Genomic DNA, 56,897 nt, shown 5'->3' on the forward strand with positions numbered 1-56,897 from the left:
CTCCCTCTTTTCCCCTTTCTTTCAGTTCTCGTTTTTCTTTTGAATTTCACTAGAGTGCGTAAACTCTTGTTACTTTTGTCCATTTAATTGTTACCGTGTAGTTTATAAACCCGCAATTAGTGTTATAAGCATTTCTTGATCTATGTAAGGAATCCCAAAATTAGTGAAAGTTCAGGTAACGTTTTACAACCACTTAGAAATTCACAAGAATGTTTTACTATGTTAAATTCAAATTTTAGCGTTACCAAGTTTACGTTCCAACTTACCGTTTGACCTTACGAGCGAAATTAATACGATTAATTGTAACAAGTCACAAATTAATTGTTGTCTAGGTGATTAAACATACATGTCCAATTAAGCCTATGTCGAATTGTCGGTTTGCGTAAAGTAAAGAAAACATTAACAACACCAACTCACAATATGATGACGGAGAAACCCGAACGTGGGTAAACTTCAGGACCAAGCCAGTAGTTTTCACTATACCAAGCCAGTACAAGTTATGCCAAACTCCGTACCAAGTCAGACCTGCTGTTCCAGTCTCACAATCTACTGCCGTAGATACTGTTAGCTTCCCGATCTACAATCTCCAGTCCAATCTGCTGTCCAATACAGCATCCTGGTCTCTAGCTAATTATATCACCAAGTGGAATTCTAAGAACCTCTTGTTCTTGTCCAGTTCATGTGTTTGTCGTCCATCTCTCTCAATCTTCCAATGAGAGAGTCCCTCCCTCAACAGATGAAGAAGTCCAGATGTTTTGTCTTCACAAATAGTGATGTTTTCCCCAACAGTGGATTACCCGGATCACAAGGTGTGTATGGATGAATTCCTTGTTCAGTTCTATCTTGGATCACTTGAGAAAATATTGAAGATGATATATATGTAAAGCACAATATGGCAATCTCTCTTTCATGTTCACGGCCTTTGTATTTATAGTTGGGGCAATTAGGAGTCCTGTGTAATGACCCAAATCTTTTGAAATTTAAAAGGGTAAGTCGTTACCAAAAAATACTTTTAAAAAATAAATGGATTTATTATAAAGTTATTAAAGTATAATTTACATGCAATATCCAGATTGTACGAAATTCAACCTTATTACTCTATGTACCCATGCGGTAGATGAAAACTGCCATGCACCAAATAATTGATAAAATGACACAATTAATTATAAAAAAGGTAAATAAAAGATGTCTAAATATTTAAAATTTACGCCTAAACAAATTTGACGTCTCACTAATCATTACCTAAGTAATATAGAGATCAACTCATTTATTTATAATAAATTGAATTGATTGTAATCAGTATCTTTACAATAATAATTAAAAAATCTAGTCTCGACAAAATGATTGATACGCTAATTAATAAAACATGTCAAAGACTTTTCACTAATGGCAAAATTTACACCCAACTACAATTTTTATTCTTTTTTTTTTTTTAATTTCTGTTCACTCATTATTTTTTTTTTCACATCCTATTTATACTTATGCAGTGAGTAGAAAACGTGACATCATTTTCACCCAATTAATACCATCAATTTGGGTCTCATTAATTACACATGCATGGCCTCAATCAATTACCCATCTTGAAAAGAAACAACTTGACGTACAGTACACCCAAAATTCTCAATTCATATGATAAGATCAACCATACTCTATTATGTGTTATTTTGAATAATTGATTGTGAATAAAGTTTTGGTTCCACCAATATAAAATAATGAAAATAAACCATAAAAACATATAAAAAAAATTGTGTCACAAATCTTGAATCACAGATCCACATAATAATAAAATTAAAACAAAAGCTAAAAATAAAATCTTTGGTCACGTTACGCTGGATTTGATTTATTATACAATCTTCTTGGCACTACGACTGCACCATACCGCCAGCCAATCAATGACCCGATCTAACCTGTGAGAAGTAGGGAAAAGGGTGAGTACATGGGAATACTCAGTAGGGTCCGAGTAATTGTGCAATCCCAATTAAAGGTAGTAAATCACGCGTCAAAATAATCATACTATCATATCATATCTCTAAAATCGGTAAGAGCTCATATCATATCATATCTTTGGTACCGGATGACCATAACATACATATCATAATCATATTATACCACATCATAACTTTCATAAGTATAACATTTATCAACATGAAGAAATAATTTAAATGGGACGAACCACTTGCACCTCGTAATCCTACTTTGATTTAATTTTTGGAGGACAAAACAATAAAATCTCGTTCTTCTTTCTTTTCTACCTCTGTTGTGTTATCTGTGCTTGCATATAATTTTTGTGTGTGTCCCCTTCATTATACATGTATCTATATACCTAGTCAATAATAACATACCCTCAAGAGTTGTTATGTAGTGGGAGACGTGTGCTTAATTAGATAAAGTTGAGGAAAAAGAATATTAAACAAATCTAAACAAAAAGATTTCTACATGTGTCAATTTGAAATCTCCAATTAAGACCTTCTCATACACGTGATTTCACCCACATTAATTCAAAGTCTAACTAAGGTAAGATAAAGTAGAATAAATAAATATATAAAAAGATAAAACAAAGGTGGAATAACTTTTTTCTCTCTCTCTCTCTCTCTCACTCACGTGAATAACAATTCAAATCCATAAATCAGTAATAATAAAATAATAATTTAAGGTTATATCTTCCAACATCGATAACTTAGGCTCCACTAATCCAAATTAACTTTTTCTCTAGCCTAAAATGTGTCTTTAATTACGATCTATCCAACAAAGTCAATATCCGTACACTTATTATCGTCCCGTCAAAATCTACATTTTAAGCCCAATAAAATTAAAATTTACCTTATATATACATTAGTCCCTAAACTTTCAAAACATTAAAATATAGCATAAAAAATTAAATTATATTCTATAAAATTTCGGGACATTACAATCCCCCCTAAATATTTTCGTCCTCGAAAATTTACCTTGGTTAATCAAAGAGCTCTGGGTACTTGGTTCTAAGCTCCTCTTCTTTCTCCCAGGTTGAGTCATCAAGTCCATGATTTTGCCATTGGACTTTGACCAGTGGAACTCCTCTATTCCTGAGTTGATGTACTTTTCTGTCCAAAATCATTGTCGGGATTTCTTCATATGACAGGTCTTTTTGTACCTCCAAGGTTTGGTAACTTACCACGTGATTGGGATCGTGGACATATTTTCTGAACATCGAAACATGGAATACATTATGCACTACTGCAAGTTCAGGTGGTAAGGCAAGTCGGTAAGCCAAAACATCAATCCTTTCCAGAATCTCGAAAGGTCCAATGAACCGCGGTCTCAACTTCCCTTTCTTTCCAAATCTCAATACACCCTTCATTGGTGCTACCTTTAGAAAAACCTTGTTGCCCACTTGAAATTTTAAATCCTTTCTTCTACTGTCAGCATAACTTTTCTGACGGTCTTGTGCTGCCTTTATTCTTGCTCTAATTTTATCAACTGCCTCAACTGTTCGTTCAATGATTTCGGGACCCAAAATTCTGTTCTCCCCGACCTCGTCCCAATGGATAGGGGATCTGCATTTTCTACCATAAAGAGTTTTAATATGGGGCCATACCTATAGTGGCCTGAAAACTATTATTGTAAGCAAACTCCACTAAGGGTAGGTGTGTTTCCCAATTACCACCAAGATCTAAAATACATGCTCTCAACATATCTTCCAGGGTTTGGATGGTTCTTTCTGATTGTCCATCCGTCTGAGGATGATAAGCAGTACTAAACTTCAATTTTGTCCCCATAGCAACCTGCAAGCTATTCCAAAATTTTGATGTGAACCTCGGGTCTCTATCTGAAACAATGGTGACAGGAACTCCATGCAATCTGATTATTTCCCTAACGTATAATTGTGCAAGCTGTTCCATACTAAAATTTACTTTGATTGGCAGAAATGGGCTGATTTCGTCAAACGATCAACCACTACCCTAATAGCATTGTGACCTTTTGCTGTCCTTGGGAGGCTTACCACAAAGTCCATCGTTATGTGTTCCCACTTCCATTCTAGAATATCCAACGATTTTAGTAGTTCTGATGGTCTTCAGTGGTCTGCCTTGACCTGCTGACAGAAAATACATTTTTCACTGAATTGACCAATTCCTCTCTTCATATTTCTCCCCCAAAATGTATCTCGGAGATCTCGATACATTTTCGTACCACCTAGATGTGCTGAATACGGGGCAGAGTGAGCCTCTTCCAGTATCTCATTTCTTATACTTTCATCTTTAGGTACACATAACCTTCCTTTGAAAGTCAGGGCATTATCTGCAGACATTTCAAATCCCCTACGTTTGTTTGTGCCAACCTCAGCCTTTATCTTCTGTAGGAATCGATTCTTATTCTGTGCCTCCTTGATTTGATCCCGAAGAGTAGGCCGAATCATAAAGGCTCTTACTCTTGCTGTGGTCTAAGTTGGTGGCGTGATAACTTCCAATCTCAATTTCTCAAAGTCTCTTATCAAGTGTTTATGCACTGTGGGTAGAACTGTTAACTGGGATCCTGTCTTTCTGCTTAGGGCATCTGCAACTACGTTAGCCTTACCCGGATGGTAATGAATCGTACAGTCGTAATCTTTTACTAGTTCCAACCATCTCCTCTGTCTCATATTCAGTTCCTTCTGTGTGAAGAAGTATTTAAGACTCTTGTGATCTGTATAAATTTCACACTTCCCACCATAGAGATAATGACGCTATATCTTTAAGGCGTGAACTACCGCTGCAAGCTCCAAGTTGTGTGTTGGATAGTTTTGTTCATACTACTTCAACTGTCTCGAGGCATAAGCAACCACTTTTCCATGCTGCATAAGTATACAACCCAAACCATGCTTTGAGGCATTGCTATAGATCACAAATCCCTCTGAACCTTCAGGTATCGTCAATACAGAAGCTGAGACTAGCCTCTGCTTGAGTTCTTGAAAACATTTTTCACATTTTTCCGTCCACTGAAACTTCATGCCTTTTCTTGTTAACTGAGTCATTGGTCCTGCTATTTTTGAGAAGCCTTCAATGAATCTTCTGTAATAGCCAGCCAATCCCAAGAAACTGCGGACTTCACCCACACTGGTCGGACTTGGCCAATTTGTTACTGCTTCCACTTTAGTAGGATCTACTTCGATTCCTTGGGCGGTAACCACATGACCAAGGAAACCTACGCGATCAAACTAAAATTCACACTTCTTGAATTTAGCATATAATTTCTCCTTCCTCAAAGTCTCAAGTACTATTCGGAGTTGTTCCTCATGCTGCTTCTTATCTTTGGAGGACACGAGTATGTCGTCAATAAATACTATGACAAACTGATCTAAGTACTGATGGAACACTCTGTTCATGAGATCCATAAATACAGCTGGAGCATTGGTCAAACCAAAAGGCATGATAGTGAATTCATAATACCCATATCGAGTCCTGAAAGCAGTTTTCATATAACGCTTGCCCTGATTTTCAGTTGATGATACCCTGACCTCGAGTCGATCTTTGAAAACACTGAAGCACCCCTTAACTGGTCAAACAAATCTTCTATTCTTGGCAACAGATACTTATTTTTGATGGTAAGATGGTTCAATTCTCGATAGTCAATGCACATCCTCATACTCCCATCCTTCTTCTTAACAAAAAGTACAGGAGCTTCCCAAGGAGATACACTCGGTCGAACGAAACCTTTCTCCAGCAATTCCTCCAATTGCAACTTCAATTCTTGAAGTTCTTTCGGTGTCATTCTATACGGGGCCTTAGATACTGGCGCTACTCCAGGGATTAAATCAATTGTAAATTCTACTTGCCTACCTAGTGGTATGCCTGGAAAATCTTCTGGGAACACATCTGCAAAGTCTCGCACGATATTAATATCGTTAACAGTCGTTTCTGTATGTTGAGAACCGATAATGTTAACCAAGAATCCCTGGCATGACTCCTTTCTTAACGTCTTCTCCGCTTGTATAGCTGATATAAGACGAGGTAGGGACTTGAACTTTGCTCCAACGTAACGGAACTCTTTCTCTCCCGGTCTATGAAATAGCACTTCTTTTTCGTGACATCGAATGGTTGCATGATTAAGTCCTAACCAATCCATGCCTAAGATAACATCGAAATCTTTCATTTCCAAGAGGTATAAGTCTACCTCCAATATTTTCCCATCAATCTCTAACTTCATAGATTTAGTCATCTGGTTTGTGCAAAGAGTTTTTCCTGACGGAATGCTAACCTCTAATTCATTATTTGTTCTCACAGATGCAAAGTTGCACCTAGCGACGAAGGATGTAGATATAAAAGAATTGGTTGCCCCTGAATCAAAAAGTACGTAAGCAGGTACGTTGGATAATAACAGAATACCTGTTTTTTTTTTTTTTGTAATTATAGTGTTAGACTAGCAACCAAAGGACAGAAATGAAACGATGTTTAGTCCTAGGTAAAAAGAACATAGGCAGGTATGTTAAAAAAAATTAATAAATATCTGCTATCACATTCGGATCCTGCTCCGCCTCATGCTAATTCAGTGTGAAAACTCGGGCCTTTCCTTTTTTGTTTTGGTCTTGATCATCATCCTTCTTCTTTGGAGGCTCTGGACAATTGAGAATGATGTGTCCAGGCTTACCACACCTAAAGCACACGTTCTTCCCGAACCAGCATTCACCCATGTGGAGTTTATTACACTTAGAACAGGGGGTAATACTTCCACTCGTCCCACCAATGCGAATTCCTGTGTTTGGCCTTTTATTGTACCAGTTGCGTCTGTTCTTGCTTTGATCACTCCACTTCCTTTTCCCCAACGACTCCTTGCTCTGCTGGGCATACTGTTCAAATAAGGTCCTCTGATATGATATAGCATGAGCCCTTTCCAACATTTCACGATATGAGGTGAAACGATGGGACATAATGATTATGCCGATCTCAGGGCACAGTCCATTCTCGAACCTCCTAATCTTCTTAACTTCTGTATCCACCAAGTGCGGCGCATACCTTGAGAGCTGCTCAAACTATCTTTCATAATCAGTAAGTGACATGTTCCCCTGTCTGAGCTGCAGAAATTTTGATTCCTTGAAGTCCCTCAAAGCCTGTGAGAAATATTTTGCCATCACTTCGTCTTTAAACTGCTCCCAAGTCAGATTAGCTCTTCCGTCCCTGTACGTCAAACAGATTCCCACCAGGACTAGCTGCTCCAATCAACATAAATTCTGCGCATAATATTTTCTGTGCATCCGTACAAGCAATGTGTCGAAATATGCACTCCAAGCCTCTTATCCACTCTTCGACAACCAGTGGTTCAGAATTATCGTCAAAAGTGGAAGGCTTGTACCTACGAAACTGCTCAACCACTGAGACAGCTCCAGGGGCAAAATGCGGTGCATTCTGCTATGGCAGTGCATTTTGTGGTGGAGGTGCTTGATTTTGCTTGCTCAACTCTTTTACTGCTCGTAGTAAATCACGCATCAAATTCGTATGAGTAGGTGGTGCCATTTTCTAAAATTTATTATGAAGTTACAATCACATTTCAGCCCTAAGTCTATCACAATATACTTATTTTTATCGTAATACATATCATCAATTTAGTGGGGAAATAAAGTGCATATCTTAAAGATTTAGATGTAAGCAATCTAAAATATTGAAATTATTGAAAACATCTAAATGCATTCATTTTCTCACCCTTTTACATACCTTAGAGTCATTGGAGGGTGGCCGATTGGTGGTCGTTGAGTGCCAAAGATCATTCACATATTTAATGACTTTAAATTGACATTATCATTAAATTCATAAATCTTTTGAGAGAAAAAATATATTAACCTTTAACAAATATTATGCAAAGAAACGAGTAAACAAATAAACATTTTATTACACATAACATTTAAAACATGGAAAATTCAATATTTATATAACATCACGCATTTTTTTTTTATAATATATGAATATTTAAATTTGACTGTTCATATGAACAGTTTAAGACACTGTTCATCGTGAACAGTAATCGTCACTGTTCACCGTCCATGCCCAGATTTTTTTTTTACTCGAATTATTTTAAAATACATATGGGTCTACAGGAAATTAAACCTATGCTCTGATACCAAATTGAAATGACCCAAATCTTTTGAAATTTAAAAGGGTAAGTCGTTACCAGAAGATACTTTTAAAAATAAATGGATTTATGATAAAGTTATCAAAGTATAATTTACATGCAATACCCAGATTGTACGAAATTCAACCTTATTAATCTATGTACCCATGCGGTACATGAAAACTCCCATGCACTAAATAATTGATAAAATGACACAATTAATTATAAAGAAGGTAAATAAAAGATGTCTAAATATTTAAAATTTACGCCTAAACAAATTTGACGTCTCGCTAATCATAACCTAAGTAATATAGAGATCAACTCATTTATTTATAAAAAATTGAATTGATTAACCTGTAATCAGTGTCTTTACAATAATAATTAAAAATCTAGTCTCGACAAAATGATTGATACTCTAATTAATAAAACATGTCAAAGACTTTTCACAAATGGCAAAATTTACACCCAACTACAATTTTTATTCTTTTTTTTTTTTTTAAATTTCTGTTCACTTATTATTTTATTTTATTTTTTTCACATCCTATTTATATTTATGCAGTGAGTAGAAAACATGACATCACTTTCACCAATTAATACCATCAATTTGGGTCTCATTAATTACACATGCAAGGCCTCAATCAATTACCCATCTTGAAAGGAAACAACTTGACGTACAGTACACCCAAAATTCTCAATTCATGTGATAAGATCAACCATACTCTATTATGTGTTATTCTAAATAATTGATTGTGAATAAAGTTTTGGTTCCACCAATATAAAATAATGAAAATAAACCATAAAAACATATTGAAAACATCTAAATGCATTCATTTTCTCACCCTTTTACATACCTTAGAGTCATTGGAGGGTGGCCGATTGGTGGTCGTTGAGTGCCAAAGATCATTCACATATTTAATGACTTTAAATTGACATTATCATTAAATTCATAAATCTTTTGAGAGAAAAAATATATTAACCTTTAACAAATATTATGCAAAGAAACGAGTAAACAAATAAACATTTTATTACACATAACATTTAAAACATGGAAAATTCAATATTTATATAACATCACGCATTTTTTTTTTATAATATATGAATATTTAAATTTGACTGTTCATATGAACAGTTTAAGACACTGTTCATCGTGAACAGTAATCGTCACTGTTCACCGTCCATGCCCAGATTTTTTTTTTACTCGAATTATTTTAAAATACATATGGGTCTACAGGAAATTAAACCTATGCTCTGATACCAAATTGAAATGACCCAAATCTTTTGAAATTTAAAAGGGTAAGTCGTTACCAGAAGATACTTTTAAAAATAAATGGATTTATGATAAAGTTATCAAAGTATAATTTACATGCAATACCCAGATTGTACGAAATTCAACCTTATTAATCTATGTACCCATGCGGTACATGAAAACTCCCATGCACTAAATAATTGATAAAATGACACAATTAATTATAAAGAAGGTAAATAAAAGATGTCTAAATATTTAAAATTTACGCCTAAACAAATTTGACGTCTCGCTAATCATAACCTAAGTAATATAGAGATCAACTCATTTATTTATAAAAAATTGAATTGATTAACCTGTAATCAGTGTCTTTACAATAATAATTAAAAATCTAGTCTCGACAAAATGATTGATACTCTAATTAATAAAACATGTCAAAGACTTTTCACAAATGGCAAAATTTACACCCAACTACAATTTTTATTCTTTTTTTTTTTTTTAAATTTCTGTTCACTTATTATTTTATTTTATTTTTTTCACATCCTATTTATATTTATGCAGTGAGTAGAAAACATGACATCACTTTCACCAATTAATACCATCAATTTGGGTCTCATTAATTACACATGCAAGGCCTCAATCAATTACCCATCTTGAAAGGAAACAACTTGACGTACAGTACACCCAAAATTCTCAATTCATGTGATAAGATCAACCATACTCTATTATGTGTTATTCTAAATAATTGATTGTGAATAAAGTTTTGGTTCCACCAATATAAAATAATGAAAATAAACCATAAAAACATATAAAAAAATTGTATCCCAAATCTTGAATCACAGATCCACATAATAATAAAATTAAAACAAAAGCTAAAAATAAAATCTTTGGACACGTTACGCTGGATTTTATTTATTATCCCAAATATCTTGGCACTACAACTGCACCACACCGCCAGTCAATCAACGACCTGGTCTAACCTGTGAGGAGTAGGGAAAAGGGTGAGTACATGAAAATACTCAGTAGGGTACGAGTAATTGTGCAATCCCAATTAAAGGTATTAAATCATGCATCAAAATAATCATACCGTCATGTCATATCTTTAGAATAGGTAAGAGCTCATATCATATCATATCTATGGTACCGGATGGCCATAACATACATATCATAATCATATTATATCACATCATAACTTTCATAAGTATAACATTTATCAACATGAAGAAATAATTTAAATGGGACGAACCACTTGCACCTCGTAATCTTACTTTAATTTAATTTTTGGAGGACAAAACAATAAAATCTCGTTCTTCTTTCTTTTCTACCTCTGTTGTGTTTTCTGTGCTTGCATATAATTTTTGTGTGTGTCCCCTTCATTATACATGTATCTATATACCTAGTCAATAATAACCTACCCTCAAGAGTTGTTACGTAGTAGGAGATGTGTGCTTAATTGGATAAAGTTGAGGAAAGAGAATCTTAAACAAATCTAAACAAAAAGATTTTTACATGTGTCAATTTGAAATCTCCAATTAAGACCTTCCCATACATGTGATGTCACCCACATTCATTCAAAATCTAATTAAGGTAAGATAAAGTAGAATAAATAAATATATAAAAAGATAAAACAAAAGTGGAATAACTTTTTTCTCTCTCTCTCTTTCTCACTCACGTGAATAACAATTCAAATCCATAAATCAATAATAATTTAAGGTTATATCTTCCAACGTCGATAACTTAGGCTCTGCTAATCCAAATTAACTTTTTCTCGAGCCTAAAATGCGTCTTTAATTACGATCTATCCAACAAGCCCAATATCCGTATACTGATTATCGTCCCGTCAAAATCTACATTTTAAGCCCAATAAAATAAAAATTTACCTTATATATACAGTAGTCCCTAAACTTTCAAAACATTAAAATATAACATAAAAAATTAAATTATATTCTATGAAATTTTGGGACATTACATCCTAGGCCGTGTCAAACTTTCCAAAAATTGAAAATACGATTTTCCATATAACATCGTCACTCGATCGAAAAGCGAGCGACGCCACTTCGCTCGAGTGAACATCGAGCGACGAGCAAGTGACGACCATTCTGCTTCCTCTCGCTCAAGCGGTGGCAGAGCGAACAGCTAGCAAACTTTTAGCACCGTGACCTTGATTTGAACCAAATCACTCAAACCTTAGTCCCTACCATCTAGCTTTGCTAAATTGCACCCTAAGTCCCTGAGTTTTATAACATTGTACAATTGAGTCCCTGACTTTTACAAATTTACTATTTAATCATTTTATCCACAGAATCATCAATTACACCTTTAGATCTAACAAACTCCCCATTTGACATTCCGTGACAAAACTCTACAAATAAAGTCAGGACGATAAAAAATAAGTCAGGACTTGACAACCAAAAATTAAACTACCCAATAAATCCAATCACTGAGTCTTACATTCCTTCGTGTACCTGTTTCATGAAATCCACAAACTCATATACCCAATATAAAAGCACGTGATACAAGAAATATAAAAATTAATTAAAGTTCTTAATCACAAATCAACGTAACAATTTGAGACGTGAAATTGATATCAATCAAAACACCAACCAAGACATCAACACCACTAAACATCAAAACTCAAACAGATGGATGTGATATGGAATGCAATGCAACGCTCCCCCTTACTGCAAGCTTTCATGTTTTTATGCAATAAGTAATTGTATTTATGTCTCTTCTCAACGACCCCTAGACATAGCAAAGCGATGCGATGCAATGCAAGTGATAACAATCAATGACATCATGTGCACGCATATGCAGTCGCTCTCCTAAGTGTATGCTCAATCATCATTTTTATTCTCCCCCTCAGCCTCATTTACACATTTCTCTCCCCCTTTTTGTCACAAATGCTGAAGGGACATACATTAAGGTCAAGTCGAGTAATAACACATAATAATAAAAAATGCAATTGATAGCATGCAAAAGCAAAATCAACAAGTAGTATAACTCCCCCACATACTTAGTTCAGTCCAGAATGGAGTAATAATATAAGTGACTCATGTGTGTAAAGTGTCACTGATCCAATGTAAATAGGACTTCAAACCTTAATTTTGTGAAAAGGGACATGCCAATCACTGCTAATAAATATGTTCTCCTACTAATGAGAGTCAAACTATATAACGCGCAATAGGACATATACTTATTATTTTTACTTATTTCCTCCTTAATATGAGCTTATTTGTTTTTCAAATTTTCAAAGTATTTCAGCTCATCGTATTTTTCATATTTTTCTCATTTCTCCATCTCATTAATTTTTCATCTTAAGTGCAGGTTCTTCTCCATTAGGTGACTAAAATGACCCTTGTAGCGAGCTTTAGGCCGGTTAGCCTAAGTTAGTTGACCATAGGCCCCAGGTTTTAAAAAACCCCACAGGCTTAATTGCTCGAGTCAAATAAGCCCCGAAAAAGAACATTAAGATATGAGCATTTAAAATTGGGGAAAATTTTTGGGTTAAGGTCTACAGAAATTGGTCAATTCATGTTCAAAGTCACCCCATCAACATGTAACAGTCATCCCAAATCTCACACACGCGGTAGCATCCCACTAACAAATTCATAGTGTGTATAGTGCAGATGGTATATGAAGACACTTATAGATATTAATCCAACTAGACATAACCAAGCAACGGAAATTATTCTACAACTTATCAATTTTAGCTCCTACATGATACAACGTGCAAGCTCTAAGTCATGTGTCATGCTGTAAAAATTTTCATAACCAACTATTTTTGTTTTTTTCAATTTTTCAATGTTTTTGTGCTTTTCATTTTTTCTAAAATGAATGCTCCACACACAAAATAAAATAAAGTCAAGCACACAAAGACAAAAATAAACATGCATGCACCAAAACTCGTAGGTAACAATGCACGTGCATGAAAAATAACAAAACAAATACAAACAATATACATGTGATGCATGCACCAACTATATGTCAATTAAGAGCCAAGCATGCATCAAAAATACCTAATCAAGTAGGTATATAAATGTTCTTTCCTTTAAGAGCACCACGATCTCTAACCAAATTTGGAAGATCGCTTTTCTTCACCCAAACCTGTCTAGAGAAAGGATTGTTTCCAGACAGCTGTGTCACCAATTAAGTCAAACGTTTCACTTGATCAGTAAGGAATCCAATTTGACCAACAGACACCTGGTTTTTGTTCTTTTTCAAGCTCAAGTCTTTCCTATTGTTCAGGTAGTGATGACACTTAGGGCGGATGTAACCTAACTCTCCACAGTGAAGACATGTAGGGATAAACTTAGGAATTGTGATATGCTTACGCTGATTTCTATTCCTAGGCCGACGGGTCCTACGACGTCTGATAGACCTACGTCCTGAAGTTCCCACAACATTTGGTATGGGGTTAGTCACAATGTTTGGCTAGTCAGTAGCACGAACAAAGATGGTCTATGATGTACTGGCAACATTCAGATCAAAATCTAGACCTTCTTTATCACCAGCCGGCTTGCCTATTCCTAAAATATTATCTAGCCTTTCAGAATTGTTAGAAAAAACAAGTAACTGAGACCTAGACAACTCTAGCTCACTCTCAAGGTGTTTAACCTGAATAGCTAAGGTCTCATTCACAATGGTCAGCTCACTTACTCTCCTAAAGGACATCTCATTCTTACTGGTGAGATCACTAACACGGGCCTCTAATTGGTCCTTCTCTATCTTAAGCTCTTTCACTTTCTTGCTCATTGCCTGGTTAGTGGCTAAGATCTTGAGGCTTTCCTCATACATCCTTTCACAGGCTGTTTCTAGATCTTCCGCACTTCCACTTTCATCACCAGAATTCTCACTACTATCTAAGTCCTCTGTCCTTTCACTCCACTGATTGGATCAACTTTTACTCTTAACAACGAAGACCACATATTTTTCACTCTCCTCACGGGTGGATTTCTCACTCTGATTTTTCAAGTTAGACTCGTCATCAGTGAGAGTAGTATTCATAGCCTTCTCTTCAAATCTCTTGGCACTAGGGCACTCATTCCTCACATGACCGAAACTGCGATAGTTATGGCTTCATGGCTTCTCACGAATTTAGATTTCTTCCTAGATTCACTCGGGCCACCTCTTTGTCTTTCTTGAGGCTTCTTCTTATTCCTAAACATTTTTTGAAATTTTTTAGTTAAGTAGGCCATCTCCTCATCATTGGGTGAATCAGAATCAGAAGATTCCATCCGGATATTCCTAGCGATTTTTAAGGCTATGAATTTTTCCTTAGCTGGATTGTCTAAGGTCAATTCATAGGTCTGGAGGAATCCAACTAACTCCTCTACCTTGATAGTGTCTATGTCCTTACTCTCCTCAATTGATGTGACTTTAGGCCTAAAACGCTCAGGTAAGGATCTAAGAATCTTTCTCACTATCTTAGGCTCAGGGATTTTCTCACCTAGGTTGAAGGACGAATTTACTATGTCATTTAAGCTCGCATAAAAGATATCAAACATCTCATCGTCTCTCATTCTTATCTCTTCAAACCTAGTGGCCAACATCTGCAACTTAGAACTCTTAACTGTCTAAGTTCCCTTATGTGTGGTTTCTAAAATATCCAAAACTTCCTTTGCTACCTCACATATGGACACTCTCCTAAACTCCTCGAGGGAAATTGCCATAAATAGGGAATGGAGGGCTTTGCTATTTAAATTACAGCTATCCAATTGAGCTCTAAACCAGTTCTCAACAAGGACGGGAGAGACTACACCATCTATTGTGGTACTAGGGGCTGACCAACCATTTACCACAATCTGCCAAACACACTCATCTAAGGATTTCAAAAACGCCCTCATTCTCACCTTCCAACAAGCATAATTGTTCCCATCAAAGTGGGGTGGCACATTCAACGACATACTCATCTAGACTAATGTAAGGTCACGATTCGCACTTAGGCTCTGATACCACTTGAAAGTTCAAGGAACTTTCTACAACCACTTAGAAATTCACAGGAATGTTTTACTATGTCCAATTCAAAATTTAGCGTTATCAAATTTATGTTCCAATTTACCGTTTGACCTTACGTGCAAACTTAATACAATTAATTGTAACAAGTCACAGATTAATTGTTGTCTAGGTGATTAAACATATACGTCCAATTAAGTCTATGTTGAATTGTCAGTTTGCGTAAAGTAAATAAAACAGTAACAACACCAACTCACAATATGATGACGAAGAAACCCCAATGTGGTGGGTAAAACTCCGGGACGAAGCAACTAGTTTCCACTATAACAATCCAGCCAGTACAAGTTATGTCAAACTTCGTACCAAGTCAGACCCGTTGTTCCAGTCTCACGATCTACTGTCGTAGATACTGCTAGTCTCTTGCTAGCTTCCCGATCTACCTCCTGCAGTCCAATTTGCTGTCCAATACAGCCTCCTAGTCTCTAGCTGATTGTATCACCAAGTGGAATTCCAAGAACTTCCTGTTCTTATCCAGTTCCTACGCTTGTCGTCCACCTCTCTCAATCTCCCAATGATAGAGTCCCTTCCTCGACAGATGAAGAAGTCCAAGTGTTTTGTGAAGCAAATAGTGATGTTTTTTCCCAACAGTGGATTGCCCGAATCACAAGGTGTTTATGGATGAATTCCTTGCTCAGTTCTACCTTGAATCACTTGAGAGAATATTGAAGATGATATCTATGTAAAGCACAGTCTGACAATCTCTCTTTCACGTTCATGGCCTTTGTATTATAGTTGGGGGCAATTAGGAGTCCTAGGCCGTGTCAAACTTTCCAAATATCAAAAATACGATTTTCCATATAACACCGTCGCTCGAGTGAACATCGAGCAAGGAGCGAACGACGACCATTCTGCTTCATCTTACTTGAGCGGTGACAGGGAGAACAGCTAGCGAACTTTCGGCAACGCGACCTTGATTTGAACCAATTACTCAAACCCTAGTCCCTACCATCTAGCTTTGCTAAATTGCACCCTAAGTCCCTGACTTTCATAACATTGTACAATTGAGTCCCTGACTTTTACAAATTTACAATTTAGTCTTTTTGTCCACAAAATCTCCAATTACACCTTTAGACCTAACAATTAGTATCAGAATCAATCGATCAATGCAGTGACATTGATCTTTTGTTACTTTCTATTCTTCTTCTAGTAACTATCTTTCTTTCTCTCACTCAAAAAATACTTTTCACCAATGGCTATTCAAAAATTCCTCCATGGAAAATTGGCTGGCTTATCGTCGGAGAAACCCTGGAATTTCTGTCGATGGGCAGGAAAGGAACCCCGAAATGTTTATCTGTAAAGAGAATGAATAGATTTTCAACAAAACTTCATTACTTGGCGAAAAAACAACAATCCTACGTGGATTTGCTGGAAATGAGTTCTTATTTTCTAATGAAAATGCAATGATATTTTATGTACATAATGGTGTACGCACAGTATTAAACCCCCTCACATGGAGAGGACATACACAAAATAAAATATTCGTGAGCCCTCCATGTGAGGAGGATGTAATCCATTGTGTACACCTCATGGTGTACACGTAGCATTATTGATGAAAATAAACTTGTAACTTAACGGTGGCCAAGAAATGTGTAGAAAATTTTTCCTACTTCTCTACAAACCTCAATCAAAGAAGAATCACTAAAAATGAGTAACCTCCTGCCAGGTTTTTTTATAACCTAATGCATTGCAGAATCACGTGGGAGTTATGAACTCCATTGCACGAGAACATCTCAAAATGAACTGAGTTTTGAACAGAGAAATCACTGTTTTACCACTAGCAAAACAATGTACTTTTGCAATGACATGTAGGTTGTTCTTGAGCATTGACAATCCAAAACATATTGCAAAATTTGAGAAGCCATTTCATGTTTTGGTTGCTGGCGTTTAATGTTTCTGAAAAGTGACCACCCTCGTGCCTAGATCTGGCCTTCAATATGTAGACTGACAATTTAATCTTAAGGTGCCACTGCAATAAATTGTCACATCAATCAGTCACATATGAATCTTGTACAAAAGATCTCTTGAGAGGATGTAAATTGGAAGATGCCTTTTGTAAATGGGAGAGCCGGATTGCAACATATACGACACTTCGGCCATAAAGAGCTAGCCTCGACATGGCACCTCAATTAAAATGATACATCACCTCAATTACCTTGTATGGTCTCACCTCGACCAAGAAGGGGGTGACGTGGAGCGCAAGCCTTGTTGATTTTCTTATATGACTACCACGTTAGTGATGATTTGGAGCCTCTTCATAAGAGGCATAACAAACACCACATTTCCATGGCATCAAAGTGCAAATATGGACCAATAATGCTTATGCTGACTGAAGTCACTGGGCAGGTGCGGTACCATTTCTGTGATGGAACTAGCACTTAGTCACCTGCCAACTGCTGTACAAGGCAATGATTTCAAGCTTGGAGATTCTCAGGCACTTAGTTGAAATTCTTGCTCTCTAACATATTCAGTACTTGTAGATTGATTTTGTAGAGCCAGATAGATGAATAATGTAGATCATGTATCGTGCCAAGCAAAACTATGAAGAGAATTATAACATGTAGAACCTGAAATGAGGGCTAGGAAAATGAAGAGAAAGAAAAATAAGAGGAAAACAACTGGAAGGCAAAATTATGGTTATTCAACTTTCAAATTACACCTTCAATCTTCTTACAACTACAACTGAAACTCCACTTTAGCATATTGCAAGACAACATTAGAGACAAAACAGACAGAATTTCCTTTTTGGCTTGTACATAAACTTAACTGGAGATCATGCATGGACATCATAATATCAGCATACCCCCAGCTTCATATCAACAATGTGCTCCCTTAAGCTAACTAGGTGCACCCATTTCCTTCAGAAACAGAAGATATGAGATATGAGACCTTTTTTTACCACCTTTTTGACATGAGAGGCGTTGGTTCTATATTCCAACACTTTTATCATCAGACAAGTAAGAATCAATTGCAGAATAATAGATATCGGTCACTTTCTCAATGTTTATAGCCATTCAAGAAAAAGCAAATTTTAGGAAGCTTCATAAGACTAATTTGGAATTCTAACGTCATTCATTTCTGAGTCAATTGATGCAGTCACTACACAAACATTATTATGTTACAACCTGCATACAATTCAAGTACAAGATAGACATCAACCGCATTTCAAGCATGCAAGGATATCTCACCCCAGATTTGACGCAATGTCTTTCCAAGGTCACTATAAAATCTTCGTGCTGCAGGATCAAAAACTTTTGCTTTCACAGCTTCCTGGATAGCAGACAAGAACTCTCGCCTTGTTTTCGCAGAGACCATCACATAATTCGAACCATGGATTGTAGCCAGGTCCACCAGCTGAAGGAAGGAAAGAGGTAATAGTTTGCTTGAGAGATCTTCAGAACCATTAACATAAAAGCATGAATAAAGAAAGACATTGGTTATTGGTTCAAGCATGAATAAATAAATGCAAGATCAAAAAAGAAAGACATTTGTTATTGCTGTTATCTCTCTCTATAAATTCTCTCAGATGGTTTTGAGTTAAAAAAAAAACAAAAAAACAAAAAACAAAAAAAAAAAAAAATCTTTAGAAAAGCTTGATACAAGCAAAAGGTCAACAGCCTTCAAATAATTCCCCCAGGCATCTACTTTTTCTAGGTCGTTTGGTAAATGACTACCGAAAATTATGCACATTGCTCAATAAAAATACCACATATTGTTAAATGAATTACGAATTATCATAACAGCCTCCCAGGTAAGTTTTCAAAATGACTACTTATAATCTTTAGACACCACAGATACTGGATTAGTGAAACTATATGATACAAGAATATAAATTTTCATTAATATTGGATTAAATCTAGGAAATAAAGAAGCAAAGAGTAGGGACCTTTTCCTTTTTTCTGAAGTAAAAAATGTGAATGAACAAAAATAACTTGCCTGCTGCAACCAAGGTATTATAGAATTCACAAATCTTTGCTCCAAGAAGTATGATGCCAAAATGCTTAAAAGGTCACTTGCAATCTTTTCTGATAGATTTTCAAGAACAGGGCCCATTCTATCCAGAAGCTCAAACAAAACAAGTTCATTACAAGAACGTATAGCTTCCATATATGCCGAGTCTAGATCCCCACCAGACAAATAACTTTTCACAATATTCCATGAGTAATTGTTGGTTTCTGGTTTATTTAGCCTGGTAGTAGTTGGCATTGGAGCAAAGACATTGTCACTTCTTGGTTGGTCACCATGAATTTTTGGACCAGAGCTTGTCCGTGTGCCCTTCCCAACAGAATTTCTGCTTAGCTTAGGAGTGGTATCAGTCCACATGTCTATGCCTTGCTTGCTTAAGTTGCTTGGTCTGGTCCTAGTACATGTTTTGTCCTCCCAAACTTCTGTATTTTTGGTTTGAAGTAATGCAGGCTGTCTATTGTGTATATCCACAGATGACCTTGGAGTGCATGTAGAAAGTCTAGGAGAGGCAACGCTAGGGCTTCCTTTCAAAAATTTTGTTGCCAATGCATCTGAATATCTTCCACCATGAACAAGTTCATGTGCCATTTTATCTACCACTTGTTCAAGATTGGACACCTTCAACTGTACTGCTGACATGCTATCCATTATGCTGTTTGAGAACACCTAAAATAGAAATACAGAAACTGTTAATATTAGCATAATAGAAAATCAAAATACATGAATAAAAAATTGTGTAAACCTTTTTTTTTTTTTTTAAATTGATCGTTAGATAGAAAAAATGGGGAATACAAAAATACAGGACTACAACTTGTCTTCTTTTATGCTTTGAAGGCCAAGTAATGGTTTAACTAACAGGCGTAATCAATTTAATATTAGTAAACAGATCTCAAGATCTGAGTCTCTTGCCTCGAATTTTAGGCATACCATGTGCCAAATGCTTACTTTCTTGTAGCAAGAATCTTACACAAATACTGGTTTGTAAAAAGGAGTTTTCTCTGCAGTTGAAAACTTAGAGCTCCTCGTAAAAAGGTTAGAAAAACAAGGCGGAGTGCCAGTTGTTAAAGATCACAAGTCCAGTTTGCAGTAGTAGTAGAGGTATCTACTAAGTCAGCTACAATGAAGAATCAACCTTACCTTTAACAAATCCATCAAATTTGACTGCTTAGTTTCAATCTCTAAAAGCTGCTTCCGAATTAACACCAATTCTTTTTCTGTTTGTGAACAACAGCCATGCATTATGTGAGAACTTGATTCAGTAACAGTGGAATCCAAGCTCCTGCGATCACGCATGTTAGCAACATATCTTTGCTCTTCTATACTAACTTCTTCAGCAGCAAATCGCTTACTAGTTCCGGTTGATTTCACCAAACTGACATCGTCAAGAACATCACAATGAGCTGTGACAATCTTTGACTTGATGCTTTCGGAGAAAAGATCAGAAACAGAAGATGATTCCTGTTTGTCATCTACATAACCATTATCTTTGTTACTCCTCGTGTCAGCATTGGTGATTTCACATCTCTTGGTAACCGAGCTACCCTCAGATTCTTCGTTCTGAATGTCTGTCACAGAAATTGTACGACTTTTTGGAACTGCAATTTGTATTTGCCAATCATTTGTTTCAGAATTCTGAGGTTTCTCAACATGATTTCTGAGAGGATTTCTCAAAGATAGAACCCTTCTTTTGGACAAGTCACCACTAAATTTCTTCAGTGTGACATCCTTCAGCATCGTCTCACCAGTACTAGTAACATCACCATAGTCATCTCTATATGCAGTTTCTGCATGATGTGAACGAGTGTTACATACAAATATACCAAAGCCTGTAACACCAAAGATGATGAAACAGACAATAGGCACATGGTTGCATCAAACAACAGAAATTGAGCAATTGCGTAAAATTCACTGAATGATTTATCTTAATGAAATCTAGGACAATATTGTTTTGTCTTTTTACCTTTTCTGCCTTTTGCTTCTAGGTCCGTGGAGTTAACTATAATCTCCTAATTTCTCAATACTCACAGGCCTATATTAAATTTCTAGTCATTGGTACTCGCTATCAGTGATGCTCAACATTATTGCTCAGGAGTAAGATACATTAGTGCTTGGTATAATCATAAAAAACTTTCAAGTCCTAAACACAAAAACTGGCTTATCAAGGAAAACTACATGATACAAGGACAGCCTGTATTATGTCATCAACAACCAGTTGAAAACCCTCTTCAGTGTTAGGTCCACTGTCTAGGTCGATCAACAATTAAATCTAAAAATCATTTTCCATTAAAAATCTTAAATTAGAAAAAATTATTTATTGTAAACATCAATCAACAAAAAAATTTAGCATTAAAACATACAAAAACCTCATTAAAATGTGTAAGTTCATCGCTAATAATCCTCTTTGTAGAAATACCAGGGTTTATGAATTAATTATAATCAACTGTATATGTTAAAAGGAATTAGGTTCTTGCAGAAGTTCGCCTCAGAAAACTTCACTAAATCCATAGAGAATGATAAGTGTGCTAGTCATTTCAAGTCAGTGTCAACAACGTAAAAGGAAGGGAGTCATTCAAAATTTTCCCAATAGAAAATGTAAAGCTAACATTAGATCAGGTAACAAAAGCAATAGATACAGCAGCAACTCTGTATCTGGTTGTTGCTAGAACATAAAAGAACATGGGACTTTAAACCTAACCTTTGACAGAAGATCCAGCTTCTGAAGGTTCGGGAGTAGCAGACCCTAAAAGATTTTTCCAAAGATGCAAGGCCTGCAGAGCTGTGTCTCTAACCGGTTTCACCTACTCAGAGAAAAATGAATATGAAAATCCAACTTAAGCATCAACAAATTGTAGCTCATGGAGCAGTGAATTACTGAATGACACAGCTAACCTTGTCGAAACGACATGATTCTAAACAACGGATGCATGAAGACCTAAAAGAACCCAGGCACGCTCCACCACAAGAAGCAATATCCCTTAATGCTAAAGAGGCAGCTTTGCGTGTTGCCCAGTCACTGTTCTTGAGTGCTTCCTGGATGCTAGTTATTGCAGCAGATAAAGCGCTATGTGTTGCAGCACCACCAGCCTGAAACAATTTGAGAAGAAACTAAATTCATATTGATTTTATAGTAAGGGCACTCTGTAATATGTTAGAAACGCATACTAACATTATATAGCAAGATGCATTATCCAAATAATGCATAGCTAGACAGAGTTAGAAGACGAAATTCACACATAAATACATTAAATGACCAAGTTAAATTTTTGACGCATTAGTTACACCATCCTTCTATTTCCAGTATGGGATTATTAATTTCCAAGTGTTGAATAGAAATGCTCAGGCATAATAATTTTTAAAACTCAAGGAACAATTGGAAGGCCTTACATGACAATGCATCTATTCTTAAATTAGAACAACTGTTTGGTACTTATTAAGCAAATGCCACTACACCAGAATACGTTTCTTTTAATGGATGCAATGTATTATTCACAAGACGTCTTCACATATCATCAAAAGATGCCAGAATGGAGAAACCAATTGAACAGCAAATTTATGAGCATTTGGGAGAAACAGACCTGAATGATACTTCTATTCAACTCAATGATTGCTGGTTTTGCCATGAAATGAGGATTCTTAAGCAACTTAACAGTCCTTGCCAACATCTTCTGCAAAATTGAAGCAGGAGGATTGTGGATGCTGTCAATGACCCGTGACAAACACAATGCTGAACCAAACTGCACCTGCTTGTTCTGCTCACCCAATGATTCGAAAAGAGGCCTCGCCAGCACAACAAAAACCCCATCATTTTCACCAACACTGCTGTTCAACTTGGAAGCCAAGATTCCCAATGTTTCTATGCATGCATCTCTCACAACAGAATCTGAGTCCTTTAGTCGCTTAACAATGCTAGCTACCATCCTCCCAAGATAGGTTTCAATAAGACCCTCATGAAAATTAGCAAATATGCCCAGCAGGCGAACACATTCTTTACGAACCATGCTTTTCTGCTTGGAATCAGTGTCTAATATGCAAGACAGAAATGGGGCAACCCCATCAGGGGTCAAGCATTCTATGGTTTCCTCAAGCTCCTCAACCCCAATTTGGTAAGTGTCCCTGTCTGCAAGCTTGTTAAGTGCAAGAATCACACGATTTTTCAGCTCGAAGACCACCTGCTGATTATTCACCCGTATATTTCCTTTCCCTTTCACCATATTTATATGTGCCTTTATTTTATTCACCTTTACACTAAACCATAATTTTATGAGATTTTAACTATGGCATTAATCTTTAAAACTTCCAACCCATGGGCCATGGCTCTGCCCTTCAACATTCAAACACAGCATGTCAAGACTCTATCAGATGTTTACTTGCTAAAACATAAATATCCATTTTATGCTAAATAAAAGCAACTGAAACTATAAAAATTGAAAATAATAAATAGTAAACTACAGTAGACAACTTAAATTAAGGTATAACATAGCATAGAGAATCCTTCAGTCTCTAGAAAAAGAAGTTGCCCCATTTGGTTGATGAAAAAGAAATAAGTAATACACACTTGGAAGGGGAAAAAAACATACTAAGAAGTATTCAACTTTACTCCAATCCTCTAAAGACTCAACAAAATAAAATCAAAAAATAACGAAGTGCCCAGAATTTGCAAGCAACCAATAACCTTCACTAAAACTTAGAATGAAATTTTAAGCAAAATATATAAACAATAAACACGTAGTCTCCACAAACAAAAACAGCACGGCATATTCTCTGAAATAGAAAATAATCACTTTTTACAAAATAAAAAGTGCCCAAAAAATCCAAAGAAATATAGCTAGAGCAGAGAGTTACTTGTAAGAGTAGGACAAAGCACTTTGGGTCTTCTTGGGAGAGTTCTATGGGCTAAGAAATATAGGAGCGAAAAACAGACATTGGTAGTAAAATAATTGCTTCGGAACTGGCGAAAGAGAGAGTGAAAATTCCATTTTATTCAAAAATTAATTGGCATTTGGTACTAATTTGAATGTTCAAATTTGAAGATAATAATAGAATATAAAGACGAATCTCAATGTGCAGAAAAGAAGTCAAGAAGCAGAGTTCGAGGAGAGAGAGAGAGAGTTTTGGCGGTTTGGACCGGATTTCGAAATTTAGGGGGAGCGTTTGGTACGTGGCCATGTGTGGGCCTTTCTTCAGCCCTTTGCATAAAATTTGGTGTTATGATGCAAATCACAAAAATATTTGAGAATCTCATTTTCAAAACATTTTCAATGTTGGAAAAAGAAAAAGGTTAATAGTAAAATCAGGTAATTAACGACCTAGTTCTTGGTGAAAGTGATCAGGCCCCGTTAGATTGACCTCCTCCGCCTTTCTTTAATTCACATGAGGTAAAATTCTGATCATTGTACAAGTGAATAAATCTAGGGCATGTTCGGTGATTTTAAAAATTGATTTTTTGACCATTGTGAAAACAGTGGAGGCCACTTGTGAGAAAAAAATCAAAAATTACGACTGAAATGATGAAATAACAATCAAAAAATCAATTTTTTTTAGTGAAAAATCACTCCCAAATGCGGCCCTATTTAATTTGAAAGGCGTTTGACCCCTATTTTTAAGAAAAAAATGAATTTTAGAATGGTAGAGTGAAGGAGAATGTGTGGATGAAAATTTTTTTATTTACGTGTAATATTATTTTCATGAAGAATGTGTAATTGAAAAGAAGTGAGAGAAAAAGTATTTCAAAAAAAAAATGGGAATCAAATGGGCCTTTTGATCTATGAAGAAAAAATCATGCTCCGTCAAATTTAAATTTACGAAATCGAGTTTTGAAGATCCACGTTCTATCAAACCAAAGTAAAAACTCTTTCTTATTAGAATAAGATAAAACTGTAAAGAAAATGATTATTTTTGACAACCTAATCCATTTGTTTACATAGATTATATAGTTTCGGAAAAGTGAAAGATTATGTCCAATTTGAATGTTTAGAGTTTTTAAAGAGTCCAAAATTGTGTCTGAGATTAAGAAAATATTTTTTAATGTATTTGAATAATTTTCCAAAAGATATTTTTCCATTTCATTGCGAAAAATGTTATTTTCATCTAATTTCTCAATTAAAAAATGTAAAATGACAAATATACCATCCAATTTAAATAAAAGAAGAAAGGAAAAAAAATTTAAAGAACAAATTGCAATTATATTCCCAAACTTTTATAAAAAGGCAAATGTGTCCAAATAAATTATAAAAAAGGATAATTAGCACAAAATGTCTTTACCTTTCATTTTTTGACATGTCATCCTTTTTTTCACATTAGATTACAAAAATAATCATTTTCATCCATTTTTTTCATTTAAAAATTGTAAAATGACCAATATATCCTTCTATTTTAATAAAATAAAATAAAGAAAAAAATTGTAATTATACTCCAAAATTTTCATATATATGTATGTATGTATGTATATTCCAAATAAATAATTAAAAAAAGAAAGTACTTTTTAAAAAAAAAATTGTTTTAAATTATTTATTTAAGAGTTATGTATAATGTTTTGAAAAATTTGGGAGTATAGATGCAATTTGTTCTTTATTTTTATTTTTTATTTTATTTAAATAGGAGGTTATATTCATCACTTTACAGCCTTTAATTGAAAAAATGGATGAAAATGATGATTTTCACAATGAAATGTGAAAATGCCATAAAATGAAATGAAGGCCATTTTGCACGATAATATTGAGAAGTAGAAATGTTTTTGTGCCAATTATTCCTTTAATAATTTATTTGGACTCATTTTTAATTTTTAAAAAAGTTAGGAAGTATAATTACAATTTGGTTCTTTAATTTTTCTTTTCTTTCTTTTGTTTTATTTAAATAGATGGACATATTTGTCATTTTACATTTTTTTTAATTAAGAAATTGAATGAAAATGACATTTTTCGCAATAAAAGATGAATATAAGAATGAAAATGTCAAAATATAAAAAGTAATGACATTTTACTCAATAACATTGAAAGGGTCGGGGTGGAGGGGGAGGGGGTTTGTATCATTTTTAGCAACTCTTTTTAAAGAATCTATTTCTTCATACAAAAATTTGTTAAGAAATTCGGGGATGGGAACCATGAAATGCTTCAACTTACAAGTCTCTCTCTCTCTCTCAGATCGGCTCCATTTGTCACGTCCCAACCACATATGATAGGCAATTTAATAGAATATATAGGAGCATTAATATGGTGGCCACTGGAAATTTATACTTTAGTCTTGGAAAAATTGAAGTTGGACAAACCGAGTCGACCCTTCGGGGCCCATGTGGTTTTAAAACAATGGTTTCAACATTAGGATCAATTACAACGCTGTCATAAGCAAGTTGATGCAAACTCACTCAGAAATTGACATTATCATTATAAAATCAAAAAGGGCATATATATATATATATATTAGAACAAAAGTAACATGAGCAATGAAAACATGTTAAAAAAGTAGTGAAAAATCAAAATCTTGACACTGTCAATCTTACAACTGAAAGGAAAAAGTGATTGATTCTGAAACTGGAAAGGATAATTAAGAAATTGAAAACTGACTTCACGGTTCATCAGCAATTCTTATTCATGGAGTTTTGAGAACCCGATTACGATATTCTCCTAAAGCCCAAATTGGAAATACATTCCTGTAAGCGGCATAAGTGATCATGCAATTCTTATTGAAGACTCCCATAATTTCCTGGAAACAAGAAGTCAAAAGAAACGGAAAAAGTTATGAGAAAAAGTCAATAGTTGAACTATTATTTAAGAAAGATACATCATCATAGTAAGACATTTATCATATCCAAAAAAGCTCGACACTATGGGAACAATCAACTGATGCTAACACCAAAACCCTCTTATAACCTATTATGCGACGAGCATTTTGAAAAGTAACTTTCGACTGCATAACTCATTGCGTGTGATAAGTTCTTATTTTCAGCTCAGTAATAACTTAGGCGGCAAGTCCACAGAAAATACCTCTTGTGGAAAATCACCATTTTCACACTGAGAATTTATTAGGAGTTTTGCTGCTCGGTGTAATGGTGCAGGATCTCTCTCTGCCTGCAGAGGGGTAAAGATGAATTGAGGAAATTAATGTGTGCGCGATATTTAAGACAATCTTGACATACGAGAAGGACAATGCAAAGGCAGTGAAATGCCGATCCCACTAATAATTTGACATAGAATCATGCTGATCCAGGATAATAAAACTAATTCCACATACCACGTCATATGGTTCATCACGAAAATTGTAGCAATTAAACAAATACCAAAAAGATGAAGTGCAAGAAACAAAATGTCATCACGGAGAAGATGTGCAGGCAAAAAAATATATTAAAAAACAGACTTCTACGAGTCCTAACACTTCTTTTGTCAACTTTTTTACAAGTTACAAGACCCTTCATAATTGAATTATATTCGACATCCTGAGAATCACTGTAAATGCAACTGTCGACATTGTTTTTTCTTATATTGCTCTTTGACTTTGGTAAGCAGAAAAAACTAAGCAAATCAGTCCATCCTTACACCCATCACCCCCCCCCCCAAAAAAAAAAAAAAAAAGAAAACCAAAACAAAACAAACCAAAAAAAAAAAAAAAAAAAAAAAATATTATTATAGATAACATCATCAACCTTGTTCTGACATGAAAGATAGCTCTCTCCCCAACCACCAGAAGGTAGCTGTTTAGACAATAGAAAATCACAAGCTTTACTGATGCTAGAGCAATTGTTGAAGTTTCGTCCAGCAGCAAGCAGACCTAATATCCCAAACCATGTCCCATAAGTAAAGCAAACACCCCAAGAGCCATACCTGTGAAGAAATTTTTAACATTTAAGTGCATATTAATTATGAACGAAAGATAATGTTTGGAACCACATGAATAATTATAACTATTGAGCAAACAAGGCTGGGGAAACGGAAAAGATATATTGGTACAGAAAATTATATATTAGAAAGTTTCACATCCCTCCAAATACGAGAAGGGGTGAGAAAGAGAGCAATAAAACTTACCAAGAACCATCCTTCGCTTGTATCTTTTCGATGAATTTAGCAGCTTTTTCAATACAACATTCCACTTCTTCTCTTCGGTGCCAGGGGTATAAGTTCTTAAATGCTGCCAATGCTTGAATAGAAGCCGAGGTACATTCAACATAGCTACATAGCCATTGTACTTTGTATTATAATCGAAAAATCCGATGAATGCAGCATCTATGACCAAACATTATATGATTCGACTCTACAAAGGAATTGGCGGTACATATGACATAATTCCATCCTTGTCAGGGACTGCTTTTGATGTCTACAAAGCTCTCATGGTTCAAGTCAGAGACCTCCCACTAAGTTACTTATTCTCAATGCATTGAAGTATCAGCAATGTGTGGAACGTACGATATTTTTGCATCATCTAACTAGAAAAACATATAAAAATGTTGATTTATTCTAGAACTTTTTTAAATAGCATGGCATGCCCATTTGAACCAGTTTTATTTAACTTGAAGATCACTGTCAGATATAATAAAGACAAAGATTAAGAAATATTAAGATGAAGTCGTGTCCATGTATCCCAGTTTTTGAGGTTGGACAAATATGCATACACCCATAACCCAAGTCCACTTACACATCCTCCTGAGGACCAGCTCTAGTATAATGTCAATAACAGTTCTAAATGCTTTTGCTAAGAAAAAAAAATAATAATAAAAAAATAAAAAAACTGGCTAAAATGTAAATCCCATTGTAGAAGTAAAAAATTAATACAAAGCAGCAGTCGAGCAGATATCTTACGGATAATCAATGACAATATCGCCAAAAGTTTCAGCCGGGTTGATTAGCTGCACAAAGGGAAATGATCTTCATAAGCATCAGATTAAAAGCTTATAGTAGAATCCACAGACGTGAAAAGGCATGGAAGACAATCAAGTCTGTGCACATAGAAGTGATACTATTGGCTGCTTGGATATCCTCTTCATAGTAAGATACACATTTAATCATATTACCTCCATCCAACTATAGGATCTTGTAAGTTCATAAGTCGCAAAGCCACCTCCATCGTTCTGCAAGTATGCCAGGAAAAGGTTTCCTCAAAGATTCGCAAAAATGTATGTGCATTCTCTGACGCGTAAATATCCATAAATGCAGAAAAATACAACTGATACAGCCCATAAAGAGATCATTAAAGAAGAAAATGTTTAAATTTTAATATGATCCTGAGGAAATCATCTCCATTTAAAATTTTATCTTAGCTCTTACTTTAAGGATTATCTTTAAATTTTATTTTTTTTAAATTCTGATTTTGTAAAATATATTTGGGATTCTCAGGTCAGGAATATTCAGTAATTTTCAACTTCATTTTAAATATAGCAAGAAAAACATCACGTGAACCACATTTTAGAACTCCAGGACAGATAAAAAAAAAAAATGTTAACATATCCAGTTTCTTCATTGCTTGGCCAGTAAGCCCAGTACTATCGCAAGATTTTCTCGTCTTTAATCAATTTTATTTTTATTGAAATGTCCTGTAAGATGCTTATTTTTGAATTGTCCTCGACTTAAAATTCTTCCAAAGCATTATTATCAATGAAATCCATGAAATGGAGCCATCTTTGTCCAATATCCAGTTATTCTTTCAATCTAACACGTCTCAAGACTCTCAACTCACCTATCATTTTCTGCTAAATTTCAAAATTAAGCATTCAAACTATGCTACAGCAACAAAATCCAGGAAGTTAAGAGATAACCATCTAAATTCTAATGGTAGTAAATTTACTTCCAATTCTGTAAAATTATCCCTTTCCGAAAACAACAGAACTATTTAACATAGGTGGAAACATCACAATGTAATGTATTACAACCAAACTAATCAAATTAAAAGCTTCAATACCTGTAATGAAAGGATGACATTAACAGCATCGTACAATCGCCTGGCATCCAGTGGTTCACCAACAATTGCTGTTGGTAACTTTGATAATAAGAGAACCGCCTAAAGAAAAGACTAGGTTATTAGAAAGAAGAGATTATGAAGTATCGAATCTGTGTGTATGTGTTCCTTCATGTTGAACTTATTAATACTTTCAAACCCTCAGCTGTGCAATCTGAAATGGGCCATCCATGGTCTGCGGTTGAAAAGGGCCAAGCACCTTTCGAAATGTGACGATACCATGAACTAATATCGCCTGGGCAATCCTCTAACACCTTTTACTCAACAAAAAGGAAATTGTAAACCAATTAACATGGAAGTTTAGAAAAACTGAGAATAGAAGAATAAATGCCATGAATGATATTAAGGAAAGAAGAATTTTACCTGTGAATTTTTTATGTAAGTATGTGCTTTTCTTAGAGTTGGACCAAATTCTTCCCCAAGCTTTGTTGAAAGGATAGCTTGAACAGTGAAGGCAGTGTCCCATAATTGACTTCCATTATAGCCCTGCAATACAATATATTTCCCAAGTGGTCTTATATCTGCCTTAGACCATTGAGTAGAAACAGAATCATGATACAAATGAAAAGGCAAACCACCGTGAGAGTGTAATTATCATGTAAAGAATGACACAGATTAACAATTATGTATCTAAATACTATTCGAGTACTACTCATGCAGAGTTTTATTAGGATACAAAATCAAAATCAAAGTAAATCTGGGAAATCTTGAAAAATAACAAATGGTATGCAACAAAAATTGGGTGCTATAGGCATAGAACAGAACACATATCTGGACAAAGGAGATTGTAGCAATGTTGATATGTTCAAATTTGAAAGCTCGGATGCTGTAGCATGACACTAATGTCATAATTCAGAAATCAGAGGACAGAGATGTAATAGGCTTTGTTGTCAACTTGACCCTTTTGAGAGCACCTTCAATAGAAAGCTGAAGATTTTTCAAATTTAAGTGGGTGAGAGCTACATTTTCTCCTAATGACCTGGGAGCAAAAATTAATTCTGATCTGAAAATAAAGATGTCCAAGTAGCCAAAAGAATGATTTACCAGTAAATGTTTGCCTGAAAAAGTAGCAGAAGAATTAACCAATTCTACACTAAATGATCCTAAAGTTTTAGAATTCTAACCTGCATTTTCATGCCATCTTCAGCGAGCCACAGGTAGTCATAGACTCTTGGGAGATGCAACTTAAATGCTTCAGAATTTGGATCTTCCACCCAACAGCAAAGCATGTTTAACACCTGATCAGTTCAGTTTCATTTTTTTATTTTTTTTGGGAGGGGAAATAAAAAAAGATGAAATATATTACCAATTGCAACCTCCTTTATATTGAAACCACAGGAAAAACACAATGAAAGATATGGCATACAGACTTTTAAACATATATGTCATAAAAGTTGAAAGAGGAAAGGTTAAATGAAAAATAACCATCTAGAACGTTGCATAAATCAGTGGAGACTGAGAATCAAATAAATACTCCATCTTGTGCAATCGGAATGGCTTATTTTGAATGGATCAGATTTTACAGAAGGTAGACTTAATATTTTTCCTCTTGTACCCATACAGGTCCCAATTAGAATTAGGGAGAGAAATAGGTAGAATAGGAGGAAACGTGAAAGAAATAAGTGTAGGTCCATCGAGTGTAAATAGCTGTTGATTTTCTATTTAAATTACATTATTTTGAAACATCCTAATGAGAAAGGATGTCATTCAAAACCTTTTTCATCAAATTCAGTTCCAATATCATCAATATTCCCAATTTTTCACTAAGTAAACAGAAACTTTAACACATCCATACAATAATAAGTTGGAAACTCTGCAAGCAGACCTTGTTTACAGGGCCTATGCATATATAGCGGGTATTTTCATCTTCATAATGTATGTGCTCTATTACAGTATGAAGAGCCTTCTCCCTTAACTTTTTCCCAGGCCAACGCATTAAAATAGGTTCCAAAAGCTTATCAAGAGATGCCCACAGAATATCCTGTATAAGAGGATGTGGATAGTATAGATCTTCCTGCAGTGACATCACAAAATGAAAGAACGTCAGTAAAAAAGGAACAATACCATTGGAGTGGAAACAGTTAGCATTTACTTTACGAATCATTACCTTTGCGGACAATTGACAAATGATGAATACTGATACTAGAAGAGTTTAAATTATTCATTTCAAACAAAAGGTGTAGGCACATTCTATTCATGAAGTGGGATGCCACTGCTTGAGGTGGTGGGAACATTCTATCGTACTCTTTTCTTGACTTTTCTTCCAAGGATTGGATAGAGTGTCCTAAGAACATGCCAACAAATAAAGAATTGCAACTGACAAAGGATGAAAACCAGCATGTGTACAATTTGCATGAACTGTGTATGACACTATGTTGGTTGAACGTGAAATCAATCAATATCACTACCAGTTGTACAATCCTTTTTCCTTTTTGCGTGGTGGTGATGGAGGGGGGATAAATGCCAATTGACAACATTAACACACTTGAGATCATTACCTATGTTAGGAACTAATAAATAGATCTGACCAACCTTTGCACATTGGCTCCGTGCTACATTCCAGTCTATTTCATGGTATGGAATTGTATATAGCTCCTTTCTCAACGACAGAACTATTGGTGTAATTGGCCCCACAAACCTCTTCCCATACAAGTAAGACATGGGCAGATAAACCATTCGACAGTGACACCACATCCTTCCTGCAATATCAAGGAAAAACTTTATTAGAGGAAACAACATTTGGGAACCATTTGATTCATCCTCGCCGAAGCACTATGCACCAAACATGAAAATGATGGAAGTGTTAATAATGCTCCAGAGTGAAAAAGGATTTCAATAAAGGGCAAAGTGTAATGATTACACTAATCAGAAAAGTTGTGCACTGCTAAAAAGGTTAAATCTGATGCATTGGGTGATTGCTGATAAAATTGATGCTTCAAAGATACCTTTTCATTTCTCCTTTTGAAAATCCCAAGTTCCACACACAATTATGTGTCTAGTCATATCAGCATATCATAATGAGACATTACAAGACAGAAAATACCAATAGTAGTATGCCAAGGTAACTGTCAAGAAGAAAACAAAAAACTTCATACAAAAGCATAACTTTGCCATTAAAGTAGAAAAACAGTTGGCACAGGTCATATAGAAGTCGGTCCAGATTAGATACAAATCCGTGACTTTATCATCACTTAATTAGGGAAAAAAAGATGGGCAGAAGCAAAGCATCTCTATGCAATTACCTGGATGGATTGGAACAATGTAAGGAATAAGCCATATCTCAGGTGGCAGAGGATTGTTTCCAGACCATTCAAATACACCAAGTACCTAATACCATCAACATGAAAGAATATTAACAAATGGGAAATATATGTAGTGAAAATGGAAATCACAAAAACAGCGAAGTAAAGGATGAGTTTCAACCGAGAGCCACATTTTCCCCCAGGAAGTAATTGCAGTGGCACCACCATGATCCAGAATCCACTTCTGTCCTTTCTCCATTGCACCATCTCCATCATTCGCTTCTTCACCAAGCAACCTCAGGGTAACATAATTCAACACAGAACCGAACATGGTGCTTGGGCCCTCAATGTGTAAACCCCACCCACCGTCACTGTTCTGCAGTTTACAGGGTTTAATTAGAAATTTATTCGTGCTGCTTCCCAACAGCACAAAAGAAGAAATTTAAATGATATCAGGAATAAATGTTGAAAATCCAGATAACATGTATGCCCATTTTATGAAAACACGCATTGCAGATTTGCCTGCTAAAAATACACTACCCTCACCTGATGATTGTACAGATACCGGCACATCTCACGCTTGTGCTCCTTTGACAAAATAGCATTTAATGCCCCAGTAACATACAAGGTAATGACCTGTTCCATCAAATTGGAAAGAACAAGAAAATTCATAAACTAGTATGTATACATCCTACTTGAAGTTGTATAAGAATTGCTTCACTTGTGACAATTTTACTGAAACAAATGAGAAAAAGAATGCAATATCACTAGAAAAATCTAGATCTTGGGCATCCAACGAGTAGATATCCACTTAGATTTTAAGAAACAGTGCGAGGGAAAAATCAACACTTACCAAGCCAGGCATTAGAAACATGGGACCCCCATAATCTCCAGGCCAGTGACCATCATGAGCCTGTATTGTTGAGTGGAAACTGATGGCTCTCCTCAATGTGTTTACTACTTTAACTTCAGTAATATCTTCTATCTCCTTTACCTTAACTTGGGGCAACACTGAGGAGTTTTGATTCTCCTTTGAAAACTACAATCCAAGAAAATGAAGATGAAATATGTTAAGAAAAAACTATATAGGCACACTTTCCATAATAAGAAAGTAAACATGACTGTTCAATTCACCACTTTCAGCATAAAGGTGTAGTGAAATTACATTGAACCACCTGCCCGAGGAAAAATATGTGCTGAACTTTGCTACTTTTTCACGAAAAATGAGTTAATTGGTAAGAGGAAATGTAATAAAGATACAGAATGTACTCCTCAAAAACATGTAAAGAACTGGATCAGAAGTACAAAAACCAAACAAAAATATTTCATTCCATGTTATTAAGCACTTATTATGGTTAGACCACGAAAAGAACTGGCTGCCGTTGCCGCCCTTAAACAAGAAAACAAGACTAGCATATACCACAAACCAAACAAAGGAGAAAAAAAAATCCTGGAACGTTCTAGAATTTCTCTATATTCAAATAGCTCAAAGATCGCCATCATAGTGAATCTCCACAAAATCCGTCCATCTCTACTGCCAAAACCCCCATTTTAATAAGAAAAAGATGACTCAAGGAAGCAAAGAGATCAAAAGATTTCCCAACAATAATAACAAATGACATCTTATTACCAGTAAACTAAGAGTTGACCATATGAATCCCTTTTCCACTACTTTGTGCAGTTTATCACTACATCTACTGAAAACTAATATAATCAAAACAGCAAACACATCATATCACGTTAGTTTTGTTCTAACCCTCCCTCCCTCATCTTTTTCTGTTTTACTCGAACCGCACTGGCATTTTCAGGGAGAGCTTTAGGTCTATTTCTCTTATTCTAATACAGTGACAAACCATCTTTAACACACTCATTTGACACTTCCGCTTCATTCATTTTGTAGACATTTTATCCAACACGGAGTACTATAAAGCATAATTGGTCTAATACTGTTCTATAGAACTTAAAATTTAACTTCAAAGATATCTTCTCGTCCAACTCACTCTAACCACATGCATTTCATCATCTTAAAATCCACTTTCCTTCTTCATAGCCGAACTTAAATACTTTTATTTTTTGCTTAAGATAAAATGATCATCTATAGCGATTAAACCACCATTTCCTTATCCCTGTTTTGTCTGTAGGAACACTCTATTCATTCTATCCTAATTTTTGTCTGTAGGAACACTCTATTCATTCTATCCTAATTTTATTTAACTTAAAACTCTTATATTCCAAAACCCAAAATGTTTCTCCAAAATTCCAACTTATGACTATCATGCTCATAGTCTTATCAGCTAAAACAATGTAATAGCAATAAGATACAACAACAGACATATTTTGAATAATCTTTTTCATCAATTTGGTATACCTCAAGCCCATATGCAAATTCATCAAACTCCCACTCGTTTGAGTAAATAACTATTGCAAGGAGATACTAATAGAACTAATTACCAATTTACCATAACTTTTGCTAAACTCTGACAATTACTTGAATATACATGCACATACGAATATGTTATCATATAAGCTTGGCATTGTGATTATAAGCAATAAAACAATTTCCAATCACTTTATTTCTTTGTTAATCCTTATAATGTACTATGGGCGTGTTGGAGGATCAAGTTTATTACAAGTTAAGTACCCACTAATTACATCTGAGAAACAATAACAGAATATGAAAATAAATACGAACACTGCATACACGATAAATTGTACAAGCTCAGTAAGGTTTTGTTATGAACGGAAATTATTCGTATTGGGAAATCAAACAAAATAATGAGAAGAGAAGAGAAGGGTAGATTTATTCAGGGAAATCTAGACCTCCCAATAGCATTGGTTTTTTCCTAGGAATCATTGACCTCCAAACCAAGAGGTACGAATAATTCATTCATGTCCCTTCTCATTGAAGGTCTAGAGTTCAAACACGAGATAATTTAACCTAAAAGAAAGGAGCATTAACTGCTCCATAACCCCCCACTAGTAACAAAATGCAACTACTAATAACCAATTAGTAAAAAATAACTGAACACAAAAATTAAACAAAGTACAGAATAAAAATATAGAAAGGTATTGACGACTGGCATTAAAAGAATAAAGATGAAAAAATGAAACTAACTAAGGGCCTCACTGAACTTGAAATCTCATGAGAAGATCAGAGGAGTGCTTTTTCTCGAATCGCTGGTTGCGGAATTGCTCGCGAAACTTCTCGATCTCAGACAGATCTTCGGGAGACCCGGCGTTCGGATCAAACTCCCAGATTTGCCTACCGACATGACCGTTCAAACTGCGCAGCCATGGGTTCCCTCCCTCAGCAATTTTCAGCTTCCACATTTCTGTATGCAGTAAAATCCTCATCAACAAATCAGTCCGCTAACTCATTGAAAATAGAAATGAATAATGATTACTGCATATCTTCGTGTCTGGAGAGAGAATTTGTCATTTTTCTCGACGTTTTAACCAATAAGCCATTTTAACATTTTCTTGAGCGATGTTGAAGAAATTAAACTTAAAAATTATGATTCGAATAACAAAAACAGATCGTATACGCTATACAGTATGTAAAACGGAATACTGAATCAAATCAAAAACACTAGAAATACACTGCTTCAGTAAACCTTCTGAATTGAGTAAAAATTGCTTTTTTGTGTGTACTTTCACAAATCTATGTGCATGGTCAGCACCTGAAAACTTGGATGACGCTGAATTTCTAGCAGGAAAAACTTCTGGAATAAATGTGTTAAGGGAGAGAAGCTTGCAGAGGAGAAGAAAAACGTATTCTTTAAAACAAATAATATAATAAATAGGGAAAATGAGTTGGGGGTGGCCACTACTAATGTACGTTTTGTTTAATTGACTTTTGACCAAATTTATAAAAATAAAAGAAGTTTTAATTATTTAAAAGTGTTAAAATACTTTTTTTACCCTTAACTTGTAAAATAAAAATGAATAAGAGATTGAAGTTATTTTTTAAATTTTTTGGAGCCGTGACTTAAACTTTGGATTGCATGAAAATATTTTTACCTCCACGACCATTATGGCAAGTGATGGTCATTTGTTTTTTTATGAGCAAAATATATATATATTACATTTTAAAAAATTATTTTGTTTTCACTTCAAAAATAAAATTTAATTAAAATTAAAATTTAACAATAACCCACCAGTTAAACCATTAACCTATTGGTTTTTTTGAGTCGATCATCAGGTTGGCTCTAATAACTATGCATTCATGTTCTAACACACACAACATTCTCTTTCTTTAAATTCAAAAAAATTTCCTCTTCAAAATCATGTTCTCCTTAAAAATTGAACTCTTCTTTTTAAGTTTAAGGTCATCTCTTTTTCGTAATTGATTTTCAGTGCACCCAAAGTTTTAATATTGTCCATAACTTAGCAACTAATCGAAAATAATTACTGAGTCATTTATTCATTAGACACATATTATAACACATGTAATTTTTAAAAATAAATTTTACCGTTATATTTTGGAAAAAAATGGACCAAAAAATATTTTTTAAATTTATATCTTATTTAGAATCCAATAATTAGATTTTAATAAAAAGCGATGCAGTATATCGATATTGTACTCATTTTAAAGCTTGTAATTAATAAGAACTATTTGACTAGAGAAAAAGTCAATTTTGATAAGCCGCACCAAGATATTGCAATTCGAAGAAATCGTAAAATATAACTTATCAACTTAATTAAAATGTGGAATAGAAATGAACTAATTTGCATAACGACATTGAAATCGTTCATGAAACATAAAATAACTTCGATATCGTTTCAGCATCAAATGCACTCTGCTTAACTGATTTGTATAACGATATTGAACTCATTCCTGAAGTACAAAAAACGATGTATATGTCGTTCCGATATCGAACACATATTGCTTCACTGTTCAACAGGATTAAGCGTACGTTATGGAATAAATAAACAACATTTATGTCGTTTCAACAATTTTCAACAACAATGATATCGTTCCTATTCAATCATAACTATAATATCATACATGTCTTTTCAAGAGTGATTACACTAGAACATTATAATTACGATATTAAATATAATTAAAATTTACATATAATTAACCCTAGATGATCGAATCGTCGTTTTTATAATTATCGTTTTAGTTAAGATTTAAACAAAAGCGATATCAATTTTATCAAAATTGTACTGAACGATAATAGATAATAGTATCGTTATATATCAAACCCACAAAATAAGACAATGACATCCAAATCATTATAGTACAAATTTAATGAGTTTGAAATCATTTCAATTCAAATCACAATGATAATAACATAAATATCATTTATTCTCATATAAAACGATATTTATATCGTTCTAACTAAATATAAAGATTCAACCATTCACAATCACCTGTTATGCTTTCAGTATACGTAGAACGATAAAAAAATGTCATTAAGTGGATTGATACAGCTGAAATGACTTAAAAAGAGCTAACGAAAATACTTTCTATTTGAATAGTTCGAAGGTGGTATACAACCACGAGAACAAAAATGTTCTCATAGTTTCTTTTGAGGGAGATCGAACCCACTTAATTATCTATTTTTGATCATCCTACATATACCAAATGCATGTCCGGTGGTCGTGAACAGTGGAATTGTTATTTTTAGCATAAACGATATAATTGTCATTTTATTTTAACTGAAATGATATGTATGTAGTTTTAGTTATGATTTAAGTTAAAACGATATCAACGTCGTCAATCTCGTATTGAAACGATAATGATTTCGTTATGTATCAAAATCAAAAATAAAGTAACGATATTCATATCGTTTTAGTGCAAATTTGATGAGTTTGAAATCGTTCCAATTCAAATCATAAGTATAACGACGTAGATATCGTTTCTTTTCATATAAAACGATAATTATATCGTTCTAGCTAAAAATAACGATTCGACCGTCCACAACCACTTGTTATGCCTTCAATATACGTAGGACGATCGAAAGATGTCATCAAGTATGTTGATACCACTCGAATGACTTAGAAAGAGTAAACAAAGATACTTTCTGTTGAAATAGTTTGAATGTGGTATATAATCATGAGAACAAAAATGTTCGCATGGTTTCTTTTGAGAGAGATCGAACCCACTTGATTATCTATTTTGATCATCCTACATATGCCAAGTACAAGTTTGGTGGTCGTAAACGGTCGAATCGTTATTTTTAATATAAACGATATAATTGTCGTATTATTTTAATTAAAACGATATATATGTAGTTTTAGTTAAGATTTAAGCTAAAACAATATCATTGTCGTCAAACTTGTATTGAAACGATAATGATATTGTTATGTATCAAAATCACAAATAAAGTAACGACATTCATATCGTTTTAGTACAAATTTGATGAGTTTGAAATCATTCCAATTCAAATCATAAGTATAACGACGTAAATATCGTTTCTTTTTATATAAAACGATAATTATATCGTTCTAGCTAAAAATAACGATTCGACCGTCCACAACCACTCGTCATGCTTTCAATATACGTAGGACGATCGAAAGATGTCATCAAGTGGGTTGATACCACTCGAATGACTTAGAAATGGCAAATGAAGATATTTTCTGTCGGAATAGTTCGAAGGTGGTATACAATCATGAGAACAAAAATGTTCTCATAGTTTCTTTCGAGGGAGATTGAACCCATTTAATTATCTATTTTGATCATCCTACATATGCCAGGTACACGTTTGGTGGTCGTGGACCGGTCAAATCGTTATTTTTAACATAAACGATATAATTGTCATTTTATTTTAACTGAAACGATATGTATGTAGTTTTAGTTATGATTTAAGTTAAAACAATATCAACGTCATCAAACTTATATTGAAATGATAATGATATCATTATATATCAAAATCACATCAAATCGTTTTAGTACAAATTTGATGAGTTTAAAATCGTTTCAATTCAAATTACGAGTATAACGACGTAGATATCGTTTCTTTTCATATAAAACGATAATTATATCGTTCTAGCTGAAAGTAATGATTTGATCGTCCTTAACTACCTGTCATGCCTTCAATATCGTCACGTTGTTCAGTGCACTTTTTTTATTGGAAGGACATCTATATCATTTTGAGTTTCAGGAACGACTTCGATGTCATTCTTAGAATGTGTACATTTTTGTACTATAACGACTTATATATCGTTTATGTATAGTTTTATCGACTTTTATGGCGTTACCAAAATAAGTTAAGTAGTGTGTATTTCATACTAAAACATTATGGAAATCGTTTTTTATTACAGGAACGGTTTCAATATCGTTATGTTATTCACTATACTTTTTTTTGTATTGGAACGACACCTATATCGTTTTGTGCTTCAAGAACAACTTCGATGTCGTAATAAAAATCAATGCATTTTTGTACTACAACAATCTTAAACACTTTGTTTTAGAAGGAAGAAAATAGATATCGTCATTAAATTGAGTGCATTTACATCAACTATAACTATATGAACGTCGTTTGCATTTTAATAGTGCAAAAGTATTTCAATAGCACAATGACTGCAAAATTTAATAAATCATCTTGTGCTTCGAATAAACACAAAATTATAAATTTACAAGTCAGGACAATATTACAACATTAATCTCAGATGATTATTACTCAAGAACTTCAAGAATCAAAAATGTTTTGGGAAGAATTTATAAAAATATAAATGAACGGTCGATTAATATAATCAAAATGGATCCATCGAATAATTTTGATAACTTACAATCTCAACACTGTCACAAACTTAGGAACTTAGATTATGAATTATGATGATAAACCAGGAAGTTCGCCTAGTATATAAGTTAGCCATTACATTATAGTTTATATCGTACACACATATATACACATGCTTTCGACCTACATCCTGATAAAATTGAAAGAATAAATTGCTTAAGATGCTAGACCAATTATTTATATGTAAAAAAGTCATCCACCAATAGCACCTAAAGAAAAATGAAAAAAAAAAAAAAAAACAAGGTTCCCCATTTTTCTTTGGGTCAGGATGGGAAAGGCTAACACAATATTCGACCTGCTATGTCCAATTCCTCTTAGAGCAAAGTTGAGTAAATCTATTCCTCAAGAGAGATGCAGTATGAAATCACAAAGTAAATATCCAAGTTTCTGAATCTTTATATTGAAAGCAAGTAAATGAGCAAGATAACACACATGATGATTATGTAGTTAGCAAGAAATAATTCCAAATAAATTATCTACTATAAATATAAATGAAATAATAAAAGAGTATGATCCAACAGAAGCAAAGGTATTGGTTTCTATTCCAAGGTATTGGTTTGTTCCATTTTATTTGGGAATAAAAACATACAGTCCACTGATATCATATGAATGTACTCGTAACCATTTGAAGTCATGAATAGATTATTTAATCATTAGATTTTTCCAATTAAATTTTGAAACAATTGTGAATTGATGTTCAACACATTTTTGACTTTATCATATAATTCAACATAAGAAATAGTTTTCGCAACAAGAATAGAAGTTGTTATTCCTTTGCCATTCCCTGCATATTTTCATTTTTAAACACCTTCAACCGACTGCTCATATTCAATTGAAAAACTAACTGATATCCATACTATATTCACGATGTCCATAACTGTGATTCAATATAAAATTTTTATCAAATTTCAAGTATTGTACAGTACTGATAACGATATTTAAGTCGTTACGAATTGCAGAAAACGACATGTAAGTCATCATATATAGATGAAAATTAGATGTATGTTTTTACAGTAGGCCAATAAAAAGAATAGCCAAACATGCCTTTGCAAACTTATATTTTACTCTAACTAATACAAATGATAGGTAATGAGAAAAGGGTTTAGAAGTAACTCATATCAAAACTCTAATCTAATGATAAAATTAATTCAAAATGATTGTTCACAAATAAAAATCATAAACATATATACAACAACATGAAGAAACTATTTTAAAAAATGGAGAAAGAAACTAACTCAAAAATTGAAAATTACGACACTCCCTTCTTCTTCAAATGTCCAACAATAATATTACAAGATTTTATTACTCACTTCAACCAAATGAGTGTTCAAGGAAAAGGGAAGATAGAGCTTATGGTTTCATTAATAATAATAAAAAATGATGAAGACGAAAAAAGGAATTGCATGCATCTACACTAGGTTTTTGAAGAGCAAATGGAAAGAAGGTGGAATTTAATTGGGATCAAATGGAAATTAGGGCAACAATGTCTTTTTTGTATGTAAGGTCATTTTACTCATTTACAAATTGTATTTTTTATTTTCCATATCTTTAGGCCTTTTACCCAAAAAGCTTAGTTTGTGGACTTTTTAAACCAATCTCTTGTGTTGACTAGGCTTTTTAAATGAAAGTCCCAAATAAATAAATAAAATTACAAAATTCTCAAACACTATAAGTAATAAAAATATTCGTAATTATTTAGGGAATATATAGCTAAAAATGAGTTCAAGAAAAAAATTGACCTCGAGCTTTTGGTTCTAGTTTTTTCACCAAAAAAATCAATTTTTTTATCGTTACTTCACTAAGTCAGTCGTCTTTTTAGACTTCTTTTCTTATAGAAGACTTGCTTTTCTCTCTAACAATCAAAAAATCAATTTTCATAACCACTACTGAATAAGCCTTAAACCAAAAAAAGTTATTGATTGTTCATTCAATGTTACTCATCCAACAATATAGAGAAATTAAGCTCGTGTTTGGACTTCATTTTAATTTTAATATATTTTTCTCTTTCTTATTTTCAATCACAATTTTTCAATAAAATAATATTACAAGTAAATTCAAAATTATTTGTTCTTTGTTAACCACACGTGCGCAAAAAAAAAATGATATTAAAAATTACATTTTTTCCTAAAACCTCATAAAAATGAAGCCGAATGGCTAATTACTCCCATTTGATGAAAATTGTATTGTTTTTTTTTTTTTTACGATAATTAGACATGGCACATTGACAACGTCAAATTTTTGAGTTAATTAAATGAATGATCATTAAACTTATCCATATGTTACTAATTATTCATTGAACCAAAAATTAAAAATAAAAAATGACTTTGCTCATTTATGCATTCAAATGGTTTCACATGCATAACATAATCGTGATAAATGTTGAGTTACAATTTAGGGCATGTATGAGCCCTATTTTTTTGGGTTAAAATGTATTTTAAAATAGTAGATTGATGAAGAATATGTGATTAAAAAATAATGAAATTATTTGAATTACGTGTAATATTATTTTATTGAAAATGTGTAGTTAAAAAGAAAAAAGAGAAAAATACATTTTGAACAAAAAAAAATGGGGATCGAACAACTTTCTATTATTTAAGTTACAAAAACACATATTCTCAAAAATTCAACGAGACGAACTCAATCTACTCAAAATAATTAATATTTGTTTCACCAATGTAATAATACCCACGCAAACTCTATCTTTGAGTAACAACTTGAATAGATATTCAAGGGGGCAAAAAGTAATCTTTTTTGTTTAGTGATTAAGTGATAACTTAATGATTCAACGGAATTTTAATGATTATTCTATGTTTTTAATCTTGATGATTTTTTGTCACATGAACGTTGCACTAGAACAATTTTTGAGTTCAAATACACATATTGTTTCAAATAGTAGACTTATAGTCCATCGCCACCAAATTCACATTTCCAACTAAAGTAGACACAAGTCAACTATTTGAATCACAAACTACTCTCTCAAAATCAAGAATCAACTTTCAACCAATATAATCTCATCCTCTCCCAATCAACAAGGAAAGCAGGGTCATTTTTTATTTATTTATTTTTTTTAATGCTGTAATTGTGATTTTATTTTGCAACAAGTCTGTCTCATCTAGCAATGTATTGCAAATTAATTCTCATCCACTTTAGGCGGGGGCGGAGCCAGAGACCGTGTCGAGTGCGGGCACAATTTTAGTCATCCGTTACAGTCATTTTTTTGGCCAAAACTTGTTTATTTGAAATCAGCCACAACTAATTATCTATGGTCATCTTACTCTCGAGACAAAAACTTAAAAATAAAAGAAAAAACTCAAAAGTAAACTAGTTAGATTTTAAACTATAGATAATAATAATAAACCAACCAAAATCGGTTCAACTTAAACTATAAATTCGTCCCATATATTGCTTTGATTTATAAACTCATGGAGCAAACAAAAATTCTGAAAAAATCAAAAAAATACCCAATCCAAGTGGGTGAGTCCACTAGAGAATTGGATCCCAATCGACAATCGGACAGAATATGATTCACTCCACATGCACGATGGAATTTAAGAGAATAAGAGAAAAGCTAAAAGGGTTTGCATTTTGGAATGGGAATGCCGAGAAGGGGATTGTCCGTATTCACAATTTCACTGCATTTGAAATTCTGATTTCTGTGTTCTAAAATGTAATGGACATTTGGATTGAATTTGGGCTAATGTTTAAAAAAAGGGCCCAAAATTGGAAAACAAACCATCACCTTCTTCCAGTTCACCTTCCTTGCGGTTAGCCCTTCAATTTTCACAGACGGTTTATTGAAATTTGAACTAATGTGGATGTAGAGGAAAAAGGTAATGAAGAAGATGAAGCGTCATACGGGTTTGACTCGGAATGGATGTGGGATATCAGTGTAGCTATAAAGGCACGACCTTTGCGAACCCGTCTTCAAGGTCTTCAACTCCCAGAGATCCCAGTGCAGGCACCTTCGTCAAGGTCTTCTGCTGCCAGAATCCCAGTGCGGGCAGGTGCCTATACTGGCCCTGAAGTAGCTCCACCCCTAACTTTAGGGTAGGGATGACAATTTGAACCGTCAAAACCGAAACTCGCGGTTAACCAAACCTAATGGGGCGGAAAAAATCGAACCGATGGTGCAATGGGATGGATATGATTTTTATTTTAATGAACCGGTTCGTGGCGATGAGGATATGGTATTTACGCCGTCGAACCGATTACCCGCTTAAAAAAAAATTGAATTGATTATTGGGTTTTACACTACTTTTCTATCTAGCTCAAAACAAAATCCCCCCCATTACATCTACCTGACTCAGCCGATCAACCTACTTACCATTAGCCCATAATAATAGCATTAGTATGACAGTATATAAACCTCCCCATTACATCTACCTGACTCAGTCGGTCAACCTACTTACCATTAGTCCATAATAATAGCATTAGTATGACAATATATAAATGCAAACGCTACTCTCCACAAACCACAAACTCACGCACGACTCCTTTTATTATTAATTTTTTTCTATTGTGTGTAGAAAATTCTACTTTTTCATCATACTCTAGAGCTTGTGCAACGTTTAGCGAGAAGGAAGCTAACGAAGAGGTACATTTTTTTTATTTAACTCTTAGTTAAGACCATTCTGAAATAGGTAGTATCGTTATATTCTCTAGTTACATTTCTTATTTATTATATAAGAATCAACTTTGAGTGTTGATCTATGCTAGTAAAACTTGTAGGGAAGAATGAATCAAATAATTTCGATGCACAACAATTAAGAATGAAGGAAAAATTTAGTATTGTTATATTTATAATATTGTTTGTTAAATTTGTATTTCAAAATTGAAAAATGGGATAATGTTTGCATTTTCGTTTGGAATATTGTTTGATAATGTTTGGATTTTCGTTTGGAATATTGTGTTTTTGTTTTCATTGACTTTTTTCATAAATTGTTTTATATCAATTTGACGGATAAACCTATAAAAAATAATTTATTTTCGTGGTTATTAATCGAATCGAACCGATTTACGTGGTTATGGTGCGGTTATGGTATGGTCAAAAAATTAGTGATGCGGTTATGATTTTGATCGAATCAAATCATAACCGAACCGTTGCCAGCCTACTTTAGGGTTCATAAATCTTGATTAAGACCGATAGTCTCAGGTTAGAAAATTAAAAAGCAAACGAGAAAAACCACAACAAATAAACTTAATATATTTATTATTAAAAGACAAATAATTGAGTCGGATGTAAAAAATATAATATAATTCCTGATGTGATAAGATTAAAATACTAATTACGAAGCAGGCCTGCACAAATAATACAAAAGATATAAATAATACAGCAGATAAATAAAAATAAAAAGAGAATTTAATAAAAAACTCAATTCAAGTGCATCAATATCAAGTTAAAATAAAATGGATAATGTTGTAAATGATAAGTTTATTAGTAAATGATAATTGTATTCCTACAGCACTATAAATTATTATCATTGTAACCCTAATTTTTCTATAAATATAGAGTTTTAGTTTTTAATAAAACACACAAATCTATATACATTTTTCCCTCTTTTTTTTTTTTTTTTTTTTTCATTATACGTTATCAATACGAAAGTTTATTTTTTCAAAGTTTAGTGAAGATAATAATTTTTTCAAGCCTAATAAATCTATCAAATGAATCGAGACTAATTCGATGACGTGTAAATTTTTTTATATGTACAAGGCGACTGTTTTTTCTTCTATACTTTAATAATATATATGTACAAACATGAACAATTTGTTTACAATTCTGTCGCCGCCATGCATATAAAATTTGAAATTTGGATTTTTGCCATGAATCATTTGGAATAATTAATTCATATTTGTCATTTTCTGCCAATCAATTCTGCCACATATATCGTTTTTCTACCAAGCATGAATTAATTTTCTGTCATGAATAATTTGGAATCTGATTTCTGGCCAATTAATCTTTGTTTATCTATTGAATTTTTTTGTAAGCATTAAATTCTCAATCTTTAGCCATCACAATCAATTGGTGTTCATCTGTTATATTTTTTTAAACATTAGTGAAGTCAATTCACAATTTGTAACATGTAAGAGAATTGCTATACAAACAGGGGCTGTGACAGGCCCACCTCAGCCCTGATTTGAAATTTCTATTTGAACATTTTTTCCTTGTCTCTAGCAAACGATTTTTCTAAGAAAAGTTAGATGTTGAGATCTATCTTGATTTTTTTAATCACGCTGAATTTTTTTTCTTATTTCTCCGTCATCAAATTTTTTTAATCCCCAATTCATATCTGTCTTAATTTTTGTGCTTCATGTTTTCTATTCGATTAATCATCTCGTACATATTCATTTTAATGCAAGTATTATTTATTAATTTAGTATACTTATACATGTCTACTATAAGTAGTTGTTGCTGCTCCTAAAAAAGTATAATTTTATAATTAATATTCTTGAAGAGTATTACTTGCTGTTAAAGTGCATAAATTATAATTTTCAATATTCTATAAGAATATTGATATATTGTTCTTGAAGAAGTAATAGTAAAATACAATTTGCTTTCTCAGTAACATGTGTTTTGAAGAACATATTATTTTAAATTAGTGTTTATCCCTGAAAGAAATACGTAACTTATGTCAGGTTGATATTTACTCATATTTTTCAAAGCTAATTATATTTTCTATTGCTTTATTGTATAGTTAATCAAATGACAAATATCACAAAACTCAAGTTTGCTGCATTTGACATATTTAACAAAAATTATCTATCATCTGTATTCGATGGTGATATCCATCTTGTCTCAAAATGTTGGGGAGAAAAGAAAGAAACAAAGAATCCATGTATGATCTTGCAAAAGCACTCATATTCCGCGTTATCATCTTCACGATGAATTGAAATGTGAATATTTCATTGAGAAAGATCCACATGCTTTTTGGAAAAAATTAACTAAAAGATTTGATCATTAGAGGGCTATAGTTCTCCCCAAAACTCACTATGAGTGAATGCACATTCATTTATAAGATTTCAAAACTCTTAGCGAGTACAATTCTAAACTGTTCAAAATGCGTTAAAAATTGAATTTGTGTGAGAAAAATCATCGATGAAGGTATGTTGGAGAAATATTTTTCCACATTTTATTCCTCAAATTTGCTCTTGTAGCAGCAATATAGTAAGCGTGATTTTAAAAAGTACTCAAAACTTATATCTTACCTACTTGTGGCTAAACAAAATAATGAACTGCTGATAAAAAATCATGAGTTACATCCAACTAGTTCTGTACCATTACCTAAAGCAAATGGTACTGCATTGCTTAAAACAAATGCAATATCAAGATAAAGACGTAGATTTGGACACGGATGTGCACGCGGAATAAACCATAGACAAAATAATTAACAAAGCTACCAGCAACAAGACAACAATTTCAAAAGGCACAAAACAAATAAAGTAGTACATTTAAAAATGAGTACGGAGAAAGTTGTTTTAGATGTGGAATGAAATGTCATTGCGACACGTACCTATCGTATGGTAAAACATCTTATGGATCTTTACAAAAAAATCAATCAAGGTAAAAGTATAGACAAATTTTAGTGATTATGATGGTCTTATTGATTTGACTCATTTTGATTTCTCGGATTTCTTCATTGATCCAAATGAGAATATTGACCATTTGATTGGGGTGGTGTAATGAAAGATATAGATTAGCTTATTTTCTATCTCTCTAGTATAGCTTATTTCCTATCTCTCTAGTATTTCCTTTAATTTTAGAAATTCAGTTTGAAATATGTTTTTACTTTTTGCAAAAAAATTGAAACTTTAGTAGGCATCGTTAATTCCATAGCATCGAATTATGTTTACTATTTTAAATTTAAATTCAAGTTTTTTTATATATTTATTTTTTTATATTCATAGATTCATGATGGATTGTCAAGATACCTACTTGATTGATAGTGCAACTACACGTACCATTTTTAAGACAAAATATTTTTTGGATTGACATTAGCAAAAAATAATGTTAATACGATATAAGGTGCATCGAATATCGGTGAAAGTTTCGGAAGAGCTTGTATTATTTTATCAAGTAATATAAAATTATATATTGACGATGCACTTTATTTTAAAAAATCCAGATTAATTTTGTTTAGTTTTAAAAGATATTCGCCGCAATGGATAGCACATTAAGACGATGCAAGAAATTAATGTTGAATATCTTTATATAACTTCTTTTGTATGTTGTTAGAAGTAGATAAAAAAAAAAGCTGCATGTACTCTCCTCTGACATGTATTAGACATTTATAAAAATAATTGAATCAATATGAACCAGAAGTTTGTTGACCTAAAAATTTTTACACTTTGGCATCGTTGATTTGGCCACCAAGAGCTGTAATGATGCGTCGAATAATAAACACTCACATGGACATTGTTTAAAGAGCCAAAAGAATCTTTTACCTAATGATATCTATTTGTAGTTTGTTCGCAAGGCAAGTTAGTCATTAGACCTTGACTATAAAGATCAATATTGAATCTCCAACCTTCCTGAAAAGAATTTATGGAGATATATGTGGCCCAACACCATGTGGACCATTTTTATTATTTTATGATGTCAATTGATTTTTCTACTAGATTGTTACATGTTTGCCTACTTCTCATTAAAAATGTAGCTTTTGATGGACTACTTGCTCAAATCATAAAATTACGAGCATAATTCCTTGATTACTCAATCAAGACTATTCGTCTTGACAATGTTGGTGAATTTAGATCACAAGTGATAAGTGTTGATTTTTCAATGTAATCATATTACGTTTCCTCATTATTTTATCAAATCTTCTTAGTATTGTTCTTTATTAGCTTCCTTTTATATTTTGTAGAAATTTTGGAGAAAATCAACAAAAAGGAGTTAAAAAAATGAGCAATTCGGAAATATTTGGAGTCTCTTTTTGAACCTGATCGAGAAGCAACAAAATTGCCTTCAAATTGGGCCCCTTTGTTCGATACATTGAGGACTCAAGGATCACAAGAAGATTTAAAGTTTGAGAACTCTATCATTAAAAACAAGAAAAGAAGGTTGAAAATCTGAGGATTCTTATCATTAAAAGAAGATAGGAAAATCCCAGAAGAAAATGGACACCACAGGAATTTTAAAAAAGAGGACTAGTGGGAGACAAAAAAAAAAAAAAAAAAGAAGGAGAAAGAAAGTGCAGATCAAGTCAGTAATTTCAAAACAGCAGGAACCAACATTAATTACCTCCATTAAGCTCCCTTTCTTCCCTCTGAATTAATTCATGCAACTTTTATTTATTTATTTATTTATCTGTATTTAAATAAAGAACAATCCAACTCCCCCATTTAAGTAATTAGTTAACTTGAATCGGTCCTATGTGGGAAATGACCTTGGCTTTCCATTATACACAACGATGAATAATAGTTTGTGCAAGGAATTTTATTTATACGCTATTTTTAGTGTAGAAACAAGCATTCAATAAGGGTCCGTTTGATTGCAAAGATGAAATTGAATTGCCTAGAAAACGAATTTCGGGGAATTGAATTGCGTAGAATTGTTTTCCTGGGAATTGTAAATTATTGTGTTTGATTGGTATAATTTTCCACGTGGAAAATGTTGAAATAAGTGTTTTTTAATGTTCGTTTGACTTTGTTTTACATGAAAATTGTCAATTAAAGGGAAATATTTTTTTACAATAATTCTTAGAATTGGTTTCCATTACCAACAAAAAAAAAGACGAAAAAAATAATAATAATTGCTACAGTAGGGTGGAATTTGAATTCTCACCATATATATGGTGAGAATTCAAATTCCACTAAAACAAGGAAAATTCCAAATTTCAAGAAATTCAAGAAATGCAATTCCATGGAAAATATATGGTATCAAACACCAAAAGTTGGAATTTCCAATTCCAATTCTATCTTCTTCTTTTTTTCCATTTCCATGCTATCAAACACTCCCTAATTGTTGTATTTCAATTGAGATTGTAAGGGCCTGTTTGATAGCATGAAATTTCATTTCCATGGAATTTCAATTCCTTCTTTTCCCCTTTTTAGTTGTTTGATAGCATTTTAAATTCCATGGAAATCAATTCTCGCTTTTGTTAAAAGTTGTGCAATTCCAGGTTTTTGGTGAGAATTGGAATTCCAGGCACTGTAGCAAGTTTTTTATTTTTATTTTTTGGATTTTTATTTATTTATTTTTTTTGTTGGTAATAGAAACAAATTCTAAGAAGTATTATAAAAAAATATTTTCATTTAATTGACAATTTCTATGTAAAACAAAACCAAACAAACACCCAAAGATAGATGATTTTCTTGATTTTTTTTTTTTTTTGATTTTGGTAGTGGAAACAAATTTCATTTTCAATACCAGTAAATTTCATCCATTTAATTGACAATTTTCATGTAAAACAAAGCTAAACGGACATCAAAAAATACTTTTATTTTAACATTTTTCACGTGGAAAATTATACCAGTTAAACACAATAATTTACATTTCCCAGGAAAACAATTCTAGGCAATTCAATTCCATGAAATTCGTTTTCTAGACAATTCAATTCCATCTTTACAATCAGACGGACCCTAATTGAGCATTCGGTTGTGCATGTTTATACATAAGATGGTTTAGCTGAGTCATTTATTAATTGTCTAGAACTTATTATTAGATCATTACTTATGAAAACAAAACTCCCAACTTCTGTTTGGGGCCATTCCATATTACATGCTGCATCGTTAATTCGTATAAAACCGACTGTCTATTATCAATATTCACTCTTATAACTTGTATTTTGTGAAGAACCTAAGGGTGCGTTTGATTACAAGTAGGAAAATTACATGGAAAGAAAATGATTTCCAGGGAATTGAATTACCTAGAAATTGTTTTCATGGAAATTGTAAATTATTGTGTTTGATTGTATAAATTTTTCACGGGGAAAATGTTGAAGTAAAAGTATTTTTTGATGTTCGTTTGACTTTGTTTTACGTGGAAATTGTCAATTTCAGGGATATCCTCTTTTACAATTATCCCTAAAATTTGTTCCCATTGCCAACAATTAAAAAAAAAAAATAAAAAAAGCAAAAAAAATAAAATAAAAAAAGGTGGAAAACCAAAAACCACCTATCCCCTAGGAAAAAAAAGGTGGAAAATCACGCTTTAAGGTGTTGTACCTAGAAATTCATGGAAAATCAATTCCCTCGAAAATTTTGTCAATCAAACAGGCCAAAAGTGGATATTGGAATTCGAATTCCAAGTTCCATGGAAAATTTCGTGCAATCAAACGGGGCCTAATATTCTTACCTACGAGTGATTGGTTGTGCTGTTCAAGTCCATATTTTAGCTCTGCAACATATTAAAATAGGTCTCCAATGAAAACTTGAAATTTATGTGGGTTTTGATTCAGCATCTATTATTAGATATTTTGAATCTTTAACGAGTAATTTATTTACTTCGTTTTTGCAGATTGTTATTTTGATGAAATTACTTTCTCAACTTTGAGAGGGAAAAACTATATCCTGAAAAATTAGGTAAAATTTATTGGAATGAAACAACTATATCTCATTTTGATTCCCGCAGCAACCAATATGGCCAAGAGATTGAAAAAAAATATTCATTTGCAAAAGGTTGCAAAGCAACTACCTATTATATTTATTAACACTAGAAAAAGGACAAAATTATATATTCCAATAGAAAATATTGTAGCAAAAATTGATGTCCCTGTAGAACAATCTGCTGTAACAAATGAATCTCAGATACGTCAGAAGTGTAATTGATCAATTGGTTCAAAAGACTCTATATCTCGAAAAAGAAGAGTGTAAGAGAAAAACCAACCAAAAACTTCGAAAGAAGCAACATTAAAAATATTGAGCAATCAAACCTTGAAAAATATGGTTCTTAAAGAGCTACAAGTGTTCGAAAATAATGAGATTTCAATAAATTATTTGTTATATTATAAATTATGGGAATAGAATAATGTTGTTCTAGATAATATTTTCGACGTGTTCCTATCATATTATTCAAAAGACTATGTACCTCAAAATCAATGGCATGAATTTTACTAACACTTTGTTTGTAAACTAATTTTGTGCAAGTAGATTAATTTCGAAGTTAACGTACAAATAACTTAATTGTAGATAGTATTAATTAACTTTATTTCATTTCATTCTCATTTTAATTTTCTCATTCTCTCATTCTCTCATCCACATCATCAATATGTAAACATCTGTAAATTAGTCTGTATGCAATTATGTACAAGTAGCATTACTCTAATTTATGTGGGTTCAATACAATATTTATTACCGTGGAAACATTGTCCCACGATTTTTAAGACAATTGATTGTCTTAGCCCTTAGCCCTTGTTTGACAAAGTTTTTTGAGATTATAAGTTCGTGGATCTTATGAAATACCTCATTTGTCCCATAAAGATAGCCTTGCTTCCTTTTTTTTGTATGTCCCAAACTGTAGGTTTTTTTTTTTTGGTTGAGAGCATAATTGATTTCTTAATTTTACAATATGTCCTTATTAATGTATATTGTTATCAACAAATATGAACTACTCATAGTTAAATAATTATTTGATATAAAGATATATTAGAAAAAATATAGATGAATTTTATATTTTTAACAATATTAATTATATTTTCTCAATATGTGTGGAAATGGAAGCAAACAAATTTTTATGAGACGAATAGAATATGTTATTAAAAAGATGTCATACGTTATGGATCCAATGAAATGTATAATTAAAAATGAAGGTTGTTCGATTTAAACTCTAAAAAAAAAAAAAAAAAAAACATTGCCAAGCAAAAGCTTATTTAGAGTGACACAATATGAACAAGTCACAATTCATGGTCTGAACTGGACGTAGTGATACATCTCGATTCTAAATTTCCCAACGAGATATTTTTTCACACTCATGCAACAATAGTCTCACTTCTTTTGATTTGACTACCTTCCGTTATTTTTCATTATGAGTCTAGACATGACTAGTTGCAAATTTCGTCCAAAATACTTATTAACGTGTAAACACCAAAATGCATCCATGCACTTGGTGCCAAAACGCACATGCCCGCACATTTTCTAGCTTGTTCATACGCTCATGCACAACATACTGTCCTCTTGAAGTATACTCGCTTAAAAGGAGTTTTTCTTACTTCGTCTGTAGCATTGAGAGTCATTCGCGTGCCCACAACACGATCCTTGTGCTCCACTTTCTATGGGTATTTTAGTTTATGTTTGTAGCTATGTCCTTCGTCAATGCTTAATTCAAGTAAGTTCATTCGTTAATATATGATTAATAGCATACTCGTTCTAGAAATACCAACTTATTGCCGTAGTTGTCCAACTATACATCGTCATCCCATGACTGCAACTCTAGCCATTGGACTCCCACGACAAGTTCAGAACCCATAGCCAACACAAAAAAGGTCTTTAGAGTACTTGACTCGATGACTCATTTGGTCTAGAGGTGTTATCGTATGGTCGACTTAGTCCAAAACATAGCAATGCTATATTGTTACCTTAGGCCTCCTCTAGGTGCCCAATGAAAACCATGAGGGCACAACATTGCTCGATGGGTTTTCGACCTGTATAAATACTTAGCCCTTCCTAGAGGTGCCTTAAGTAGGTCCTTAGTTACCCACATAATCACTAAGAATTGCACATTTAGTGCATAAAAATCGCCAGCAAGATTTCCTTTCGTTGGGACGGGGTAGGCTTACGTAACTGATCACCAAGCATTCCCCTTTATAATATACTTAGCAAGAAAAAATCAAGTGACACCTATAGACCTTTTTTGGTCGATGTATCATAATTTACATATTTGACGCTCTCAACTGTTAAATGACACTCCATTTGATCCATAACGAAGCTAACATCAGTTCACAAAGTTTCAGACAACACTACTGCTTGATGATGTTGTCTTTGGTCCCTATGATTACTAACTAAATGGACTCCGATGGTCGTCTGTCTTGGTAGGAAGCTTTCAACTCCTTAGGCAAGCTCTTCGAAACATGACTATCTAAAACTCCATTTCTAAGGTCTTTTGCTCAATGCACGAACTTCTTGTCATTATGGCCACCTATAAAACTCATATGTCAAATCAAACTCTCCCTTGTCCCAATGGTCATCACGAACATTAGAGTTAGCATTGAAGTCTATGACACCTAGACCAGTTTGTACGTCTGTCCTTAGAGCGTCTAAGACCGGTTTAGCCCTCATTTTGGGGAAATGAAAATGGGTGGAACATTATTTTTTTGAAAAATGAGTGGTTGAAAAAAAGGAAAAGTTTTCGATTTATGTGTAATATTATTTTATGAAAGATTGTGTGGTTGAAAATAGGAGAGGAAAAAATGAAATGTAATGAAATTGGAATTAATGGAGGCCAAACGGGGACTTAAACTGAACCACAATTGTTATTAAAATTTTGAATTCAAAAATGAAAAATGAAAAAATAAAATGAAAAAAAAGAGAGCCCAAAATGAGTGTCCTGTTTGGCAGTGCCGTGTGTGTGTGAATGTTATTTTTTTTCCCTTCCTGAAAGTCAGTGCCTTATATTTGAATCAAATGATACGTATTAATTGATTCTCATATAAGGCACTGCATTGTATTCGAATCAAGGACGAGCTACATGACCCGCACGGATGACCGCACACACTTATATATGGAGGTCGGTATATTTTTAATTACTTCGGACCCACCTCGACATGTGAGGGTGCGATCACCCATTGTGTCAACCATAATGTTTATTTGACATTTTCCTCGAATCAAAGCTCGTGACCAGACCTGGTTTAGAATTTTAAATCTTAAAATGTCGACCTGTTTGGTTGGCATTTTGTTTTTCACACAATTTCAAATTTTCATTTTTATGAATTATGGTTTATGTTTATACGTTAAAAACATAATCCATTTAAATAAATATTTCATTTCTTACAATTTAAATTTTTAGATCATGATAGAAGATCACGTAGGTGAGACTGTGAGTTCATGTTTTATCGCTATTCATTTTGTGAAACTTGTAAATGTACCAGTCTTAAGAAATATGAATCTGATGGCTACAAGACATAATTTAATTAAAATTGTCCCATCTTTAAGAATTTAATTTTTTATGTTGGAGCATACAACTCTCTTATTAAGGATTATCGATCTAATTAGTTTAAATGTCTCAATCAATATGGTCCTAAATCTTGATGGCCGTCAGATTCTTTTTTTTTTTTTTTTCCTTTTTTTTCCTTTTCTTATTTATTTTTTTATTTTTGCAATTATTGGATATTTTTAAAGTCTCTATATTTGGATTGTTCCTAGACGATCAGCAGAAATTGCCAAGATATGATAGGAACAGATGTCTATTCAATTTAAACATTTTCTCTTGAGGGTCTCTACAAAACAGTTTAGTTCTTAAGAAACATACAAATCTACTGAATATTTTAATTCTCAAATTTAGCCCTTGTTTGATACCCGTTTTTTCTCACTTCTTTTCAACCACACATTTTTAATAAAATAATATTGCACGCAAAACTAAATTTTTTTCCAATTTCTTAACTATACATTCTTCATCAATTAACTATTCTAAATGCATTCTTACTAAAAAATGGAAAACAAACGGCAGCTAAATCGGTGGTGGGAAGACAACATGGAATTCTTTATTAATGATTGATTGGATGTCGTGCATGTTCAAATAGCTTAAAAGTTGGCTTTCTTGAAAAGTTT

General features: G+C 33.3%; 2 protein-coding genes and 1 pseudogene across 3 annotated transcripts; 1 reads left to right on the forward strand and 2 right to left on the reverse strand.

Moving 5' to 3' along the window:
- The first annotated feature begins 16,387 nt into the window (after window positions 1–16,387).
- Window positions 16,388–17,865, forward strand: LOC111372663 (annotated as a pseudogene).
- Window positions 17,866–17,913: 48 nt separating this feature from the next.
- Window positions 17,914–24,383, reverse strand: LOC111372682 (TORTIFOLIA1-like protein 2). 2 transcript variants are annotated; one of them, XM_022995066.1, is made up of 8 exons: window positions 24,116–24,383; window positions 22,849–23,594; window positions 22,163–22,357; window positions 21,969–22,071; window positions 20,411–21,057; window positions 19,244–19,939; window positions 18,496–18,661; window positions 17,914–18,165 (listed from the first exon to the last, which is right to left on the reverse strand). In XM_022995066.1, the coding sequence occupies exons 2-8, from the start codon at window positions 23,482–23,484 to the stop codon at window positions 18,149–18,151; spliced, it is 2,460 nt and encodes an 819-aa protein (XP_022850834.1). In that variant the 5' UTR covers window positions 23,485–23,594; window positions 24,116–24,383; the 3' UTR covers window positions 17,914–18,148. The 2 variants fall into 2 exon arrangements, with proteins under 2 accessions (XP_022850834.1, XP_022850833.1); XM_022995065.1 differs by lacking the exon at window positions 17,914–18,165 and having other exon boundaries at window positions 18,328–18,661.
- Window positions 24,384–26,652: 2,269 nt separating this feature from the next.
- LOC111372683 (cycloartenol synthase-like) lies at window positions 26,653–37,250 on the reverse strand. Its single transcript, XM_022995068.1, has 18 exons — window positions 37,134–37,250; window positions 36,586–36,785; window positions 34,307–34,492; window positions 34,000–34,089; window positions 33,635–33,829; window positions 33,454–33,538; window positions 32,744–32,910; window positions 32,037–32,225; window positions 31,336–31,449; window positions 30,575–30,697; window positions 30,343–30,465; window positions 30,155–30,253; window positions 29,271–29,327; window positions 29,059–29,105; window positions 28,288–28,431; window positions 27,850–28,086; window positions 27,253–27,358; window positions 26,653–26,971 (listed from the first exon to the last, which is right to left on the reverse strand). The coding sequence occupies exons 2-18, from the start codon at window positions 36,781–36,783 to the stop codon at window positions 26,858–26,860; spliced, it is 2,274 nt and encodes a 757-aa protein (XP_022850836.1). The 5' UTR covers window positions 36,784–36,785; window positions 37,134–37,250; the 3' UTR covers window positions 26,653–26,857.
- Between the last annotated feature and the right edge of the window lie 19,647 nt (window positions 37,251–56,897).

Source organism: Olea europaea, unplaced genomic scaffold (assembly GCF_002742605.1).
Source record: "Olea europaea var. sylvestris unplaced genomic scaffold, O_europaea_v1 scaffold1020, whole genome shotgun sequence".
Classification (NCBI taxonomy): Eukaryota; Viridiplantae; Streptophyta; class Magnoliopsida; order Lamiales; family Oleaceae; genus Olea; species Olea europaea.

What these genes read in the sequence shown, in the direction of transcription:
- LOC111372682 (XM_022995065.1), bottom strand. Translation starts at nt 23,484, where the DNA reads ATGGTGAAAGGGAAAGGAAATATACGGGTGAATAATCAGCAGGTGGTC. An exon ending in TGAATAGAAGTATCATTCAG is followed by an intron (nt 22,358 to 22,848) that starts GTCTGTTTCTCC and finishes AAATTGTTTCAG; the next exon opens with GCTGGTGGTGCTGCAACACA. An exon ending in ATTTGATGGATTTGTTAAAG is followed by an intron (nt 19,940 to 20,410) that starts GTAAGGTTGATT and finishes TTTCTATTTTAG; the next exon opens with GTGTTCTCAAACAGCATAAT.
- LOC111372683 (XM_022995068.1), bottom strand. Translation starts at nt 36,783, where the DNA reads ATGTGGAAGCTGAAAATTGCTGAGGGAGGGAACCCATGGCTGCGCAGT. An exon ending in CACGGAGCCAATGTGCAAAG is followed by an intron (nt 32,226 to 32,743) that starts GTTGGTCAGATC and finishes ATGTCACTGCAG; the next exon opens with GAAGATCTATACTATCCACA. An exon ending in GATATTGTCATTGATTATCC is followed by an intron (nt 28,432 to 29,058) that starts GTAAGATATCTG and finishes ATGGCTATGTAG; the next exon opens with CTATGTTGAATGTACCTCGG.